The sequence below is a fragment of the Ambystoma mexicanum genome, chromosome 3q (assembly GCF_040938575.1).
Source record: "Ambystoma mexicanum isolate Mex_15411 chromosome 3q, UKY_AmexF1_1, whole genome shotgun sequence".
Lineage (NCBI taxonomy): Eukaryota > Metazoa > Chordata > Amphibia > Caudata > Ambystomatidae > Ambystoma > Ambystoma mexicanum.
Window position 1 is genome coordinate 124,131,915 of NC_090926.1, and position 72,089 is coordinate 124,204,003.

General features: G+C 46.0%; 1 protein-coding gene across 1 annotated transcript; it reads left to right on the top strand.

Annotated features, from left to right (window-relative positions):
* Window positions 1–3,978: 3,978 nt before the first annotated feature.
* On the top strand, window positions 3,979–39,905 carry ATP5MC2 (ATP synthase membrane subunit c locus 2). The gene is made up of 6 exons (XM_069653278.1): window positions 3,979–4,053; window positions 4,729–4,880; window positions 5,936–6,005; window positions 28,462–28,539; window positions 38,301–38,491; window positions 39,604–39,905. The coding sequence occupies exons 1-6, from the start codon at window positions 3,994–3,996 to the stop codon at window positions 39,716–39,718; spliced, it is 666 nt and encodes a 221-aa protein (XP_069509379.1). The 5' UTR covers window positions 3,979–3,993; the 3' UTR covers window positions 39,719–39,905.
* Window positions 39,906–72,089: the final 32,184 nt, after the last annotated feature.

A 72,089-nucleotide genomic window follows, 5' to 3' on the forward strand; every position in this document is an offset into this window, starting at 1 on the left:
TCCATCCATCCTTTTATTCCAGCCTCCATTCCCCTCCCTCTATCTCGTCCTCTCTCTATACTTACCTCCATTTTCCCACCTTTCCTCCCTCCATCTCTCCATCCCTTTAACCACCCCTCTGTCCCTCTCTCCATTCCTCACCTTGTCCCATTCATCCTTCCTCCATCGTTCTCTCCTGTACACCCTCCGTTCCCCCTTTCTGCATTTTCCTTCCATCCATCTCTCCCTCCATCCTTTCCTCCATCCAGCCCTTCCCCCATCCTTCCCTCGCATCGATTCCTCCTTCTGTCCCTTCCTTTAGCTATCCCTCCCTCCCCCATCTTTCACTCATTCACCCTTGCATCGTACATCCCTCCCTCTAGCCATCCCTCTCCTTCTCTAGGTTCTTCTAGGTTTGTAATATTCGGATCTCATGTTTTTACAGAGCATGTCGTAATTGTAGCAGTTATTACCGGACTGTCACTTAAAAGGTACTCGGTGCATCGACCTTGGAAGGATGGGACTGAGGAAGCGGCTGCTGGCAAAGGTAGGATCCCTGGAGTTGGTGTATGGGGGACCCCCCCAGTTTCCCCTCTGGGGCCTGTAGTCCCACATTCTGGGAAAATGTAATTACTGTAACCACCAAAGAAATGTATTTCACGAGAAAGGAGGAAAGTACCCAGAGCTGCTACAATCAGGGAAGCAGTGCTATGGGGAGAAACCCACAGCAAGAGAGAAGAGGAGTGGGGTGTGGGGGTTGCATCTGGGCCTCGTATGGGCGATTGACGTGCATCAGTGCATTATGCCGTGTTTTAACCGGAACACGGGAAATAAGAACGTATCTGTGTGCATTGAGGAATGAGGATGCTGTTTAGTGGCAGAGCCTGTCGTGTGGTGGAGTTGGGCCGGGTTGAGTGCTTTCCCGTGGCTTCCTGTGCTCTGATGCTGTTTTGGGCTTGGTCTCCTGGAGACTACCCCATATCCGTTTTTTTTACAGCCGCCTGCCTACCTGACTCTCACTTGCTGGCGATTGCTCAAGTTCCCATCATTTTCACCCCTGGGGTCTGTGCTGCAAGTACTGAAATCCCAAAGCTGAATGTTCTTTCAGATTACATAAATTCACACGTGGAAATGCAATAGATGGATGGATAAGTAAGAGACATTAGGGGGCAAGCAGAGTTATGGTGGTGAAGGCTACCTGCTAGTAAGCCACTTTTTGGTTATGAGGTTCTGAAGCTACTCAGGCCCTGTTACGATGCCTGTATTCTACGGGAAGTGCTACTTAGTGGGCAGAAACATGCAGCTTTGCTCTGCTAGCCTGCTTCAGCCACATCCTATTGGTCATGGTTGCCTCTGGGGCGTGGGGGGTGTACACGTGTGTACATTTGCTGAGACCAGGTGCGACTGTACATGTTGAGAGAGGACGGCTCTGCACTGCAGCTGCAAGGGAAAGTGTTAAAGGAAGCAGGTCATGGGTCATAGAGGGTCGTGGGTGAAGGGAGGCTACGAGCATTTATTAAATTACGTTCATTGCAAAAATGGTTTTGCGGTTGAAATGCAGTGATGGGCGAGGGGGCGGGGTGAGGAGGGCTGACAAGGCGGCCTGTTGTCCATGTGTGCAGAACTTGGGTAGGGGGGTGGCATGTGTAGGGAGATCTGGACAGGTGGGCAGCTGACACACATGTGCCCTACACACATGAGCTTGGGGGGCGAGGGGTGGGCAGGGGCATATAACTCACATTCCGTAGGATAACAATGTATACAAACGCACATTTTAGAGCTCACTCTGTAGTACAGATATATCGATCACATGAAGGGAAAATAAGTTGAAATGCCTGTTGATACATGAGCCCTGTTATGGTTCAGAAGTTAGCTCAGTGTGTGAAGCACTTGTTACACGATTTCATATGGCACATCACACTATGGCAAGTTTCATTACAAAAGGTTGCCCTGATTAATCAAAGAGAAAACATTGTGTTGTGCAATATATGAATGTTTATGTCCTGTATGGTCCAATATCATGAGTTTGGCTTTTGTTTTTTTAAACAGCCTAGGGTGTAAACGCAATCACCTCTAGGAACTTCTAATTTTGTCAGCTGAGTCACAATGAGATTATGATATGATATGGCATTTGTAACACGCCTATACACAAGGCGCGAAGCTCACACGTGATTTGCACAAGCTCACATGCATCATCATGTCATAGCTGGAACCAACTCCCTGTACGGGAAACCTGTGGGAAAAATTGGAGCTACCCCAAAAGTACGATTTTGTAGAATCTGTCAGGTAAGGTTTAATAATGAAACTATAAAGCACCACCTCGCAGAATGCCAGCAGCTAAGCCCCACATATGAGGGGCCTAAAAATAAATATATATGTTAAGTAAAATTGAGCTTTATTTTCCATTTGACTTTTATTTCCTGACCGGAATGAACTGCAAGTCCAAGAATGCAAAAGCATTTTCAGGCCGTATTTGAATTTTGTAAAAGTAATTTCGAGACGTGAAGACACACAACAAAACATAGTTGGCCTGATGTACAGGTGCGTTTTTGAATTGGAAAACCCCATTTAAAAAGGCTTTGTAAATCAGGCCCAGTGTGGTAAGGTCACCGGGTTCACACGTAAGAATAGTGTACCACCATTAATATGTAAAACCGAATGCTTTTTTCATATTTCGGTGGGTTTTTTGGACAGTAAATTGCACATTTTGTAGGCCATTTTTCAACCCCCCGCACTCCCCTCGGGGGGGGTGGGCTTGCGCGCTGCGCACGCGCTGCGCGCGCGCTCGCTACTGAATTCACCCTGGAAAATGTACGCCCCACCAGCTTTCAAACTCACCAGCCGCCACTGACCCAGACCAGGCGGACCAAGGCTGGGGGCACCCAGCTGACATGCTGGGGAAACCCAGCAACACACAGGCTGCTGTCATGCAGCTGTACCCTGGACAGGGATCACCCTGTTTATGTCAGGATCACCCGACATGAGACCTTGGCTGGGGGGCATCCAGCAGACTGCTCCGGACCAGGGGCATCTGGTCAGCCCGTGAGCACATGGGCTCCTCCATAGCCTGGGGGCACCCAGGCCAGCACGAGACACGGCCGGAGTTGTCTAGCAGGGGCACCGGCCTCTCCGAGCAGAGTTGCCCAGCAGGGGCTCTGTCATGACAGTTAAATGTGTAGCCATACATGCCAACATTCAGACACAGATGGGAGGGAGATTTCCAAAGGGAAATCGGAGACCAACATTTCCCCATAGGAATGCATTGGGGCTACAGCTACTTCAGGCAGGAGACAGTGAAAAATAGCCGATTTTTCGATGAAAATCGGGAGTCTCCCACCTGAATCGGGAGGGTTGGCATGTATGGATGTAGCACACAATGCACACAGGTTATGTATTTAACTTGCATAGCTCTCAACTCACACGCTTTTGGCGGGTGTCACCCGCCTTGTAAAGGGCTGAATCACCCGCCAACCCTCCTGCACGCCCATTCATTCCTATGGGCGTCCCACCCGCCAAAAACAAAATCGGGTGATTTCACCCGCCTTTGCAACACAAATGGTTGAGGGCTATGAACTTGACGTTTATCTCATGAGAAAGTAATGGTTTTGTTTACTTTTCTTTGACTACTGTATCAGCATGATCAATGTTTACCCTTGTTTTGACAATTTTTCCTTAAAAATATATAAAAAATGCTCTCACTTCGACGTTCATCTTTTATGTATCTTCTACCTTTATGAGGAACTTGGCATTTGGTTTTGTAATATCTACTATTATCTATCTGTTAAAATTACAATGCAACTTTTGAAACTACAAAAATGTTTGAACAAAATTCGGTAAGCCTGCAGTTTGGCCTCCGAACGCTAGATGGCGCTGCGTATAGAGCCGTAAGGCTATGACTTGTTACGAAGGCATTCTGTCCTGGGTGTGCCCAGCCTGCTTCGACCTCTGAATGTCAGCTAGTGGCGGGCTCCCGTAAATCCTTTCTCGTTGTAACCCGATAACAAGGAGGAATATATGCATTCTATCCTTCGAAATAGAAGGGATGCTCGTCCTAACACCTGCAGCAATTCCAAGGTCTGATGTAAATGAAGCGGCCATTTTACAATGGTGTAATCTCGGATTAAAGATAGAGTTGCAAAAAGACTATCGCACATTTCCAAAACACACAAGACAAACTATTGAAGTTGGTTTTGGTTTTCATTTGGAAATGTCTTAAGTAGTTTTATATATGTATTTTTTTACACATAATAAATAACAGGTCTCGTGCACTGTTATCTAAGAATACAGTGCCAACATTTTACACAGATCTCATAACCACTTCTTACATTCTTGTACAGTGGTAGCAATCATATCATCACAGACACGTAAATCGTTTGCGTGAGTGGTGTCCATCATGGATGTGAGAGTAGGACCCACATCCGAGAATGTCGTCCACCTTGATATTTCAAACTGTCGTGGCCATCTTTTAGGCGTTTCTCAATGTAGCCGGCATGACCTTTCGTATTAGATGTCTTTATCAACATATTCTTACCAAATCTATAGTAATAGAATATGTTGGCCCTCTCAAATGTTTTCAGTTTGGGTTAATAAAATAGAGATCCGGTGACAATACGAAACTGGGAATATAGGTTTCTCTATTATTAATATATGATTCATGATTATTTTATGCATAACAATTCTTCCCTTGTTTTCCTTTCTCGTTTATTTTTTATACTCTGCAAACGGACTTTTCTTCTGTGAAAACGACAGATGATTCGCTTTACGCTGGGGCAGGGGTGTAAGTGGTACGAATGCTTTCCGCCCGTCTACTCTTTCCATCACCGTTCAGTGATTGGCTGGGATTGGTCCCGTGGTTGCGCAGGCGTGTTTCTCCTGTCTCTTTCCTCTGTGTCCCTGAGCAGGTAGGTTATGGGCCTGAGCTGCTTTCCGTTCTGACATTGCTGACATCTAAGCGGTGTACTAGTATTAGACGACCTTTGCGGTTGGACTTTTCGCATCTAAGGTAGAGATATTGGTAATGCATAATGTAAAACGTGTTGCGGCGTTTCTCTATAGAGAATCCTAATGGCAGGGTCACTGTGAAATAATTACAGCAGGGTGGGGTTTCTTCAAGGGTGTACTATAGACGTATTATTTTTTGCGAGGTGGTTTCTTGCAAGCAGAGGTGATGCTGGAATTGGTGTTCATGCAAAGAAGGTTATTAAATGAATGCCTTTCGTGTCGCTGCAGAGGAGATTAATGTAGGGCTTTGTTGAGTTTGGCGGGGTGGGGGTTAATGCTAATGTTTAAGGCTCATTGACAATGTAGTTACTATAAATGCGAAACCTTCGCAGTAAGGCAAAGTCGTTGCAAGTAGTCGTACGGATCATTACAGCATGCCGAAAAGGGTGGTTCACTTCAAGGACGGTGGGTCATAAGGTTAGTTGGGATTAGTGTCTCCCCTCATAACGGGTTTCCTAATTGAGGCAGTGACCCTTGAAGAATAAGGTACGGGAAAGGACGTGCGATGTACCTGATTGGTGGGATTTTTGCAAACGGCGAGGAGCCAATGCGGGGACATTTTGCATATAAGATTCTAATTATGACCATGGTCGGGGACTTTTTAGTTTGGCTAAAGTGGTCTTGACTTTTCAGCTATCGTTTGTTAAATGTTAAGGTTCCAGTCATCAACCCATGGTAAGAATATCAACATGTGAGTTATGTGCATTGTCAAGCACAACGATAAACCACTTGATGTACCAATTGGGACGATGGAGCACCCAGTTTATAGCGATTCTTCGCTCGCAACAAAGGACGCAAAACGTCTTTGAAATGTGCTGCAACACTTCTGAAATGCTGCTCTTAAAGGTGCAAAATATAGTATTTCACCCATCTTCACCTTAAAAAAAAAGTCTGAACACAAATCATTGTATTTCTGATATCCATTTGCCACGTAATTACTTGATTTTCTTTTCAGTAGTTTGTCTCCATCCCTGCTGAATCTGAACATGTATGCCTGTGCCAAGTTCGTGTCTGCACCCTCCCTGGTAAGTGCATCTGATCGTGCTGTTATAACTGTATCTTGGGTAACATGAGACCATTTCATAATTGTTTTTGATTTGTGGTGATGTATCGCATTACTGTTGTGTTTGACGGTTTTGTGTGTTTTGTCAGATCACTGGTCCTCCCCTGGCTAAGCTGAAGGTGTAAGTTGCAGGTAGACTGTGATTGCTCTGTTGAAATGTGTATGAAATGGCAAACCTAGAAACAGCCTAGCCATAATATTTCATGGGATACCCTTAGATCTCACCGGACCTCCTTCTCCATATAACTCCTCAACAAGAGGTGTTTGAAGAGACTTGTATCTGATGCTTCGTTTTTATTTTGCCTATTGGGTTGTGCTGAAAGTGCTGCCTGTAACCCAAAACTATTGTCATGGAAAAGTGAACACTGGGGAGAGATGGGATGTGAGGAGGGACGCACAGTTTATGGTTGGCGTTTACCATTGACAATCCCTGGTCATGCAACTCCATGCCCAAAACACATCCACCTTCAATCTTGAACTAGCCTTTTCAAGCAGTAACATCAAACTGTTCTGTGTGATTTCAAAGCAATCTTTCAAGAGTGAATTGCTTTATTGTAGCTATAAAAGCACTATTGTCTTAAACAAATGTGCTTTAAGCCACTTGATTTGTAAGCAGTATTTGTTATCACTTAGTCTTTTTAAAAGCAAGCATAGGCAAAGCCAACATTTTGTAGGCATTTTAACAGGCACTGTTATTGTATGTTGAAAAACTCCCACACTTTCCCAACTTCTGCCATTTTATGGCCAGTTAGTACCTTTACGGCAGTCTCTGGCAAATGCTTCTCCCATGCTGACATTAAAGGAACAGCTGCTAGTTTTGATATATGATGTGGCATTTATAACGTGCCTGTGCACAAGTGTTTCTAGGCAAGACAAGGAGCGGGAAACAAAGGGAGGACAAACTAACGCTCTTACTAGGCCTTGTTTTCATTCAGATCGCGCAAGTGCGGGGAAGGGGGAGAAGTGCCGAGGTAGGGATGCAGTTAACTCACAAGTGCTGCCAAAGTGGGGCTCATAAGAGCAGAGAGAAGGGGCTGTAGCGTTGCTGATACAGACCCTTACAAACTGGGGAGCCCAGAGGCAGTGCAAGGGCAACTGGACACGCCTGGGCCCAGAGGGTGACTAGTGCTTGGAGAAGTCGGGTGCATCAGCAGGGGAGAGTAAGAGAGAACGCGAAAAGGAAGGTCTTGTGTTGCTTCCACAACCGGAGGTGGTTCTACTCCAGTTTGAGAGAGGCAGGGAGGCCCCAGCTGAGGAACCAGATCTGCCCTCAACTCTCTGGAGAAGCGCCCCACCCTCAGAGAGTTGGGAAGTGGATGAGTGGAGTGCTCGAGAAGGAAGCTATTTTTGGACGAGAAAGTGATAGTGTTCCCAGGCCCCAGAAAGCCTTGTGGACAATGCTGAGGGTCTTGAACTTGATTCATGCAGCCACAGGTAGCCAGTGAAGAAATGTCAGCTGGAGAGATACGATCCCTGGGCTTGAGGCCAGCGACAAGTCTCGCAGTCCTGTTCTGGATAAGTTGTAAAGGTCAAAGAGTAGAGGCAGGAAGTTTTAGAAAGAGGCTGTTGTAATAGTCCAGCCTAGAGAGGACCAGAGCCCTGAAGACGGGGAGCTTCTGGGGGAAAGTGAGAAAGGGAAGAATACTTCTGAGGAGGTGCATTCAGCAGATACCAAAAAGTCATAGGGAATATTCCGATACCATGCGATATAGTTTTAAGATTGCTCCCCTTTCATATCTGTTCCGTTGTACGGGATTACTGCATGGTAACTTCCATAGCAGCAGCCACCGTAAATTATGTGCTTTATCCTATCGAGTCTAAGGGAAACCATTGGGTTTGTATTACCATGTTTCAATAGGAGTTCCTCTACACCTGGGTGGGGCTAAATGGCACCGTTTAGGATTTTGGGTTACCAATAGTAACACGTGTTTGAAAGATGGGCTTTATTTCAGTGCGCTCAAGGTGGCTCTTGGATTGCAGAATTGATTTCAACAGGACAGTGTTCCAACTGTGCATAATTAATGGCATTGTTCCATCAGTTGCATGTCGGAAATCTATTTCAAGACTCATGTGGTTGGGTTATACTGACATCTGCAAGACATTACGTTTCATAACATGCGTGTCATAATGGTATATTTCTCTACCAGGGTTTGCGCGCATATTGTGCATTATTTCAGGGTGCTGCTTGTGTTGACGAAATGTTAGATTGATGCGAGTCCTCTGAGAGCTGCTTCAGTAATGGACACCGAAAATTTTGTCAGATGAGATGCTAGATATTTTTAGTATGAAGGAGTATTAAGTGGTCCACAAAGGATGACATGAGGTGGTAGTTTAGACTCTCATCCCTATTGTCTTGGAAGGAATCTCTGGTTCACCAGTTCCATAGACTAACATGTTGCAACGGGGGAAGGAGGGAATAGTTGGAGAGCAGTGACTATTGCGTTGGTAGGGGCTAGTTAGCTAGGAGGCGTAAAGCCATAGTGTCCCTCTGTGTAGTTTGCAGATGATTGACTGAGAGAGGGTGTTTGTGGGGAGTAGTCCTGAGGGAGGGAGACTCGATGGAGGACTTAAGTGGTTGGTAGTTCACAGGGGTTGGCTGGAACAGTAATTGTAAGGGCCAGGCCTTGAGCTGACCCCAGTTTAACAATGCATTCAGTTAAAGGCACTATGTACCAAATGTCAATCACTTCACGGGTTCGGCCGAGAGGTTCATATATAAATTTCATCACACCACCCCACAGCATACTTTACCATCAGCCAACTCTGCTGGTGGTGGTTCCAAAATTCAATAAAGGGCAAATTAGTTTAGGCACGTTTCCATTGCTGCTTCCGTTCTGTGCAAGTCCATCCCTGTGTTTTCAATCGCGTCAAGACCTTTCCATTCCACTGATCTGAAGTCACCTTTCTGGTTTCTTCTGCCCCTGTTGCCAAGAAGAGTCCATAGTTGCATGCACTTTTTTGCATAATTTAACCTTTCATATGGTGCACTTGACAGTTCTTTTGCATAAAATGATCTGCTGTGGGGGGCAGAAAATGCGTAAATGGGTTGGTTAATAAATTTTTTTTAAAAAAAGGCGGAAAGGGAAGACAGTAAAGAAAGTAAATGTTGCCGTGAGAACGGCGCTATGAAAAAGTGAGTAGGGGAAACGAATAATTGATAAGGAGGCCGGGATGGAAAACCAGATGTGTAAAAGGAAACTGCAAAAAATGGGGAAAAGGGGGCCCGTATTTATGGTGGAGGGATGGACACCCAATTATTGTTGCTCTTGTCTACTATGTAACATTTGACCTTTTGATCCAAAATAAGCACCCAAATCGGATCGAAATTTGACCTCTTGGGATCAGGGCCGGCCTTAAGGGCAGCAGCGCCCCTGGCGAATTGGCGACCTCTGGCGCCCCTGGTTAACGGGGTGGGGCGGAAGGGGGGCGTGCCAGGAGGGGCCAGGTTTTTTTTGTATTTTTTTTTAATTTCCTCGCTCTGCGAGGAGGTAATGTTGTGAATAGGGCACACCCCATTGTCATAGAATGAGCCCGCCGCCGTGGGTTCATTCAGTGACAATGAGGTGCCTGCCACGCCTTCTGCCACTACGCCAGTTCGGGGGAGCCCTTGAAAGACTCAACACCCCCGACCTGGCGTGGTGGGGGCATATGGCGCCCTGGGGGGGGGGGGGGGGTGGCGCCCCGGGCGGTCGTCCGGCTTACTCCCCCCTTCCCACCCACCCCAAGGCCGGCTTTGCTTGGGATAAAGAAACCTTTATAATAGGATTTAGACCGTGCTGTGGCAGATCTGGGAACAGAGGGAAATTCCAGAAAGCTTTGCTGTTGTGTTGATGCATGCAGCCAGAGATACCTTTTTTTTTTTTTACCTTTGTGTGCAAGTCTGTGTCTCGGTCTCGTGTCTATAGAGCATAGAGATGTGCGTGTCCAGAGGAGAGCCTTGCGTGGCCATGGTGCTAAGATACAGTGGTCGGAACTGTTGATTGTACAGCTGTAGTGTTCAGTTTGTCTGCTCGGAGGGTTGTTCAATTTGCTGTGAGCAAGTGGCTTCTTGGGTATGCATATAGTGTTTTAAGTGTAGATGCCGGTCAAGTGGCACAGCGAGTGGATCACTCGCTTTGACGTCAGTGCAGATCCTGCTAATGCAGGTTCGAATCCCAGCAGGGCCCAACTCAGCCTTTCATCCTTCCGAGGTCGATAAATGAGCACCACACACCATGGGTAATAATAAGCAGCGCTCCGATACCTGAGGATTCGTAGCGCTATATAAATGCGAAATTATTTTATTATTATGTTGAAGTCAATTTGGAGCCTCCATTCGTTTTGTGGCCACAATGCTGTCTCTGTAGGGGTCCCCTTCAGATAGAGTACTTGTGAGAGCAATGTCCTGAAGCACCCTTGACTGGGGTAGTATCCCTGGCAGTGAACAGTGTGCAGCGATGACTGGTCCTTCTGAGAGTAGGGGGGGAGTGGAATAACTAGGTTGTATGCTGCAGTGGGTACCGTGTAAACAGTGGGTGATTTTATAGTTCCCAAACGAGGATTCCAAAAGTGGTGGTGTCGCTAGGAACAACTCTATGCTGCAACGAGGACAAAAATTGATTGTGTTCAATTTTGTTCTAATATCCCTTTTTGTCACAGCAGTTACGATGGTGGTCCTAGAGAAGAAGGTACACTGCGGATGTTACGGCTAGCTATAACCGCTGGCTGCATGAGCCAAGATAAGGTGCAACAGTCACTGACACCATTAGGGACAGCTGGGACTCCTCGACAACTGAATGCATTGGCCTGGGAGACTCTCCATACAAAGGTTATGCGAGTCTCCGACTTGGCAGTCGGATACCGGTGACGGGATGTTCTCGCTAGAATCGAAACAGAAGTGAGGAGGGCTCACCGGTTTGTAAAAACCTGGAAATGGCAAGGGCTACCCACGGAAGGGTTTGTGTGTCAGGCACGCTTGTGGCCTGAGCAGTGCTAGGACCGCCCGTTATGATGACTCCAATAAAGCGATCATGTTTATTCCAATAAAAAATTGTTGTATGTCTAAGTTATTTGGGTGGTATAAAATGTGATGTATGTTAAGGTTTGAGGGCTCAGTAGGGATTAGCCCCGCAACGTTCTGAGCGATTAAGTGCAGGGAGAGCCATGGAAATAGGCATTGTGCATACCAGAAATGTCTGAAGGCTATAAATGCTGCATACAGCTGAGCGGGCCCTAAAAGCCATGTGTGTCTTACACCTGAAGTGGTGACGAAGTTGATGGTGGTACTTGCACTGGAAACCTCAAGAACGCGCAGAGTTCTGCTGTCATGCATATTCTCCCCCCACTTTCAATGAGTTTCAAGTAATCGTTTATGCAGCAGAGTTACCCTTCACTTGACACCGCAGTTACTGGCATTTGATTATCAACAAGGTTATTCCAGAACACGCAACTTTGAAGAATGTACACCCTTCTACAGTTTAAAAAAACAAGTACGGTTAGGTTAACTCGTTTCAGAAACTAATCTGGTTAAGCCCTCTTGGTATCTCGTCGCAGATCCCTCCCAGCCCTTCTGTTCTCGTCGACCTCTGCTCCTATACATTTCAGTGTTTGTGTGGAATGTCTTCTTTACTGTTATGAAGCCGCATCTGTTGCTTTACAGGCAACTGGGCTAGAGCCAATTTGTGACATGAGGTTGAAATCATTTCCTCTTCTTTTGTATACTGCTCCTGGTTTTTGCTGCCAGCCCATGCATAGTTAGTCTGCAAGTTCTTAAGCTCTTTTGGCAGCTCTTGGAAGCCAGTATTCTGATGAAGGTGCCTTTTCATCGGATATCAAAAAGTCCCAGATCTTGAATGTAACTTTTTGCGTATACTTCATATTCTGATAATTTACGGAAGTGGCTTAGTTTTCATATTTTTCATATTAGACTTTCATACTTGTTTTGTTGTGCGGTTTTGCTGCATGGTAACTTCTATTGCAGCAGCCCCCAATGAACATGCACTTCATTCTGAAGCGATTTATTTACTTATTTATTTGGGGGGGTACCATTGAGGTGCAGTAGTAGAAGCCTGTCCCGAGTGTTTTGCAGGAATTGTTTTAGGGCACTGCAGTGTAGGGATTTTTCACATGCAAGTAACATCACTGGTTAGAATATAAAGTCATTCATTAGAGTGTAGCTCGACTGCAGCAGTTTCTGAAGACCCCTCAGAACCTATAAAGATCAGCAGAGATTTCCAAGACCTCTTCACCTATTGTGATCTAGAGGTGGCACATGGATGGGGTAACATATGCAGGGAACTAGCCAACCCTCCAACCCCGATGTCACACCTGAAGAAGTTAGAGTTGTCCGCTCCATGATGGTCTCTAATAAACAGGTCTTCTCTTGCTCATCCAGGTCCTTCAAGGATAACATTGGCTCCTTTGCCCCTGCTCTCTCTGATTTCTGCCTATCACTCCTTTATCACTGGATCTTCCCCTCCTCCCTTAAGCACTCCCTTGTGCGCCCACTCCTGAAAAAACGATCCTCTGATCCTAACTGCCCTGCCAGCTATCGCCCTCCCTCACCCGCTTCCTGGGGAAGCTACTTGAGAAGCTGGCTTTGCCACAACTTTACTATCACACTGAACTTGTTGGAGGCCTACACGACCATCAGTCTGGATTCCGAGCACCAAGAGGCATGGAAACTGCTCTTCTGAACACCTGTGAAGAACTAGTCACATCGCTTGACTCCAACTCCCCAGTTGTCTTTTATCCTTCTCGTTCGTTCCTCTGTATTTGACACAGTTAACCATTCCATCCTCATACAAAGGCTCGACGATACACTTTGTATCTCGGAGCGAGCATTGGAATGGCTGTCCTCTTTCCTCACTAACCCCTCTTCCCAAGTCATCCTGAGCCCCTTCTCCTCTCCTACTTCCATCTCCACCTGTGGTGTCCCTCAGGGCGCTATACTCTCCCCCTGGCTCTTTATTATCTACCTTGTTCTCCATGCACGCCTCATCTCCTCTCTTCCAATTTCCAGTGTTACACAGATGACACACAGCTCTTCTTCAGAGTCCCTGCTGACCCTCCATCTCTGACTGCCCATCCAATCTTGCTTCCCTTACAACGATCTCTGCTTCAACGCCTGTAAAACTGAGATACTTTCCATTGGGACCCCTGCTTCCTCCTCCTTCCCTTCACACTGGCCTTCCTCTTTGGGTTCTCCCCCTGCGCCTTCAACTGAAGCCAGAAACATTGGAGTCATCTTCAACTCCTACCTTTCCTTCCTCCCTCGCACTCAGGACATTGCCAACTATCAGCTCTTCCTTCTCAAAGGAATTCTACCTTTTCTCACTTTTCCTCAGAGGCTCAATGTGACTCAAGTCCTAGTTCTCTCTAGACTTGACTGTAACAGCCTCCTCCTGAACCTTCCTTCTTCCACTCTGCAACCCCTCAATCTTATCTAGAATAGGGCAGCAAGCCTTATCCATGGCCTTAAGCCCACGACTGCATCTCTCCTGCACCAAAAAGTCTTCACTGGCTCCCGGTTGCTGCACGGATTAAATTCAAATCCTTCTGCATCATCAACCAGGCTGTCTGTGCCCGGGGACCACACTATCTTCAACTTTATATCTCTAAATACTCTCCTTTGCTCCTCTGGCACCAACTCTTTGTGTGTAAAGCGTTTTGCTAAGCAGAGGGCGGGGGGGATGTTCACTTACTCTGCGAGCTCCCTCCTGGAATAGCCTCCCCCTGCGCCTTCAGCAGGATCTTCTCAAATGTGTTCCTCTTTTCCTCCTTCCCTCCTCCGCTAATCTCACAGTTGCTGAATCTGTGTCCTTGGCCCTTTTGCATCTTCGGGCCTTGACTTCCCACACCAGTTCCTCCCAGCTCCTGTTTTTCCAAAGCAGTTTGCATCTGCATACCCTCCGCTCTGGAGACTCGCACTTAGAACTCCAGCGGCCCAGGCTGTTTAGCACTCCTCATTCTAGCCCTTCATCCATGGTTCAATGGTTCACCCACGGGCTTGGACTCCCCAGTACTTACCCCATCTTCCTTTCTGCACTTAGATTTTATGAATTTCTCACACGGCATAGTAGGTCCGTCCCCCTCCCTCTTTGCTCTTAAATATTATGTTAATGCTGTAATGTATTTCCCTTTCTCCTTTCCTGCCCTGTGGGCGCTGTATATTTTTATTGTATAAGCGCCTAACAAGCAAACAATAAATAAAATGATGGAAGAAGTGTTCGAGTAGAGGCAGAGAAAGTGAAGAGGTTAGAGGTGAGGGGGGAGAGAGGAATGTTAGCCAGAACGCAGATGGAGGTAGGTTAAGAGGGTAACTCTGAGGCGAGGAGATGGTTTTAGTCTGGTTTTGAACAAATTGGTGAGGACTGTTTCTCGGATGTCCGGGGGAATAGCGTTCCATGCAGTGGAGCAAAAAGAGGAAGCACAGGCAAGGCGAGGTGCCACAAGGATCGTCGAGGAGGCAGAGCAGAGATTAAATTCAGTGTCATTATTTCACCAAAATCAAAAGGCTTACGGAAAAAATCACACAGCCCACAATTAATTTATCCGAAGGGGCATCAAATGATCCTCGACCCTGATGGAGAGGCAGGTGCATGCTCTTTGCAGCATGGTAACATCGGTTGGTAGGCACCAACACCCAGCTATATTCTAGCTAGCAAAAGCCAAAGATATGATAATGTTTCACTCCCCAGTAATCAAGGGGGTTGCAAGTGAGCTACGGGTGTAATAAAAATGTCGTAACTAGGCATGTCTTAATCCACTTGATTTCTATCTGGTCCTTGCACTGAAATCCTGTTAAAAACTAGAGCTGACAAAGCCAACCGTTTCGCTTTGTGTGTAGGAATTCATTTTCCAGTTGCTGCCTTATGGCCAGGTAGTACGATTCTTGGCAATAGCTGGCAAATACCTACTCCCCTGTCTACACAAAAGCCAAAACTATTGGACTTGCCAATGCAGGTTTTATTTTGATGTAGGATGTCAAATTTTGGGATTTGTATGTGCCAATCTTCACAACATGTTATGGTTAGAGGGATGTTATGCTTATCATTCCCTTGAAATGTATTAAAAAAGGTAAATGGTACAATATGGTTGAGGCACACAACTACACATCACCAATATATTTCCGAATACAGCCGTACCTTTGCCAATGCTATACACTGCTCACGACATCTGTTATAATTGTCATGGAAAATCATGTCTTGAAAATAATCTTTTTAGCTCATTTGGTCTTTTTTATGTTGGCCCTTAAATTGAACATAGTGTTGTAGTGTAGTCTTGTCTTGCCACTGGCCTGGGTGTTTTCTCTAAGAATGTTGGTGCATGAATGCAGCTCAGGAGAATGTTTGGTGGATCTTTGTGTGAATGTTCTGAGTGTGTCAGTTGGGGGCCTGAGGATGGCTGGATGGCCGGTGGGTCTACTCCTTTGTCAGTAATGTCTACACCTATCCATGTTCCTGTCTGTGTCTAATTGTGACTGTAAATAACTACAAGAGTAATCGGAGTAATGTACATATCTGAAATGAAGCCTACCTGGAACTAATCTAGACTACAGCTGGTCTGTGCTTCAGTGATGCATCCTGAATGTCTAGTATACGGCTTTACAACACATGGCTAGTCAGATTTATCATTGGCTCTTTTGGTTCCTCCTCTTCTGTAAGAACTGTGTGTGTCTGTCAGTTGTGATGTCATGAGCAGTGATTGGCACTGATTTACTTTGGCAATATGTATCATAACGGGCACATTTGTACGGTTTTGTTATTTTGCCCTGCAACTATAATGTCCATTTTAACAATGTTTTATATGCATGCACTGACATACTTGTACTGCTTGCAGAGCAGAATAAACTGCTTCTCTAAACTTGCTTGATTCAGTGTATTTGTTTATGGCTGGACAACGGTTGTGTTTTAGGCTTGCAGGAGTCTAGGACTGCCTTACTCCAGCTCCCAGCCTTGGAAATCCTTCCCACAGTGGTTGAACCCATTAGCACCTTTTTGCTCCATCTTGACCGTCATATATGTTCACCAGCAAGCCCCAGCTCACACTGTTCGTCCTCCTTGAAGTGTGTGTATGGCAGGATAGGCATATACACCGAGCATAAAATACACACAGAATCAAAGTTCATTTTGTTGTAGTCAAGGAGAGACCTTACTCTGAAATTGCTATACCCAGTGGACACTTCCCACAACATGGCCTTAAACCCTGTCCCATGCTTCTCCAAGAGTTCCAATGAACCTGCGGCCAGACCATGTTGCCACTGTACCTGGTGCATTGCCTTGGAAATTACCTGGGCACATCTAGGGTTCAACTGCGCATTGAGACTTTCCAGCCATGCCCAGTGGCTACTGTGGCTGGGGCATTACCTTGCACCCCCAACTATCGGTTTTCTGTCACCCACAGTTGGCATCTCAGACCAGGTCCAAAGGTTTATATCAGGTCCACGAGTTTGAACGGAGGCTTGGGGCGTGCATAAACCTGCGGGCCCAGCATGAGATGTAGTGCGGGAACGGTCCCCCAACCCTCCCTAGAGTGAAGGAGACCCTTGCATGGCTGCAATGAAAAAGTTACTTCTTACCTTGTAACGTTCTTTCGACGGGATGTTCCTCCGACGTATTCCTCATCTTAGATATCTCCTTCCAGCTCTGCTGGCCTCGGAAAAATGTTTCTCTCTAGAGGGCGCTGCTCGTCGACGTCCTCCGAGTCGATGTCCCTTGACAGCCGCCGTGTCGACATCATCCAGCCTATAAAGGCTGCGCGCAGCGTCCGTTGCTCAGTTCCGTTTTGTAGCCCACAATAATACTTTCTGGACTAAACTAATCACCCTGAAGGAGCGTAAGCTGCAACAACAAGGGAAGTAGAACTGCGGGGATGGATGGGAGGGTCGATGAGGAATACGTCGGAGGAACATCCCGTCGAAAGAACGTTACAAGGTAAGAAGTAACTTGTTCTTCGAAGGGATTGTGTCCTCCGACGTATTCCTCATCTTAGATAGGCTCCCATAGCAGTATTCTATTATCGGAGGAGGGAGTACTGACTTCACGCTATCTTCTATTGATGAATAGAATGCAGTACAGCCCTTCCAAAGCTAGTCTCTTGACTGGAGGAGGAATCCAAATTGTAAAAACGTGTAAAGGTATGGACAGACGACCATGTAGCGGCCGCACATATGTCTTTAACCGGCACGCCTCTTTTGAGGGGCGATGAAGCTGCAATACCTCTAGTCGAATGAGCCCTAAGGTTTTGAGGGGGCTCTTTCCCTGCCAGTTTATAACATTCCAGAATGGCTAGAATGATCCATCTGGAAATGGTCTGCTTAGTTATTGGTAACCCCAGCTTGTGACCTGCGTAACCTACAAACAGCTGGTCTGCCTGTCTTATCCTGGCTAGTCTACTGATGTAAAAACTTCAAGCCCTCCTAGGGTCTAGCCTGTGTAACCTCTCTTCCTCTTTCCCCGGGTGAGGAGGAGGATAGAAAGATGGTAGGGTAATCTTCTGAGTGATATGGAATTCAGAAACCACCTTTGGGAGGAAATTAGGCTTCACTTGCAGGACAACTTTGTCTTTGTGAAATATTGTGTGAGGGGGTTTACAAGAAAGAGCTTGCAATTCGCTCACCCTTCTAGCAGATGTAAGTGCTATTAATAAAACAGTTTTAAGGGTAAGGAATCTTAACGAACAAGAATGGAGAGGTTCGAAAGGTGTACCCATCAGGAAAGTTAGTACTAAGTTTAAATCCCATAGGGGAACTTGGAATGGTCTTGGGGGATAAACATTGGTTAACCCCTTTAGAAACTGTATTACCAAGGGTAATTTGAAATAGGATGGTTCTTCCGCAGTACGCTTAAAGATGGATAGCGCTGCGAGATAGCCCTTAATGGTGCCAACTTGAAGGCCTGAATTTGCCAAATATAGTAGGAAGGACAAAACCATTGGTGTACCACATGAAAAAGGGTCGATATTCTGTTCTCTACACCAGCTGCAAAATCTGTTCCAACGGCAGCGGTATAAAGACTTAGTTGCTGGCCTCCTTGCCGAAAGCAACACCTCCATAACATCATCAGGGAGGTCCCAATCCTTGTACCTCAGCCTTTCAGAAGCCAAGCGTGAAGGTTGAGGGTTTTGATGTCTGGATGGAGAACCTGACCTCCCTTCTGTGAGAGTAGGTTCTCTATGAGTGGAAGTCGAATTGGAGGGCAGATGGACAAGTCTAGAAGGTCCGGGTACCACGTTCTCCTGGCCCAATCCGGGGCAATTAGGATCATGGTTCGCCGGAATCTTCTCAACCTCCTGATCATTTGAGGAATGACAGGGCCCGGTGGGAACGCGTACAGAAGCGGAAACTCCCAGTCCACTATGAACGCGTCTCCCAGAGCTCCTCTCGGGGGAAATTCCCTTGAGCCGAACAGGTCGCATTTCCTGTTTAGGCTGGTGGCGAACAGATCTACGTGAGGGGTTCCCCAAAGGGCGAAGATCTCTTGAAGGACTTCCTGAGCCAGCTCCCACTCGTGGGAGACTGTGTTCTGCCTGCTCAGAACGTCCGCTGTCAAGTTCTTCTCTCCGGCTAGGTGAACTGCCGATAGAGAGATTCCTTCTTGGATTGCCCAAAACCAGAGCTGCATCGCCTCTCTGCACAGGGGTAGTGATCCTACGCCTCCTCTTTTGTTGAGGTAATGCATGGCCACCGTGTTGTCTGTCATTATCAGGACTTTCTTCCCTTGTACAGCTGGCAGGAACGCCTTCAGCGCAAGTCTGATGGCTCTCAGCTCTAACAGGTTGATGTGTAGTCTGGACTCCGATGGAGACCAACGACCGCTGATGGTCAAGTCGTTGGCGTGGGCTCCCCACCCCGTGAGTGAGGCATCCGTGACTACTGTTATCTCCGGCCAGGGTTGCCAAAACTGTTCTCCTTTCAGAATGTTCTCCTGACAGGCCCACCACTGAAGGTCTCGAGCCACCCTGCCGGGAACCTGAAGAAGATCTGTCATTCTCCCTGAGAATTGTGACCACTGAGTCCTCAGTGCCCACTGGAGGGATCTCATTCTCAGGCGAGCCTCTGGCACTAGGAAAATGCAGGATGCCATGAGGCCTAGCAACCTCAAAAAGTCAAAGGCTGGGAGACGTTGGGCATGTTGGAACTTGGTAACCATCTGTAGAATATCTTGAGCCCTCGCCTCTCGTGGCGAGGCTTTTCCCAGGGAAGTGTCCAGGATCGCTCCTATGAACTGGAGTCTCTGCGATGGTATCATTTGTGACTTCTTTAAATTGAGGGAGAAACCCAGTCTGTGAAGGAAGTGGCACACGTGATTTAGCTGGATCTGAGCTTGTTCCGGAGAAACAGCCCTGATCAACCAATCGTCCAGGTAGGGGTAGACGTGAATCCCTTCCCTCCTTAGACTTGCAGCCACTACCGACATTAACTTGGTGAAGACCCTCGGGGCGGAGGTCAGCCCAAATGGCAGCACTCGAAATTGATAGTGAGAGTTGCCAATTGCGAACCTCAGGTATTTCCTGTGTTTGAGATGGATAGGCACATGGAAATAAGCGTCCTGAAGGTCCAGAGATACCAACCAGTCCTGGAACTGAAGGGCCTGGAGGATCTGAGAAAGAGTGACCATCTTGTATTTGTCTTTTCTGAGGAATTTGTTCAATTCTCGCAAGTCCAAGATGGGTCTCAGTCCTCCGTCTTTCTTTGGAATGAGAAAGTAAGGGGAGTACCAGCCCTTGTTCCTCTCCGCTACAGGTACCGGTTCTATGGCACCTTTCTCTAGCAGGTCCAAAATTTCCTGCAAGAGGAGCGGATCTGGAGCTTTCTGAGAGCTGATCCCCGGTGGATGACTCTTGAGGTATACGTAGGAAAGGCAGGCAGTAACCTTGGGCAACTGTTTCCAATGCCCAAGCATCTGACGTGATAGCCTGCCATACCGCCAGATGTTGAGTCAACCTGCCTCCTACAGGTGTCCTGTGAGGGAAGTCCTCAGAGTGGTTTTGGGGCGGCTGATGCAGATGCCGATGGTAAAGAGGCACCTGCTGTTGCTGCGGCTTTTGAATATCTACCCCGTCCACCTCGGGTAGTTCTTCTTTGTCCCCTTTGAGCCGGTCGTCCTCTACCTCTTCCGAATGCGGAGTAGAAGCGAAAGGACTTGCCCCTCGCAGAGGTTCCTGTAGGACGAAAAGGAGACTGACGGATTGCAGCTCCTAGGGATTTTGCTGCTGCTTTTGAAGTTTGCAGTTTCTCTAAACTGTCATCCGCCTTTTTCCCGAACAAAGAAGAGCCATCGAATGGCATGTTCAAGAGCCTGGCTTGCACATCTGGGGCAAAACCAGACTTTCTCAACCAAGCGAATCTCCTGGTTGATGTACTTGCCGCCATTGCTCTGCTGATACTGTCAGCCGAATCAATGCCCGTCTGGAGGGATTCGCACATAGCGTCTTTACCGTCCTGTATAATATTCAGGAACGCATCCCTTTCCTCTCCCTCCGGGATGCAGTCAGCCGCTGTAGAAGCACACTCCCAAAGTGTATGGCTGAACCTAGCAAGGGTGCAAGTAGCATTAACAGATTTTAATGCCATGCTACATGCTGAAAAGACTTTCTTTGCCATAGCATCATATTTTTTATCGTCCCTGTCCTGTGGGACGGTAGGATAAGCCGCCTTGACATCGGTAGAGGAAGCTGCCTGTACCACCAGACTTTCTGGGGATGGGTGTTTAGACAAAAACTCTGGGTCTGTAGAAGATACCCTGTACTTTGTAGACAGTCTTTTATTTACTGCTGGTACTATATCTGGGGTTTCCCAGTTTGTCATGATCTTCCTCTGAAGAGCTTTATGAAAAGGCACCACAGGATCCTCCTGTGGGCCTTTGTCAAGAATATCCGTGAGGTCATCTTGTTGGAAAGATTGTGAAGGTGCAGACCACCCCATGAACTCTGTGATCCTGGCCATTAAGGCTCTATAGGGGGTTTCAGCATGCTCCCCCGGGTCTGGCCTAGCAAACTCCACCTCAGGGGAAGTGTCTAACCCACTTGCCTCATGTAAGGAATCATGAAGATCCTTTAACCTACGTTCTTCAGAGGAAAATTCCTCTCTAATTGGGGTTACAGGTCCCTGCAACTCAAATGTGTCCTCCTGTTCAGACAATTCACCCTCTTCCAAAATTGAGGACATAGTTCTCAATTGTTCTGAACTCATAAAAGGAGTAAATCCCATTTCCGAGGCAGAGGGTGCCGAACTTGTCATTATCGGTCTCGAAAACGTCGATGTCGTCGACGCCGAAGGCTTCGAGCGTGGCGTCGAAAACAAAGGCGGAGGCCTCGAAGACCTCGACAGAATTGGAATTCTACTCGACAATCTCGAAGCCATCGACGTCGAGGACCTGGGGATAGTCACTGGGTGTGTCGTAACCGTGACTTTTCTTGGCGTCGATGCCGGTGTCGAAGCTGGCGTCGAGTCGACAGACCCGTGTGTCGAAGGTCCCTTCGACAACGGCGTCGAAGACATCGACCTCGGCGTCGACGGAACCCTCGTCGATGGCACCTTCGAGGAAGGTTTGGAGGTCATAATCCTACTCGAGGGTTCGAGACGCACTCGAGAGGTTTCCTTCGCCGGGTACTGCGACTCGCGGCGTTTTTGACCTTCGGGTCTTTCGACCCGAGCATCGCTCTCGGCAGTCTTCGAGGGGGTCGAGGCCGCTTTCTCGAAGACGCTCATCATATTTTTGCGGAATTCCTCCCATTCAGAGCCCGGGAACTATGTTTCGTGGGGCAAGGGATTCTTTTTGGCGAAACAGAGGAAGACGGAGAAGGGGATCTTCGACGTCTCCTCTTCGAGTGCTTCGATCTCGAGGAGTGATGAGACCCACTCCGAGACCTGGAGCACGAATGGTGAGTGTCTCGACTTCGACGAAGAAGAAGCTTTAAAAGTCTTACCTTTCTCCAGGTTCCCCCTACGCTCCTTCAGGGCCTTAGCTGTCATGGACATACAGTCCTCGCATTCAGAACAATGGTGTTCAGCTCCCAATACCACAGACAAATTCTGTGAGGGTCAGTCAACGACATCTTTTTCCCACAATCTCGGCATTTTTTGAAGCCGGATCGAGGAGTTGTCGGTTCCGACGAGGAAGCCATCGAGTACGGATCGAATGACTCGAGGTAAATAGGATTAATCTGACTAAGAACTGAGCAACGGTATTCCGAGGCACTGAGTAAGTGCGGAAAAACGGAACGGAGCAACGGACGCTGCGCGCGGCCTTTATAGGCAGGATGACGTCGATACGGCGGCTGTCGAGGGACATCGACTCGGAGGACGTCGACGCGCAGCGCCCTCTAGAGAGAAAACATTTTCCGAGGCCAGCAGAGCTGGAAGGAGATATCTAAGATGAGGAATACGTCGGAGGACACAATCCCTTCGAAATTCACCTTCTGCATATTTTCACTGGAAGCTGCAGGCCAACCCAATTAAAATGGCTGTCCTTGAATTAGCCAATCAGGTTGCTCCTCAACGCGTTTTTGGAGACCCAGAGTGAATCTAAAATTGCCTTGTGGGATAATAAACATATTATTAAACTCTAAATATAACAGGATTGTTGCCTCTTATGGGCTCTTGATAGCTGTCAAAAGTGGTGTGTAGCTCCAGGTTATGGAGGAAATATACCCTAATCCATATCGCCAGATATTGGTTATTACTAGGTGTTCAGAAGGGCAACCAAGACAGGGCCATCTTGTGGTGTGCAATTTATATTGGAACCCAAAGTGGGTTAAAGACCAGGATTTAATTGATGCCCTACTGAATGCACTGACGGTTGTCAGTCTTTACAGGAGTTTTCTGTGGTAGTCTACAGTGTTTTTAACATTGCCGGCTTAGAGACCACAACTAATATAAGGGGCGGGGGTGCCACAATATAGAAAGCCTTTGATAAAAGAGAATTATCTTGGATGGTCGGGAGGGGGCAGTTGTGTCTAATATGAATTTACACATGATGAATGGAAATGGAGGGAGACAGTCTGAGCCACACGAAGTGGAAGTCTGCTAATAAGAGTGCGGTTCTGGACTAGATCTTCGTTGGTGCCACCTTCTTTCCCCAGGTCACCGACTTTGAGGTTTTCCAACACTTTGTAGTGAACACGATATACTGCAATTTGACATGGTCGACTTGGCTGCACTTCCCCGTTATTGCTATATAATTTTGATTTAGACATTGTTCAAGGGCAGCATCGTCTTTGCATGACTGCTTAGAGTGTAATTAAAATAAGACAAAGCTTAACAGATAAAGTACATGACCAAAACATCAATAATGGTAGTCCTTTCATTGATTACATGCCATTTATAACAGATTTTCTCTCCACTAAGGGCTGGGGTTAAGTGAACGGTGTACATTCACAAACCTACATACAACCTGGAGGTGGTCTCTCAATGAAGAGGCCTGCGGGGGGACTAAAAAATAAATAAATAATTCAACAAGCGGGAGTTGGCAGTATGGTCTCCTTTTTGAAAATGAGGAGGCAGAAATTAAAAAAGTTGGTTGGAGGTCTTCAAGCACACTATCATTTTAAAAGAGGCACAGAACATGTTGCTTAAAATGCGCAGAAAAAATGTGGGTGAGATTTGGCAGCTGTTGAACGGTATAGGGACACCGAAAGAAACTCTATGGTAAATACAGTATCAAGCAAAATGGGTGAACCATTTTTCGGTCATATTTGGACTCCCGCCTCCCATTTATCTAACAGTGAGGGAGAGCACAAGCCCATAGGGAAATTGCATAACATTTTAATAAGAAAAGCAAGTACTTTAAGGGCCCCAGTCCCGGATGGCATACAGCATGAGGATCAAGGCGAACCCTAATGAATGGGTAGACTTCTTAATAGAGCAAGAGCTGTACCGGCCTCATAGAAGTTCGATCGTGGTCGGTCTCAGTCATTTAAGAAGGGAGTTTGGGATGATCCAAAGAATTACCGCTCTGTCGCCCTTCTTGATGATGTGGGTAAAATCTTTGCTACTTTGCTGTTGTCAAGATTGACAGATTGGATCACTGCCACCGGGCAGTCTGGGTTCATGCAGGAAATTGGTACAAGCATGAACGGTTTCATTTTAAGACGCTTTCATTAATGCAGAAGACAAAAACTTATTTCATTTTTGGACTTGGAGCAGGCGTTCGATTCTGTTGATGGGGACCGTCTTTGGTCTAAACGTAAGAAAATGGTTGCCCGCCTGATTTACTTCGAAATCCAGGCCTTCAACAACACTTCTGAGGCTACTGCTAGACGGGTGGGGAACATTTATCAAAACCCATTACAACAGCAAGGGGTCTCCAGCAAGGGTGTCCCTTTAGCGCCAGCACTTTTTAATCTTTTTATATTGGACATCGTCTTGTCTTTGGAGAAACCCTGTTCATTTCTGCCAAGTATACAGGAGACTTAGATTGGTCATTTGCTTTTTGCCGACAATCTGGTCTTGATCGACCAGACCACAGTAGGCTTACAACGCAACCTTCACGCTTTGCAATTATACCTGGAAGAAAACCACTTGAGGATCAATGTCTGAAACACAGATTCTGATTTTTGCAAGGAGCGCAAGGCAGGACCTCTAAACCACTAATTTGTGTCATTAGAGGGGAGAGAATTGACATAATACATTAATCTATTTGGGTATCTTGTTAAACACTAGTATGAGTGATGCATCGAAAATTGTGCAGCTTAGAACAAAAATCAAAAACATGGCCGCTCAAGGTTCAATTACATTGAAACAGTACTGCCATTTTTCTATTGAGCCATTAGTTAATTTTTACAAAATAACAATTGTGGTTATCTTGATTTATGGCTCTGAAGTCTTTTTCGCAACTGCATTTTCACTCTGGATAGAACAAGGCTTTTTTTTTTGTTTTTTGGAGGAGAATCTTCCATTTACCGCAAGGGACCTCTGTACGCTATATTATACAGGCTAGGTCTCGTATCATTGCATGCCAGAGTGACATGGAAGTCCTTTTTCTTAAAATGCATAGAGCCATACTCGGTAAGGGCTTTCAAAGTTCTAAAAGACACTCTACTTTCCCCAAGGGAGCTGATACTTGATACATGGAAAATTACATGCCAAAAAATATTCAAAGATTTGGGCTTCACTGAAGATGTTATGTAAAAATCCAGACTCGGTTAAGCTCAAACTGGAGAAGAGATGGGAGTAAACTTTATCCCAGAGAGAACAAATGAAGACCAGTTTACCACACTCTTCCAAAATAATTCCCACGCAGATTTTACAGAACACCGTTATTACGTTTCCGCTTAAATTAGCACTTGACTGAAGAGGTTTTAATTTTCAGGAGACAATGGGACAGATCAGACCCAAGTTGTAGGTACTGCAACATTGAAGGCTACACCGAAAACACTATGCCACATGCTGTGTTTGACTGCTAAGCGAACAAAGCAACTTGGGAGGGGGGGGGTCCTTGCGAGAGATTTGTGGATGTTGTATATGGGGGAAATTTTGCTATTGCAATTGGATTGATTCCATTTCTTAAAGGTGTCTTGGGTGACCTCAACGCCACATTTTGAGCCTGAGATAAATTGGTTTTTATTTTACCTACATTGTATTTGATCAAGGAAGGGCCTACAAATGCTATGTTATGGATTAGCCAATGGGTAACAATTGTGGTGTGTTTTTTTAGGATGTTAATTATTGTATTTTAACTTGTTTTTTTTAAAAAAATCTGTTGTAGTTTTAAATTGTATTATTTTGAATGTTTTTGTGTAGGTGAAGGTCTATAATTAATAGACCCCAAAAAAGTAAGAATTAAAATTATATTTTTAAAAAAATTGGCAGATTTTAACAAAACCAGGCAAAGAACACTAGGGCTGAACTTCAGCAAACTTCCAACTCTAAATTCCTCGGATGTGTATTTGTGCAGATTTCCTCGAATGGAAAATGATTAGTCCTAGGTAAGGGCTGTGGGTGTGCAGAAATGGGAACATACAGTCCCAACGTGTGTACGGCAAGCCTGTTTGTTTTATTTAATGTCTTTTTTAGGGGCGGCTGTGGCATGTCTATGGAAATCCCTGTGCAAATAACACCCTTGCGATTTAGTTTTTTTTTTTTTTTTTTTTTTTTTTTTACCTGAAAACCTACAATGAAAGTGAACTAAATTTGTTGCCTCATCACAAACATTGGCAATACCTGATCTTTCATGGATGAAGTACGTTACTGACGAATGCTATTTAGGCTTTTCAATGTAAAGCACCATATAATGTCATTATCGCAACACTAATATAGCTTATAAAGAAAAAAACAAAACATATACGCAAGTGCCATAATCGTATACTTATATTAAGTTAGCTATTCATTATGAAACCAGTATATTTATCAAAACAAGATCACCCTTTCCCCTTTTCTAACAAACGTTTGTGTCAAAACCACTTACTCCCTCCAAGTGGCTGTCATCCATCTGGGACAGTGAACACTCTTGGGTTGGAGTTAACATAGAGTTCAAGAATGACAAACCACCTATTGTGCCAAAGTTGCCATGTAGCACTTTCTCCCTGACCTTCCTATGGAGATGCCACAGTTTCCCAAAATCGGCAACCTCTTGGTTGCAGCAACTGCATTAACCTTCTCTGAAATTTTATCCCCAATTGAGTTTTTAACTTATAAAGAAGCCCCATTGGCCTTCTATGAACAAGCATTCAATGTCCTTACTCTGTTCGATGGGTACATCCAACTCCCACTCCAAAAGCGTTTCCTTTTTCTGCTTTTCATTTTAATACCCTTTCATTTGCAAATTCTGAAATAGAAAATTGACATGACCTCTCCCAATATAGGGTAAGGCCCTGGGCCTTTGCCTCGAAGCAGAATAAGTGGGTCCAAGGGTGGGGTCAGACCTGTGATGCCCGTGGGGGAATTGGATCTTCAATTGCACTAATTCCCACTAAATCTGGGTGATCCATTAGGAATGCCATCTAAGACCGATTCAGTGAGAGCCTTCTTTTTACAAACCTGCGTTCAAATGATTTGTGTGCTCTTTTTCCCCAAATCCATGGCTGGGATTCCTCTGGAATTGACAGTCCTAGCTCTTTTTCCATCTTCGTAATGTAGTGGTTCATCATTGTAGAAAATTCAGTACCATATTTGCGTGGGAAATCCTACCTCTAGGAATGCCACTAGTAGTTCTAGTCTCGGGAGGATAGCTCGTCGGCAACGTGCTCGCTTTGGAAGCAAGACGACAGAGCAACACAGGTTCGATTTCCCCGGGTCTGCGCTTAAATACCTCTGGGTATTAAGCGTGTTATAAATAGCATATCATATACTAGAGGTTTTCTTGTTCCAGCTTTCTTAATTACAGTGTTGAGAGATCTGATCCAGTGGCATATCTACATTAACCAAATGCAGGTCTTGCAATTATAATGGCTTGTCATGTTCCCAAACATCCAAGCTTTTTTTCTTTTTTTTTTTTTACCTCCCTTTTGAGAAATTTGGATTGCAAAGAATTAGGTGACGCCCTAACCAAGATACCCTCCCACCCACGACGCCCGAATTCACAGCACTTTAAATCTCTTATTCCAGTAAAGTCGTAATCATTACCTCGAGTTTTGTGTTCTCTATTTGGACTAAATGTACCTCTCCCACAGTGGTCTCCCCTTCCTCGATTGAGGCCTTATGGTTCAGCCATTTGGTTGGAAACCTGTCTTTATCTTAGAATAGGTTTTTTTGCGCCACTCACTGGGGTGGAGGTGCAGAAAAATCTCCCCAACACCATGAAAACATGACTTGCATACATTTGGATTATCAGACCAGAGATTAACTTGCACAGCGCCAGTGAGTGAGTTGGCCCTCTCGGAGAAGGGCTTTGTAGAACAGAGAGATTTATTCTGCATTCCGCCATTGGGTGTTTTAAGCAAAGCCTGGCAAGTTTGATTTGTGGTTTTATTTGTTTTGTGTTCGAGAGGTAGTGTTAGCAATCGGCATTAGAAAAGCAGCGATTGGATTATTCGATTGGATTAAAAAGTATGTCCACTTGAGCACTTTTTTGAGTTTGTAATGGGCTACACATACACCTGTAGCATCGTCAATGGTTTATTCACTGTTATGGTATTGCTTTCACATAAGGTGATTCAAACGGCCACAATAAAAAAGGCATTGTCTAAGCATAACAGCACAAAGCCCTGATTTTAAAGTTCTTAGCTTGTCTTTTATTTATTACTGAAAGGGTAACCTGTTTATTTTGGGATTTGTTAATCGATATATGTACATTTATTTTTAAACAAGTACATGTTAAACATATATACACAGGTCTGCTTATAGATAAGCCAGGACTGTTGGTTGTTTCTAGTATAGCCATGGAGATGAGAGTCGGCTGGGAAAGCCGGTTCGTGCCTGACCTGTCTTAAGCACAATGTTTTGCTGAATGTTCTGCAGCAATTATGCGCCATCTGATAACGTGTGCTTTTTGTTACAGGTGAAGAATGGCTCCAGGCTCCTTTGTCGACCCCTCTCCGCTTCTGTGCTGAACCGACCAGAAGCCAGTACAGAGCAGGTAAATTGGCCAGAGAAGGAAACTTGTTGCATGACTTGCTAATGTTCCCCATTCCTAATAAATCTTTGATTGTGCAGTCGCACGGCATTGCCCACTCGGGAAGTGGTCATGGATGTGTTTGAGCCCATAGTTAGCAGTGTTGGTGTCTGCAAAGCCTACATTAACAATCACATAGTCGATAATTCTGGGACCATCGACGGAATTCAACTTGACTGCTGCTGTATTAATGCGCAGGTGGCTCTCTGACGGAAATTGCAGCGTTGCAGCACTCTTGCACAGTGATAAAGGTTGTTCTGTAGCCTCATGGACTGTGGATCTGCAGCAGTTGACCGTGCAGTGTTAGAAAGATGAAAGTAAAGTACTATACAATGTTGCCATAATGTGTTGGACTTGGGTGCAGCTCTACCACATATGTAGAGTAGGCCTCATTCAGATGTAAAGCTGCATTGCTGCTCGTGGGGGGGGGGGGGGGGTTAATCGTTAGCCGTGGTGTGCTAGTGTTAGTTTTACTTTTGAGAGGTATCTCTGCCGCAAATTGAAGAGCCTGTCACTAAGCATTCCAAGTGTGTTGACTTATGATGCCTGTCTAGGAAAAGGCAAGGTGTTGTACGTTTGGAAACAAGGATGGATTGTGCCTTAAGCAGGTAAGGATTCTAGTGATTACGCAGAACAGACTGACCTCACCAGCAGAGAGGGCTCTACGATAGGCCTTTCAGGTATAGTAGAAGAATGAAGCTAAGCAGAGTCAGTGATTCCCTGTCGGCTGCTCATAGTTGGTTAACGTGTATTTTTTTAAATTATAGTTCCTATTTCACATGAGAAGTAGAAATTGCATCAGTTCTTTTAAAAACATGTAAATGCTATTTATGGAAGTTAACAGTAGACCCATCAAGTAAGGCATTTTTGAGCGTATTTGAGTATGTTTTTACAAATGCCTAGTACTGCAAGGTTGCCTGTGTTGTGTCCATGAACCTTTTCAATTGACATAAATGCTGTTCAGTGTTGAGCTGTTCAGTGTTGATCCTAAGTAACTATTTCAAAGTAATCAGCATCGTGAGTTAACATGTTTTCATATACATTTAGCAGATTTGCACACTGTTAAAGGATGCACGTTCTTTTTTTAATTAAAAAAACAGTTGGAGCAAAAGTATTCCAAGCTGTCTGTAGAAATGTTGGTAGTGTAGCAGTTCCAATCATTTATCCCCACAAAAGTGCTTTCTTCACATCAGGTAAAGATTAACTGTGTTTACTTCTTAAGCTTCATACGGTTCTTTGAAATTATTGATCAGTAAAGGCTTTTAACAGAAGCACAAACATCATTAGTGTTGGGTGTTACAATGCTTGGTGTCAAGAAATTTCAAATAAGGGGGTGCTGTTGCGCACGCTTGTGATGGCTACCTTACTGTTGAGCTACGATCCGGAGCAGATCCTTATTCAAATCAAATCCGTTTTGGAGCCACCCTGTGACAAGATCTGCTGCAACACTTGTTTATGAAAGAAAGGTCTGAGAATACCCGGCACAATTTTCATTGCAATCAGACTTAAAACATCTGAGTAATCCTTTCCGGAAGAGAGGACCGGGGTCGAGTTGCGGAGGCCAGCTGCATGACCCACGCAATACATACTTGAATCCGCAGGGGAAGCTGGTGTCAAAGGCCGTGGAGGAGGAGGAGCCTATCTGGTCCACTGGCATGCTGCCTGACACAGTACAAGATACCTCCCTGGGCGGTGCAACCCCCATCCCCCACAACAGCTTAATACTCTACCATATCCCCTCTGCAGAGGACGAGCCACCCGGCTTCCACTACGCCTTCCCCAATGGGCACTCTGCCGCGACCCGCCACAGTGTGTATGGTCCCATTAACTTGGTGACGAAGCTCTGATTTGGAAAGCGTGCGGGCGTACTAAATCCTGCTGAAGCCCCAGAAAGTAACGTCAGCGGCCTTGCTACACACTGAGCTGAATACGGTGCAAATTGGCGGCTGGGTCCCATTGTACACCGAAACGGCGTGTGAGCCGCTGCGGTTGCAGAACATAGTACACATTGGGTCCAACGTCGGACTACGAACTTCCCTGCACCCGCCCCCTCGAACCACGCCGCCAGGCCCGGAGGCAATGAACGGTGTGAGTCGGGCTGGGAGACTTCGAGGTGAGGCCCTTTAAAAGCACCATCCAGCCCACTTCCTGAAACATAGCGGGCAAGGGGTGACACCCCTCCCCTGCCTATTCCCCACGAAACCCGCTCGGCCTGGATCGGGCAGATAGAAGCTGCGCCAGCTCCCCGCCCGGTGCCTCGCGCCACACTTGCAGTGGAGGCTCCCCGTCCCGGTTACAACACAAATCCTCACACACGTCCTGGCGTGGGTCCTACAAACTGGAGAAAGAAGCCATTGGTGTATAAAAGGGCAACTGGCCTTGCAGCACTGTTGGACTTGAGTCGGATGGCACTACATTGGACACATTATAGCACACCATGTACATTTTGCCTCCGCGATGTATTCTTCTGGATGAACTCCAATTCCCTCAAAATCAAACCATGCAAAACTGAAATAATGATTGTCACAAAAAATGGAGGAGAAAACAAATTCATCCCTTCGCCAAGGGAACTCGGGACTACCCCAGCACCCTCTGCGATTGTGTAAAAAAAAAAAAAAAAAAAAAAAAAAACTGGGGCTTCTGATGGACAAATAATCTCACGCTAGAGCCACAACTAAACGCTCTGAAATGCTTCTTCCTCCTACGAGCGGCAAAGAGAATCTTACCGTTCCTATCGTTTGCCAACAAAAACGACCACCATCATCGCCCTCGTCATGTCCAAAGTAGACTATGCCAATAGCCTATACCTAGGCATGCCTGGAACGACTCCTAAAAAAACAACACATTCATAACGCGCCAGCCAGACTACTTCTGAAACTACCCCGAAGAGAACACACCGCACCAGCGCTGAAAACACTACACTGGCTACCAATAAAACAACAAATAAAATTCAAAACAATGTGCGTTACGCACAGAGCAGTACAAACGAAGGCGCTGAGTTCCTAAGAGACAAATTGTGCATACATCGACCAACAAGAACGTTCAGATCAAGCATGGACATCCGCCTGGAACCGAAGCCCTACAACAAAAGAAAACTTGGTGGATCCTCCTTCTCTCACCAAGCCCCGAAAACCTGGAACAACCTTGCAAAGTACATACATAACAGATGAAACCACCTATTATTCAGGAAATTACTCAAAACCTGGCTCTTCACGTCATAATACTGGCCACAGGGGCACCGACATACCAAAAAATACCAACAAACGTAGAGCGACCACGATACGTACTGATCAATGGGGAAAAGCTGAGGTAAATATCCCACGGCATGCTAAAGGACCAAACGGGGGACAGTCGCAATACAACCAAAGACAGTAAACCTAGCAAACTAAGGCAGAAAAACTAGAACAAATCATCAAGAGGACATGGACCTAACTATGACCTTCCCCATCAGCTCTTAGAACAAATCGTAGAGGGGGAAAGTAAGCACTGCATCCCAGGCCCAAGGCAATGGGTGAGAAACAGAATGTTTCATCACTACACACGGCCCACCAATACAAAGCAGGAAGCACAATGCCCCACCACACAAACTACAACTAAACAGTCTCAAGGATGTTCACCCCACGGAAATCAAAGAATCAGTCACGACAGAAGGATACGAACGTCTGAATACACACGCTCACCTAGATGGATCCACTAGGACAACACTTCAACATGACCGCAACCCCTGAACCACTCAAAGCCTTAACCGACCAGGGTCACACTAGATCACCTAAGAATAGATATCACCCACCCAGTCTCACACCTGAAGATTGGGTTCAGACGCACCCACCAAACCATACTATACTCGATAGGATACAGTTGGACCAGCGCAACACCACCAAATCGAGTCGGCCCCCAGGAACCAGCAACATCTGAACCCACAGGTATACAACTCTAACGGAATCGTAAGTACCTGAACCTGGATACAGACCCCACTAACCCAACCCTCAATCTTCTGCTTACTTAAACCTACACAAAAACCACACAACCATCTCTCCCAGCAATCCGCACGCTCTTTACCACACCGCATCAACAACACATAAACTTCACCCACAGCACTCAAGGCCTTCATCCGATCCGATACTAGCACCAAAGCCCAGCACTCGGTGTCAACCGAGCTGAAGCTGCCAACAGCACACCACATCTCCCACTCTCCTTCTCCCCTCCTCCCGACTAACCCTACCCCCCCCCCCCACCCTTCCTTCCTGTTTACAGATCCGCCAGAGCTCCTGGGGACCAATTCCGTTGTTGACGGTGCGCCATACAAGTACCGATAACATACCCAGAGCGAAGTGGCTGTACAACATTCATTGCTACTGTAAGGCAGATATTCGGAAGACCACTGTCTTTGCCAGAACATTACCATTCGTTTTTTGTGTATTGGTGTACAGCAAACAATTCGCTGTACACCAAGTCATGGACCTTCCCGCACCCCCCTCTTCGAGCCATGCCACTGGGCTCGGCAGCGATGACTACCGTGCACAGGTGGGGAGGCCATGAGGTGGGACCCTTTGCCAACACCATCCGGCCTGCTACTACGAACACAACAGTTAAGGAGTAATACCCCTCCCTGTCTATGCCCCTGACCTAGTGCACAAACTTGGCCATGAAATATGGCAATTACAAAATTGAGCAACAAGCTGGGGTGGCGCTCTACTCCCCAGCATGTATACAACGCCACTCTGGCTACCTATGCTACTCACCCGGATTGAGGCATAAATCCTAGACATAAGGCCTGGGGTGGATCCCGCCAGGCGGGGGTGGAGGCCATCGATGTGCAAATGTGGCAGTTTCGCAGCACTACTGAGCTCTACAATCCGAGGACAAGATAATGAAAAAAGGATATAAAACTTTACATACATCTTAATGGCTGATCTGAGATAACAGGCATACCTCCTAAAGACGGAGAGCCGTCAAGTCTGGTGGGAATTGCTGTTTGAGCGTGTCACAATGTAACTCGAACAAGAGGATACCCCATAGTTGATCCTCCGAACACCAGGCAGATACTGAGTCTTGATCTGTGAACGCGGTCCCCTCACCGTGCTTTGAGTCGGACACAAGCGGGATACGCCATCCTTGATCGAGCTGCACTGAAGAACCTAGCCGTTTATAGAAATATACATCCAGAATACGCTGAACCCAGCATAATACACTAAACACTTAAACAGTGCAACCACGCAAGAATATCTCCTTGTACGGAGCAGTCGGCTCTTGGACACTATTACCAGAATTGTATGGCACCTCATACCATACGATCCATAGGGCAGCTGATAAACGACAACCCATCGATAATGACCAATTGCTCAGGTGCTAGGAAAAAGGGCCTGATTGATTATTTCATGAGTTCCCAGACCCCGGCAGCAGCAGCAGCAACAACAGCAACACCGCTGTCGACTGGGGACACCCCGACTACGTCTACAGCTAATCCTAGAGAGGACCATCTTCTCGCCACTATGCAAAATGGATTTCTATCCGTAAATGTTGAACTGGGCAATATTGTGGCCACCAGGTCACTTAAGGCGAGATTGGATAAAGTGCCCGAGTAACGGAAACCGAGGCCAGGATAAGTACGAACGAGGATACAATCGGCCATGACATTGCACAACTGAAGGGAGAAATTTCTAAGATGTAAGGCAAGTCACGGGATATGGTGTCCAGATCCAGGAGAAACAATATACGAATAGTTGGAGTCGCAGAATCCTTCTGCAAAGGTCCAATGGAGGTTCACACTGAAGCTCCCTTAAAATCCCTGTTTGGGACTGCACAATCATCGCGACAGATATATGATCCTTAAAATGGCCAGGGAGATGTGAAGGCTACAATATGAGGGAAACGGGATATAAGTTTATCCTGACTTCACCGCAGGAGTACCGGCTCAAACAAGTGAAAAAGCAACTCGGACTGTGTCGAATCCCATATGCCTTAATTGTTCTGGCTACAATGCGGATACAACATGGGGGGCAGAGCGCGTTTCTTTGAGAACCCTGCAGCAGCAATGGACTACATCGAAGCTTCGATTCCACTACCACCCCGAGACCATGGAATGGTCCAGAACATGAGCCCACGACCCAATGATGAGAAGAGAGATCCGGCGGACTGAATGCTGCAAACTGTAATATCCTTTAGATATGTTTGAGTGCGATGTCGATGGGTGGCACTGACCTACATTGTGAACCGGATCTGAAGCTGCAGCATACGCACCCCCGAAAGGTTACACAAGTTTAGGGGGAAACATCTTGTTGGGGTTGATTGTGGGTGGGGGAAGGTGGTGTGCAATGGTCATTCCCTGGTGCACCTGAAGAGAGGGCGGTATGGTTGAGAGAAGCTGACCGAGTTGGGGGAGTTAGGTTTTTTAAAAATCAATGGTAATGTTGCTATGAACAGTACTGGACTTGGGACAGCACGTAAAGATAATGATGAACATGGTATGCATGGATGGCACACAACACGCTTATGGGAAAAGGGCTGAGAATTAAGATGTTAACATAGAATGTAAGGGGCCTCAACAACCCGGGTAAAGCCGAGAAAGTGGGTGCATATAAGACAAGACACAACCTGCATATACTGATGCTCCAAGAAACCCATGTGTTAAAGAAAGTGCATGCTGACTTTACCAGTTGGGACCCACTCCGATACTACACTGAATATTCCACACAGGCCAGGGGAGTCCTTATACGGCCTCGGCTTCCAGTATACAGACTGTAAAATGGATCCATTGTGAAGATATGTGCTGGTTTGGGGGGGGGGAAATAGCTGGTCACTCGGTGGTCCTGGTGAATACATAAAGGCCCAATATAGACAACTCAGAAGTTTACCAGGCAGTGTTAAATATGTTAATCCCACTGGATGAGACATGGGTGTTTTGGGAAGGGGAATTTTACGCGATTCTTGTCACAGCACTCGACGGGTCAACCGATACTCTACGGCTACTCAACTAAAGCTGCTCATACTCTCCATCAGATAGTTAGTTACCCATGATAGATGCTTTGAGAACACTCCACCCATTAGACAAACGATACACATTACTCTACGGTACATGACTTGAGTCTCGGATCAACTATTGGCTCCTGACCACCACACTCTTAAACGCGTTGCTGAGTTGTGATATTCATCCCTGCACACTCTCCGATCACTCCCCGGTCTCTCTGGTGCTCGAGCTACGCAATATACCCCCATTTGATAAGCGCTGGAGGATGCTTTCTACTTTCCTTAAAGATCCCAATGTGTCTGAATCCCTACATACAGAGATTGAAGAGTTCTTCGACATTAATAAAGGCTCCATTAACACTCGCGCAACACTCTGGAAAAGCTTCAAAGTCTGGGTACTTAAATCTGTTAGGAAGGGATTGAGCCAGGTAGAATCCCGTTTATGAGAACAGGAGCAGTATTACAGTATTGCACACAACAAGGATGCACTGGCTGACATTAATAAACTGTTGTGTCCTCCACAAATTGGCTGACGGGGAAGTGAAATACATGGCCGCCCCAGCGAGAGCTTGCAGGTGAGGGTAACAAAGCGGGAACATCCCTGGCTAACATGTTGAAGGCGGAAAACTACTGCAACTCTATCGCAAGTATCCAAACGGCAAATGGTGGAGTGGTGATCCCATCAAATATCGGTGGATTCAAATGGTCGCCTGTCCGGGTTCACTATTTGGGTATAGTCGTGTCCAGGGAAAGACAAATATTGTCTGCGGATAACCATGAAACTTTCCTACAGCTGTTAACTGCAAAACTCCAAATATGGGCCAAACATCTCTTTATATGGTCCGATAGCACTCCTAAAAATGGTGGTCCTTCCCAAACTTCTATACTCTTTTGGCAACATTCCTCTCTGGCCAGGCAGAGTATTTTTTTTTACAAATCTTCAATCCTTGGTCATATGGGGCGGGGGAGCTGCAAGGATGAAATGGGACAAACTGGTGGAACCATATATGCAAATGGTGGCACCGCTGCACCAGACTTCGAGTTCTGCTACTTAACGGCGCAAAGCACTGGTATAATCAAGAAGATACCGCCACACACATCCCGATAGAAAGATATGCAGCATCCCCCACTGATCTCTGCTCTGTCATGTTCAGCACACTGTAGATTTGACCCCTTTGGTGTCACTTTCCATGCCTGGTCCATGATATATATGCTTCAATATCATCGTATGAGGGACGCTTTCAGTGTGAGGTGGCTGAAGAACCAATCTCACACGAGTGCATACAAGCTATAACATCCGGGGAATGTGCAAGGGCGGGGTTTCCAAACTGTATGCCCTAATGCAAACACGTTCTCCATCACTGAAAACCATCAAAACATGGGAATCGCACCTGGGTACGACATTGGGTGAAGAACAATGGCGCAAATACTGCCAACTGACAAAAACGGTGTCTTCAAACGCCGGCCTACGATGATTCAGTTCAAAATCTTTAACCAACTACATTACACCCCAGTTAAAATGACCAAGCTTACGGAGAACTGTTCGGGGGAATGTTTGAAGTGTGGGGACCCACATGTAAATACTTTTCATATGTATTGGGCATGTCCTCTGACTGCAGTGTTTTGGAATAATGCTGCTGAGATTGAGAAAATAACGCAAATCCCGGTGTCTCTCCCATGAAATATCTGTTTGGAGACATTGGTAAGGTGTCTGAAAGCATGCGAAGGCTTTTCAATGTGACATGCGCTGTTGCTAAAACGTATATACTGCAATGCTGGAAAGCCACATATGTACCCCGAACGGACGATTTCCTCAGAGTTGACATTTGTAAACAAGTGTAAGGAACAATTTGTATTGGCCATGCCCGTAACAAACCACCTCAAAGATATATGCCCCTTTTAGAAGTTATTTATGTGAGAGATCTAATGACTTTTCCCCTGCCTCCTCGCCATGATCTCTTAATCCATATATATATATATATATATATATATATCTGAAACTACATTGCACTGTAAAGAATATTATTGTATTGTGTGAATATTGACATGACCATCAATAAACAAATATTTGAAGAAAAAAAAACAATTTCAAATAAATGGGGGTTTCATTTAAGACACAAACAATTGGTATGTTTCCCTTTCTGGTACCAGCGTCTTCTCTTTGTAGCCCGTTTCAAGATCAGACTTCAAGTGAATAAAGTTGTCATTTAGGCTTCTCACATACATTCCTCCTAGTGTCTCTTAATGGCAAATGGAACTTTGAACTATAATAAGAAAAAAGGTAGCACTGCTGTTGGGGCCCCACAGCTAAAAGCAATTCCTCCCCATGAGCCTGACTAAAGCATGACGTCGGTGTGGCCACAGAGAAAATCGCCAATGTTTTTCAATATCTTTGTAAATTGCACATATCTTCAGTATTTTATTTCGCCTCATTGCCTGGGTACCTTGCCCTCATCCTTGTTTATTTTTGTAGCAATGTAGTTTAGGGATGTCGTCAGGCCTAGTATGATAATTTCACATTCTTAATGTCTCGAGGCCTTGTAAGAATGTTATTGTATTTTCCCTTGCTCCCTTCCTTGCCTTGAAACGCTTTGTAACACGTGTGTATGAGTGCTATACAAATAAAACCCTTTTTCTCCACCCCCTCCAAATCTAACCCCTTTTAACCACTCTGTTTTCTTTAAATCCTTTATTGGGACCTTTTTTAGTTTTCTAGTGTCCTGCCGTGCCACCTTTTTCACATCTTGTTTTCTTTTCAGGTGCTCTCCGTGCTGCCAGTCCAGAATGTCTTGGCCCAAGTCTCCCGTCGTGGGTTTCAAACCAGTGCTGTGTCCAGAGACATTGACACAGCTGCCAAGTTTATTGGCGCTGGAGCTGCCACTGTTGGAGTAGCTGGATCTGGGGCCGGCATTGGAACAGTGTTTGGAAGTCTCATTATTGGATATGCCAGGTAAGCATGGTCCCAGCAGGTGCAAAAAGAATGGGTGCCTGCCGAGGCCAACCAATAAATGTCATCCTTGACAACTGACTTACCTACATTCCAACTGCCTTTTCATGGACAACACCTTGCTGACCTGACTCCCCCCCCCCCCCCCCCCCCTTTCTGACATGAGCAAGCCATCAAATACAGACTGACTTTACTCCTGGACCACCCCTCGGTGACTGTTCCCCCCCCCACACCCCTCTTATGTCTGGTCTTGGTAATTATCACTTGGGTTTTCCAAGTTATGCAATAATACCTCTTCCACTGATATGCATCATCCCTGGATGGTAACCGATAGATAGATAAAATCTATCATTCACAATGTCGCCGGGAAAAGGTTGTGGTGACATTAAATATGGTGACCATATATATGGGGTCAAGGGGAGCTGGGGTTGCAGGGCTATCCCCCGCTCCCCTTAGGAAAAGAGGTTTTGGGGGTTGCAATGGTGTCCCCCGCATGTTCAATGTAGTAATGTCCCTGCAAAAAACTCATTTTTTTGGCAACTTTTTTGCCAGGTGACATTTTTGCAGAGACATTACATGGAACCCCTGGATGACTGTACTTCCTATCACCATGCAAGGCCTCTTCTCTACCCCCCCGCTGCGTCTTCCTCCTGACCTGTGACAGCCTTCACTCTGCGTGCTCTGACGGCCAGCTCTCTTGTTAGTCCTCACTGATGGTCTGTCCTTCCTTGACAAACCGATGTGGCACACTGCCCCAAGCCTCAGTAACTCCCCTCATGCTCAGGCCTAGAAAGTATCCCGCACACCACTTTGTCACAAACGCCGGCGGCTGCCAGCCCTCCCTAGTTCCCAATGTCTAGCCACCCTCTTCCTTCGGTCCTTGTCGACATGCCAACACTTTTTATTTTTACTGCTAGTACTGATGAAAACCCTTTCCTGGATTCTGTGCCTTTGTAGCATGTAGCCTGCAGGTGGAGCCCTTGCACTGTAATGATTGCAGTCACAGCAGATTTTGTTCATTCTCATTGTCGATACACTTATTTGTTTTTATAAAATAATTATCTGCTTGTTCCATACATTGTTCTAATAGTTTACCTTGTTTTTACCTCCCACAGAAACCCATCCCTTAAGCAGCAGCTCTTTTCGTACGCCATCCTTGGATTCGCCCTTTCCGAAGCCATGGGCCTCTTTTGTTTGATGGTCGCCTTCCTCATCCTGTTTGCCATGTGAGACGTGTCTCCTGTCCCAGGCTTTTCAACATATTTTCAGATGTATGTAGCGGTATTCATTCCATTACCCAGGGACCCTTGTAATTCTCCCTATTTGCGCTCCCTTTCGTCCATTGTGCACAGGTAATCCGTTGGGACGTCTGTTTCTCTGAAGGAAGGTCAATAAATACTGTAATTATAGAGCCTAAGGGTCTCTGTGTGACATTTGTTTTGTTGGCATACAACTGGGAACTTTTGTCCTTTAAAGAGTTGTATTTTTGACTTTGCAAACCATGAACGGTGTTTCCATTTGTAATTTATATTGGTTTACTTAAGAGTACTCTGACCGGAAGTGCAATACATGAGTCACAACAGAAGGTAGGACATTCACTTTTCTGGTTGCTTTGATTAAAAATAGATCATAGCAATGTGGAATGAACATGCACCGAGTGTTTGAGCAGGAGATGAAGAGAAGACTGTACAAACCAGACAGTAAAATCGCCATTTACAGTAGTTCACAAATCTCCAAAAAGGTTAGAACATGTGTGTTGGAGGGTATGATGCCACTGTATGTGTCAGCAACTTTTCTTAAGTTAATTAAGTGCTTTTTAATGGCAATCATGAAGTACAGAGGTAGCATTCTCGCTATTTCAGTGTGGGATCTTCCAGTAGTAATGTGAAAGGTGGGCAAAGGACATGGAGGGGTAGGGCAAGTCGGGAGCATAGGTTGAGTGAGGCTTGGCATCGCAGAGTACAAAGAGCAGATGATCAGGAGATGGGAGTCAAGTGAACATTTTTAGACCAAGAGAAATAAGTTTGCAGAGCGATTATTGTGCCTAGTGCATCAACGAACACAGACAATGAGCAGAGTATTGATGACAAAATGTTGTAATCTGTGTTTGTGTTGAAGTGGGAGAAGGAATAGAGTGGAAGTTTCATGAGGCTGGAGCAGTAGTCTAGCCTTCCGAGGGCAACAGTTAAGATTGGGGCTTTCATAGAATGGTAGCAGAGGTGAGGACACATTTTATGGGGTGTTCATATGGCTAAGCCTGGCAGCGGAAAAGATAAACTATTGAAGTTTCAGATCGTTGGCAAAGAGAACCCCACCTAGGTTGTGAGCCGTGGGGATGTGGAAATGAGGGGCAAAAGGATGTGGCAGAAAAGAAGGGTTGAGAACAACGCAGGAGAATCCGTTTTGGTGGAACCGAGCTGTAGATAGGAGAGAGCCAATCAATGACAGCTGGCTCTGAGGAACGAAGAAATTAAGATGTGTATTGTTGGCTGATTAGAGAAGCAAAATGAGCAGGTGACTTTGTCGAGCGAGGAGCTGTAGAAAGGAGAGAGCCAAGTTCAGATCATTGAGAAACCCTCACTCAGAAAGGAGTGGCAGATGAGGTACCAGTACTGGAGATGAGGAGTGAAGAGACAGAAGGCAATCAAATTGAAGGTGGTGGGGGCAGCAAGCCAAAGTAACAGCTTATGAAGTAGAGGGAAATGCTAAACCGTGTTTAAGACAGAAAAGAAATGAGGATGAACGTTTTTTAAGTGGTGAACAGCAGCTACAAACCTGGTTAAATGCACTTTTGGTAGAGTTAAGTTTGCAGAATGAAGTTTGGAGTTCAGAGTCGGTTCCCTACCAAGTAAACATTGTTACGGGTAAATACCATGGATGTTGGAGCACGCGAGTGAGTTTATGAACTGCATACAGAAATAAAAATGCAAAACAAGTCGGTCTCGTATTTTTACAGTTTTCCATTTGACGAGTAGCCTAGCCATAAAAGTATCAGAGATGGATTTGAAATTAACAAACATTCAAAATGTTATCCATCAGGTATAGTGCCTCAACTTGTTTGAAATTGTTGTTCCCATGCTAGAAAATAACTGGGTCGAATACCCATATTCTCCCTAACTACTGTTTTGGTTAGGCCTTGTTGTAGCACCTCAACTTTAAAATGGTCACTTCTAAGGAGACCCGTTGCGTTTCATATGTAAAGATGTTCTAATGTTGGTGGTAATACTCCTCGGTTCTGTCTGGATATTAGCCTTGCTTCAGCACAGAGACTGTCCTGTAATTGTTTTGGTTTGGCTGTTTGAGGTTTGGGAGGGATGCTAGGAAGGCCTCACGTGCCTTCATTGCCAAGCATTAAACACATTGTAAATACCATAATGTTAAAGCTACCAACAAGCCATTGATTAGCCAAAATGGTGGTTTTCGATAAATGTAGCAATTGCAATATGTGCACACGTCATAAATAAAATCAAAAACGTCAATGAGCACTGGAACTTCACAATTTAAACTTTCGTTCACTTTAAAGCCACGTTCGGTCTAACATTTTCTAACAAAGAGGCGCAGAGAACTATTCACCATATTTAGGCGTGGGTTACTGGAACACTTGAGGGCAGTTACACTGTAGGACAATACTTTGCTGCTTGTGAAGCATTGGAGTGAGCTAAACAAAAGTATTGTCATCTTGTAATTCATTGGCCTAGAGCAGGGGCGCACAACTGTTTTTGTCAGAGGGCCGACTACCTTACATGCTGCATATAGTGGGCTGGAATGTGGGAGGGGCGGTAGGTGGTGGTGTGGCAGCAGGTTTTTCAACTGCCAATTTTTATTAAACACAAAAAAGAACCTGTTTTTTGGAGGTGTACCTGCCTTTATTTGTATTTCAAGCTTGAATTTGTGCTACACGTTTTTTTTCTGTAGATGGCAGACCCTAGACAGAAGGGAGGAGACTCGGGGTGGTGGTGATCGGCCTGTGCAGCACGCGCCTGACCCTAATGTATGACAGGCTCCCAGCAAACACGTGGTTGATGGGATCGCATTTCACAGTGGCGTGCTGCTAAAGTGCACATGACCGTGAAATGACTGCTTCCCAGTTTAGGGGAGGGTGTCAATTTCGGTCCCTGGAGACTGGCAAGGCAACAGTAACCCTTTTTTGCAATTCTGGAACATATCTGTAAAAGTACACTTGTTGAGGCAGCAGGGGAGGTTGTAGGTTACTTATTCAAGTGTTCCGATATGACAGTTAAGGTTACAGTGAAGGATCAAAGTTTGAGAATTAAGTTGAGCGGGAGGTATTGATGAGCCATCCCATCTGCGTCGCCATTCTGAAGTGAAGTACTTCAGGAGTCAAGGTAAGTTTTCTGGTAAGTATTTATTTCAATAAAATGATGGCCCTCCTGTCAAAGATAAATCTGTCAACAGGGAGTGTTACTTCCAAATATACAACCATAACGAACCTTATGAAGGTTCTGTGTCTCCTGTGAGACCCCCACATGTTGATTCTGGTTGGGCACATGAATAGCAACCACAAAAATATACATGTTTGAAAGTGGTATAATGTCCGTAACATGCTTTAAATAAAGTTGAACAAATACCAAAACATATTTATTTGTTACAGTTGCTCAAGATGTGTATGTCCTTATAAGGTATTGGTATCCATAACATGTTTGCCATTTACAGTTGCTATAAAACTATCTAAAAATGCCTTTTAATGTAACTGGTGTTTTTCATATAAGGTGAACACAATAATATATATCAGATGGGTCTGAAACTGATCAAGGTTTTAGGGAATGCATATATGCAACACACCTCCCTGCCTATTACCTTGGGGGAATGACCTTGATTTGCAGTCCAAACAGAAATTCTGCTCTTATTCCAAATTCGACCATCATTTAAGATTACTGCATTTTCCAGAACTTTGTCCATGCTAAATGGACCACTGAATTTGATCTCCCCTTTAAGTATGCACACTGGTCGTCGAACCCATACCTGATCACCATATCCAACCCTTGTTAACCTAGTGTTAAATCTTTTATTGTGTGTTTCTTTTGCTGCCTTATTTCATTCCATTCAATGAATTTCATTGTCCGCATCCATGGAGGGCATACCGGAGTTGCCGCTTTCCTCAATATTTCAAAAGGAATTTAATCATGTCATGAGGTGATAATCTGTATGTCAATGCGATTTGATCTGTCATTTTCCCAATTTCTACCTGCATTGATAGAAATTCAAATGCTTTGCGTTAGTGTTATTAAACCTCTCAACTATTCTATTGGTGAAGGGATGAAATACTGATGATTTGCGGTGTTCAACACCCATGTTACCTAGAAATGTTTTCATTAATCTAGATGTGAACTGGACACCATTGTCAAACTTTTATCTGTGTACACCTTCTCTCTGAAAAATATCATCCATACATTTAATTAGTTTCTGAATCAGCTACCGAAACTGACCTCTCCTCTACCCATTTGAAATATAGGTCAACCATCACTATTACATATTTATTTTGCCCTTCTTTGGACTGTAAAGACCCCAAAATATCCAATATATTCCCACAGAATGTTTGGGAATTATATGGGTTTTAGGGTTTGCACATGTGTTTTGAGTACTTTATCAGATGAGGAGCATGTGAAACAATTTTTTTTTAAAAAAATTTCTTCCACCTTAGTAGCCAAAGCTGGCCACCAATGGTCTGAGCGAAGAATCCCTTTGGTCCTGGATATACCTGTGTGACTCACGAGATAGTTGTAAGAGCATTTTCTTTTGTTTCATTCCAGTACGGGGAGTAATCCTACCCACCTCGAACAACATATGTATCTTCTATGCCAAGTGGAATGCTCCTAAACCCAGCCCGGCCAATTGTTAAGGACAAACAATTTCTTTGGTGGTCCTTAACGAGAGAAGTGTACCATTCCTCGTGAGTTACTGATTCTCCACTGACCCAGAAGACCCCCTTGTATTGGCTCTTTAATGTCTTCATCGCATGCGTTTACTGAGAATCTGGAGAGATGGTCTGGTAGGGACATTATCCTTACCTGGAACTTGTTTAATGATACAATCATGACCTTGTATGGATGTTAGCCATTTCATAATTCGCCTTGAAACACCATCTAATCCTTTAGACCTAAAAACTACCACACGTGGTCAGTGATGATGGAGAATTTTCTTCCACTGCAAGAATGATTTTTTGACAGTATCGTTGCCCTACATCTTTCAAAGCCCTAGGTGTGAAAGCTAAGACCATTGTGTCTATCTAATTGCATAAGCACAGCTCCCAAGCCAGTACCCCTAGCATCGGTCGTTATAGAAGTGTCTGTATGAAACTGTTAAAGAATTGGGGCATTGGTGCTTTTTTTATTTTACCAAGCTCGGTATCACTATCCGATTCAAATGTTTGTCCTTTTTTTTATATAGATTTCTAATATGTAGGCATTTGTTTGAGAAATGTTTCACAAATCTTGAGTAATATTCCACCAGACCTAGAAATTACATAGCTGTCTATTTTTGTTTGATGTTGGACTGTGGTATGGAACATATTCCCTTTTCCGACAAGTGGTGTCCTAGGTAATTAATGTGAAGTCCTAAAACAACACTTAGATTTTTGGAGGGTGTGACCTGCCGCACTCTATGTTCAAACATTTTTTTTAACTTGATGACCTGATCTTTGGCATATTGAACCCATGACAAGAATATCGTCTTGGTAATAAAACACACCTGGGATGTCAACCACAACTTCTTTCATTTTTCTCGGACAATACAGCAGCTGATATTAACCCAAAAGGTATTATTTTAAATCTAAAGGTGCCATGCGTAATAAAGGTTGTGAGATTTCTTGGCTCTGGGTGTAATCTGATCTGGTGGTAGGCTGATGCTAGATCAAGAGTGGAATGTACTCTAGCACCTGCAGTGTGACTGACCAACTCCCCAATGTTTGGGAATGGAAAGCAGTCAACCACAACACATTTGATTAAAGCCCTATGGTCCACACAGAGGCGGGGCCCTTCCATTTATTTTCCTGACCACCACAAGTGGGTAGAACGCCATTCGGAAGCCTCCACTGGCTCTATATCGTCTTTTATCAACCTGGTAATTTCTTGAGTGACCTCTTGGAGCAAGCAGAACACACCTTAATTGTGCAGCTACAGAGTTTGAACCTTCTTCAATGTAATTCTATGACCTCTACCTTTTAAGGCAACCTAACTCTTCTCTGAATACATTGGTGACATTGTTTTCTGAAGCGAGAGATATGGTAGAAACACCACCAGGGATTTTTGGGTTGATTGTCAATCCCATATCACGTTGTTGATACCATCCCAGAAGACAACCAGCTTTGTCAGAGACTTAAACCCTGTTTTATTTTGCAGGAAACCACCCCAGCATCGATATTCATGAGCCACCATATGTACTGGCTTTTACATGGGTTGGCCTAAGACTGATGTTGGAGAATTTGGATTGCCATGTTTCTCTGTTGTAGTGTATCCTGAGCCAATAAGCCTTTTAACCGGGGTACTATTGATTAGTACAGACAAGTCGGGTTTTCTATAGTTCTGGATATACCCACATTGCTTACTGCCCAACTGATGCCAGAGGATTCTTCTTCAGAAGGAGTATTCTCTGAACCATCATTCTCAGTGTTTCATGAATTTCTTTGATAACTTTTTTAATAGAACTGTGACATTTGGAGAAGGGTCCTTTCCTCCTGCATTGGGCAGTATGTGCTGGGCATGAGGGGTTATTTGCCAAATGAGAGCAGCTACCATCCTCGTTGCCACTGTTTAAAAGTACACTTGTTGATTGTAGATTCCTTTAGTCAATTCTTCAGGTATGACTGTCTGGTTAAAGTGAAGGATATGAGCTTAGAGTGTTATGTCCAGCATGAGATATTGATGAGCCCACTTGCTCCCACCACCCAGGCTAAATCCTTCTAACTGCCTAGGCTGGAACACAGACCTAGAAATGAACACATGGGAATATTTCCTCAGTGACATGGCATTGTATCATCAAACCCATCCAGGCACAGCTAAAGGATATAACCATATAATTTTTGACCAGTGGGGTTTTCGTTGCTTCCCCCCCCCCCCCCCCCCCCCTTGACATCACCCAGACTGCTGCCTTGCATATTACCTTCTTTCTACAGGTTTGTTTTTTGTAGTTTTGTTTGTTATTATTGCATATGATCTTTAAAGTGTGTATATATATTTATAGACCCTTGATTAGACATTGGGCCTCATTAGGACTCTGGCGCTAAACCATGGTGCTATTAGTACTATGGTCCATGCCGGAGTCCGCCATGGCGGAATGGGGAATTACCACCCCATTCTGAGGTTGGTGGGGTGGTAATTCGCCATGGCCCTTCCCCATTTTTGCCCCATAGGGCTCAATGGGAATGGGGAAGGCGCTAATTACGGTACCGTGAATTGTGGTACCGTAATTAGCACCAAGGTCCCTTTGTCAGGCCCCGCAAAGGGACCTCTTAATTTGGCCCTAGGTGGTTAACGGCGCCTCAGCCTTTTACGGCGCCGTTAAACACTTAGCGCCTGGGTCATAATGAGGCCCATTGTTATTTTGGACTGCTACACTTTGCTGTTTGGATTGGTATTGAATCACAATCGCACCCCTCTTGGGAGTATGGCCTTCACTGGGCCAGGTTCGCACAAAAGGTGCGAAGGAGGTACATCTCTAACTGTGCCTGCTTTAGCTTTATGATTGGGTTCACTCTTTGAGTGGGAGGGCTGAGGAGGTGCTTTAGCCTGTACTTGTGAAGGGCACAAGCCAATTTGTCACATGCCCATGACCCTCACCCCCCCCCCACCAAACACTATACCCCTGCCCCCCCCTACCCCCCCCCCCCCCCCACAACTGTGTCCCTTGGCCCCACCCTTCAACCAAACCCTATGGCCCAATCAAATATTATGCTGCACCGCCCAACTTAGAGCTATGCTCAATGAACCCCAAGCCAGAACCAAATGCCATCCCCATGACTCGAGCAAAAGCTATGCCTCCCCCAACCAAACACTATGCACCATTACCCCCATGGCCAAACAAATGCCAGCCCCATGTCCCCCTCACGCCCAATGCCATCCCCAACCTTCCCCAATAGAATGCACTTACCTGGGAGAGTTGATGGGCTGGCAGGAGGAAAGACAAGCTTGCAGGTGGCTGGTGCGTGGGCAGACTTATTCCCACCTTGTACTGTGGCTGGTGTGGCATGCTTGAAATGCTTTCTGGCAACAAGCCTGATTCAGCATGCCTGCCGTAGTGCTGGTCCTCAGTTGGTGCAGCACACGGACTGCATGGTTCATAAGAATTACGTGTTGAATGTAATGAACCATTGGAGGGTCAGTATTTGTCTCGGCAAACAAAGACTTTCTTAATGGAGGGTGGCTGTTGTTGATAGCAGCCTGCCCTCCATTAGGAACCTCTTTAATGTTGGTGGGCAGGAAAAGGCGGCAGGCCGGGCCACACTTGGCCTGCCGGTCGTATGTTGTTCACCTGTGGCCTAGAGCATGTACCATGCATGATGTGTTGAATGTAAAGGGTTTTGATGCAAAAGGAAGCCATGTGGATTTATCACATGAACGCAGCCTCAATGTTCGTAAAGAGATGTCTCGCTTGTACAAAGAAATTTGTAATATACTGTGGATATATTTAAGTTTACATTGGTTACTTGATCAGATTGTATTGTTTTGCTTAGTGAAGTTATTGAAGAGTATTCAGTGCTAATCTTCAATTTAAATGCAACAATGTTTATAAATTGTCTGATTTAGACTATAATCAAAATTGCTTCATAACAAATTTCTAATCTTAATTTTATGGTCACACTATATATCTGAAATTGCAATATTCCTTAAATTGAAAAGAGTATAAAAAGCTACATCTCTTTGTACTTATAGCTTCTAATCCCTGTCCTGTATTTGTGCTAGAGCACATATACCTTTGCCACATATCCCAATCTCTGTCCTGTATCTACAGTTGGGATATGTACCTTTTTTAGCTTCTGAACTCATTTCAAAACACATGCTTGGGTATATAATCTCCTTGTGATATTTAAGACGAACCTTCTACTTACAAAAGGTGATACCAGCAATAACATTTGGAGCCGAGTCAGGCTGGAACATTGACTACAAGATCTGGTCAAAATTTGAAGGTCTGTTTTGGCGACGTGCGCTAAGACTGCCTAAATACCTATCAGTGACAGTAATCCGTCATGAATTGGGATTGGAGCCTATGTATGGAGCAGTCATTTGGAAATCGATGGCTTTGTTGCGAAAGATGTCCATTGAAAAGCCAGAACCGACATTTAAACTGTTTAATCACAAAAAAAAAACAAACGTGGAAACCTTACAGGAACTGTGGTCTGAAAAAGTAAAAGCAAATATGCAAGCCGCAAATGTCACCATGGAGATGCTATTAGAACGTCCTCAAAATGCCAAAAAAAAACACTGAGGCAATGGCTATGGATTGACAACTTCGAAAAATATCACGAATTAAAGACCGCTTTGGATTTGGGGCTGACTTCGAACAAGCTGGACCAATTGCCGAAATATTTGAGTAAATTCCCGTCTTGTTATCACAGAGATGGTTTTCTGCGCCTAAGAACAAACATTTACAAGACCAGGCAATCATGTTTTGTCCGGCACATCGACAATGTAAAAGATCCTCTCTGTAGGTTCTGTGCGAATCATCTGGAAAGGACAAAACATATACTGACCGAATGTCATTTGCTTAAAGACCTAAGAACTCTACACCTGTTTAAGTTCGCTCCACTTACTGACAGTATGGATGAATTGTGGTTGCGAATTCTAAGTGGGAATTCAGTTCACCTGACTTGTGCAGTAATAAACTTTCTGGAGAAAACGGTAAACTGAATGGCCTCTGGATCTTCGAACTTTGACGATTCACAAATGTGAAATGAATGACCGATGAGGAAAGTTGTAATCAAAGTTTGTAAGAAACTAGATATTACAAATTAAAAACATATATTTAATCTGAGATTTGTATTCCTGTAGGTGTAAGTGCACCTTTTTCATAACGGCTGCCCACCTGTGTCCCACACCCAACCTACAACCAGTATTGATTCTTTGTGGGTGCTACTATCAAAGTGTGTTATATGCCAATTCCCAACAACCCTGTTGAAGACAAATATTGCTCTTCAAATACCACTTGGTTATTACTCTCATTCACATGAACGAAGGGGAACAAGGGAGTGCCTGTGCTTATTTTATTGATTGCTGCCAGCGGCCGCCTACCAAGTTGTGGGTTGTGACTGGAAGGAAGAGGCCTGACCGATTTCTTAATTTCTTTTTGGGTAGGGAGGGCAAGGATTAGCCCATTTGTTGATGCTCTCGGCCCCAGAAAACACTTGCACATTAAACCACAGTAGTCGTAGCACATGTATTCTCGACCTAGATTATGCCAACGTGCTTTACCGAAGCCAGTAGCTAAACACCTAAGGCACACACATCGCCCCTGCCCCACCCCCCCCAATCGCCCTTTTAGCTCCTCTGGTAGTCAAGTGCAAAATCCAGTAAAAAAAAATAAAACCTGTGTATTGCCCAGGGAACATTCCAGGACAGGGACCTCAAATCCACAAACAAAGTAGTTCACATTAGTACTGTGCAGCGAATGCTAGACCAATTGTAACTCTATTCAAAGGTACACACCTGTATTCGCCTGTCTGCTTGCCAGCTCCCCATTGGCACGGGAAACGTGTTGGGGCAAAGTGAAAAGGTACCCAGGACAAACCCACCTTTATCTGCCCACTTGGATCTCTTTATTCTAAATCATTAAGGTGGGTGATAATGGGGATAGTGTATCAACCCTGCTGAGAAAAGCTAAGTTAAGGAACTGTCTCTTTGCTCAGGCACGTAACTTGGGCAGTGGGCCATTACAAACATGGTTTGTCTACCATTGCAGTTATTGTCTGCTAAATACATGTTGCCATATTTTGTTGACATAACAGTATTTATAACATTTAGAACTGAGAACAGTACTTACATATTTTCAAATTGCTCATATTAGCCGTAAGGCACAATGCAGGATAGCTATGGTTTAGCTGTTAGTTTGTATGGGAAAGTGAGGAAGTTTGTATAGGAAGGTGGGGGATTTGGGTGAGGAGGAGGTGGCCCAGAGGAACATGACTCTAGTATTGGTCCCACACCTTCACCAGAAATCTTAAATTGGGGAGGGAGGATCCTCTTACATTCTTTATCTCTATTTGGGATGACCTAAAGACCAAACCAGACTCCAACACAAACTCTGCATTGATGCTGCTTGACCTCTCCGCAATGTTTGACACAGTCAACCAAAACATTCTAATCGGACGCCTGGAAGAAACAGGGATCACCGACACAGCACTGATCTGGATTAAATCATTCGTACGTGAAATAACGGAAACAGTATGGATAAATCCATTCAAATCAGTGCTGTGAGACACCACCTGTGGAGTACCGCAAGGATCCTCCCTAGCCCCACTCCTCTTCAACATCTACTTGACCCCACTAATCAAATTCATAAAAAGATACTGCCTTATTGGCTACAACTATGCAGACACCCACATCATCTTACAAAATTGGAGATGTACAAGAGGAGAGAGCAATGCTGGTAGACTGTCCTGAAAGAACGCTACGATTGGATGAACACAAACAGCCTCAAGCTCAACCCGGGCAAGACAGAAATCATGATCATAATCCAAAACCCAGCAATGCAACCAATACATCCTGTGGCCAACAGAACTAGGAACAGTGTCCAAACTATCACAAATAGTCAAAAACCTTGGTATCCTAATGGACACTGAGCTAACAATAAATCCACAAGTAAACGCAATAATTAAAAAAAAAAGAGCTTCTATTTACACACAATCAAAAAGATCCTACCATTCCTCTCCTTTGCGCACAAAACACTAGCCATAGACCATGCCAACAGCTCATACCTCAGAATGCCGGTTTATCTACTGAAGAAACTGCAATGTTTACAGAACGCAGCAGCCCGACTCTAATCCTTCACGAAGAGACCACATCACTCTGTTAAAAATGCTACACTGGCTGCCAGTCAAAAAGCAAATCACGTTCAAAATAATGTGCATAACACACAGCCATCCACGGGCAAGGAGCAGAATTCCTACAAAAGATTACCATTTACCATCTGGCCAGAACATTCAGATCCCGTAAAGACATCCACCTAGAACCAAAATAGTACACTAGGAAAAAACATGGTGGGTCAGCATTCTCCTGCTTACTGGCAAAAACTTGGCACTCCGTCCCTAGAGTAATTTGAAACATGAAGGACCATCTAAAATGCAGAAAACTCATAAAAACCTGGCTGTTCAATTTGGAACCAGACAAAAATGAATGAGCGGCACCCACACCCCTTGGAATTGAGCACACTCACAGCTCACAAGATGGAGGATGAAAGCGTACCACGACCAGTACAGGGAGTTGCAGAGACTTCAGAGTGTGAGATAGAGCGAGGTCCCCAAAGAGGGCCTTAACTGAGTCTAAAGAGGGAGATGGGAGCATCCTAGACTGAACCGCAGACAGAGGGGACAAGAGTTGAAGGAGAAAGAGGGGTGACCGAACAGGAAACCACAGGGACCAGGTAGATTGAGAGTACAGGGAAAAGGTCCCAACGCACCCCAGAAAGAGGCAGAGGAAAGGGATGCTAGGTGCACACCTGTATAAGCCAAAGGGCAAAACTGGTGCAGAAATAAATTATCCAGGTTACTGTATGGAGGGTGTGGAGGAGGAGGAGGCACCGTCTCTAAAAAGCCCCACAGACAACCCTACATTGAATAAAGGAGGGAGATCCTCTGTCTCCCTAGAGCACCACAGTACGTGACACTAGCAGGGACGTGTATCACAGATGGACATGGCGTAGGAGGTATGATGGAGCACCACCAGTAACCTAACTAAACCCACTAATCTACTCCTACTCGCACCTCTCAAATTCTGAACATAACTGCACACACTTCACTTCACCGCAACAACTAATCAAACCATGCCTTCATGAGTGGAAGACCATTGGACGTTCAGATAGTCGCCTAAGACGTAGCTATTCATTAGACCATGACAGAAAAACTAGTATGGATACATGGGAACCAAAGACCAGACCCAATTGAGTCTGGACGATGCACACCAACCATTACAGTCTAGGGACTCAAAGCCCCATGAGTGTGCTCGAGGCTGGACACCATCGGGTTGGTGCCACTTCCACCCACTTGTCCTACAGAACAGAAATGAGATCTCAACGACACCTGTGGGGAAGTTGAGCAAGTATAAAAGTGAGGCAAAGCAAAGATAATGTGCCATAGAGCCATTACTTGAATGTAGTCTTGGGATGGGGGTTGGTAAATTGCCTGTAGGGCGTAGGGAAAATGACTAAAAACCAAAAGGGAATGGCTATGGAAGACCTGTCATGGATGGGCCAATACAAAGTGAGGGGGTTGAGGTGGTCGAGGTGGTCCCAACCTTGAACATAGGGTTTAACTCCAAAAAGAACCCAAACTTGCTCTTAATAGTAATCCTTCCGGGGATGCATTAAGCTATCCACCCACTGAGATGACCAATGGAATTGTTCCAAAACCTAATCTTAAGCATTACTGTTAGCCCAAGGCTATCCTTAGACTAGGCAACACATGGCATTGCCAATAGAAAGATCCACAACCGATAATATCCAGCCCAATACTAAAAAATAAATAGAAACTGCACAAGCTTTCAGCCTCCCTCAGGGGCACTGTCATACTGAAGGGTTTGCTGAACCAATTGCTTTTTCTCAGGTTTCTGGTTCCACCTCACCAGGCATCTCATAGGTTTCTCCTGGCATCCTCTACCAGGTCTAGCTATGTTGATTCCTTCATCAGGTTTTCTCCAGTGTCCTTCTCCCCTGGCCAATGTGGTTAAATTGCTCTTACTGAACTCTGATTACAAATCTCCACCTCCAATAGGGCTTTCCCCTTCTAGACTGTTGACTCTTTGTTTCAAAACCTCCAATAATAATTCCACCTTCTCCCATGTTATGTTATTTGGCATTTATATAGCGCTCTATATATCATTGGTATGACCTCAAAGTGCTAGTAGGTTGAACGCCCTTGGAGACCGCAGTCCAGGTCAGTTGATAGAGTAGTGTGTAATATGGTGCTTGGGTGCACCGATTATGTGCACAGCTGATGCGAATCCCTGATGGTAGCTGCATCCTGGCATTAGGTGTTGTGGTATTTGATATCCGTTGAATGTGTGCAGTCTGGAGGAAGTTCACCAGGACTGGGTTTTGGCTGTGTTAGGCCTGTGTAGGACGCTTATGTGTGCATCTAGGCCCGAATTACATGGGTATAGTGTTGTAATATGCATGGGCACGTGTGGAATGTTAAGACATTTAGAGAGTCAAGATTCCACAGTGGCCGTTGGGTTGAGGAGGCTGAAGCAGGAGGCTGTGGGGTCTTGCAATAAAGTACTTACCTTCATCTTACTTGTGTCCGGTGAAATCTTGCCATTGGCGATGAGGATTTTGCTTGACCCCGTCCCACGTGTGTGCCGGACGGTTGTCCCGTGCTACCTGCCCATCCCTGGCATTGGCGTGCGTGGACCTGTGGAGCTGGGAGCTGTCTGCCGGTTCATCGTTAGGGGCAGTGGTGATCACAGGTGGGCTCCGTCGGCGGGCGTGAGGTTCTCCCACGGTGACTGGCTGCCCAGGAGCCCAGTCGGGGCATTGGAGGAGGGCACGCTGGTTCATGGGGGGCAGCTGCGAGTGCACAGGGCGCCAGGAAACTTGCGCTGTCGGCCGCTGCCATCCCGGGCGGTGGTTGCAGGAGGGCTCCGTTCGTTGTGGGAAGCCATCTTCCGGTGTTCGGCTGCTCGGGGTCCGGTCAGGGCCTCGGAGGAGGAGTAGCTGTCACTGCGCACAGAGGCCTGCATCCTCGTTCCAAGTTGGACGCTGAGCGCCGGCCGGTAGCCCCGCCCCCGGCAGTGTCCGCGTACCAGGCTGCTCACCGCTGTCTGCTGAAGGAAGGAGGAGGGGCTGCGGTGGCGCGGCGCGGCTCAGCAATGAGCTGATCGTTGCTGCTCGGCTTTTGGGAGGGGACAGGAGCCTTGTACAGACACTGTCTAAGGACGCCCAGAGCCTGTGTTGCCACAAGACATCTCCGATCTGCAACCAAAGGGGCCGTGGTATAAGGTTGGGGCATACAACTGTTGTGGAGCCCTGGCAGGTGGAGCTTGGTGCATCTGGGTGGGGCTGTGATCGCTGGAAGTCCGTGTTTGCATCAGTTGGTTTGGGGTGACTCACCCAGTGCAAATTCTCCGGCTGTACTGCATTTACGTGTGGGTGCACCTGTACAAGGTGACAGTGGGGGACATCAGTCCGCTTGTGCATCAATTGGTTTGTTGTGACTCACCCAGTGCCAATTCACCAGCTGTACTGCATTTACGTGTGGGTGCACGTGTGCAAGGTGACAGTGGGGGACATCCACCATCTCGAGGGAGCAAGGAGTATTGAGGCTCGCACAGTGGTGGGCAAGTTCCTGTTCGGGGCCTGAGGAATAAAGCACCCTATCTGTCCAGCCATGTTACATACGGCTGCCAGGCCTCCGCCTGCTTTTTTTGCCAAACCCGGGAGAGCCTGTTGCTCCTTGGGAGCAGTGGGTGGATGCCTTCAAAGTATATTTGAGGGCTGCTGGTGGGGCAAAGTTCAACGATGATGAAAAGGAGGCTGCATTGCTGAATTGTATTGGTACAGAGGGGTTGAAGGTTTTTCGTCACCTGCCTGGAGAGAATGTAATGGTTCAAGGGGGAGGTGAGGGTGAAATGGTGATAAGTACATACGAGACTGCTTTAAGGAAATTGCAAATGCGTTTTGGTGAAAGAGTTAATGTCGTTTTAGAGCGATATAAGTTTTTCTCTAGGGTGCAAGGTTCCACGGAAAGCGTAGATACATATGTTACGGCGCTGCGTGCGCTCATGGCTACATGTGGGTTTCCTGGTAATGGGGAGGAACACATAAGGGATCAGATTATGATGAAGACATCTAATCAGAAAATCAGAGAGAGGTCGTGGTTAGAGAGTGATCCTTCACTAGATAAGGTCTTGGAGATTGCTAGAGCAATCGAAGCTTCTAAGACGAGCGTACAAATTGTTACTGAAAGGGATATGAATAGGGAGATGGTGCATGCCGTAGTGTCAAGGAACAAGAAAGGTTTGGATAGAGCTGTGGTGCAAGGGAGTAGAGCATCTAAGAGTAAGGAGGGGTGCAGAAATTGTGGCTGGTCGAGTCACACTGCTGATTCTAAATCCTGTCCTGCTTGCAATGTTGAATGCAGGAAATGTAAGCGTTTGGGACACTTTGCACTCATGTGTAAGGGGCACATGGTCGCTAGTGTGGCTCCAGAAGACTCTACCATGTTGTTAGAAGGGGCATCAGGAGGTGGCTCTAATCAAAGTGTCATATTACATGTGGAGGGAAGTGGGCGGAAGGGTCCATGGGTGTCGGTATTGGTGGATCAGCACCCTGTGGATATGCTTGTGGATTCGGGGTCACCTTACACGCTGGTGGCTCCGGAAGTGTATCAAGAAGTTTTGGGTAAACAGATTTCTACTTTGTTGGCTCCGGACATCAAACCATGTGCATATGGGCAGAGTCCCATTGACCTACTTGGTTACAATTGGTCGAATATTTCTTTTAAAGGGGGGCAAACTTTGGGTAAATTGTATGTGGCTTCAAAGGGGACGAGTGCGTTGGGTTGGGATGAGCAGGCTGCACTAAAAATACAGATTCATCCAGGTGAGAAGGAACCGGTTCTCAGTGTCATGGAGGGTGCGGGACAGAATGACATATTGGTTACTCCTACAGTGCTCATGAGTGAGGTTCCAGAGGTATTTTCAGACACCCTTGGTAAGCTCAGAGGTTTTACACATCGCATTGTTTTGAAGAAGGGTGCAGTTCCTAAAGTGCATAAAGTGATGGGAGTGCCAGTAGCGGCGAGGGAGGCATTCAAAGCGGAATTGGCTAAGTTACAGTCAGTAGGGATAATTGAGCCCAGTGAGTCCTCAGAGTGGTTGTTTCCCGTGGTTTTAGTTAAGAAGGGTGACGGGAGCATCAGAATGTGTGTAGATCTCCGGGAGCTAAATTCCAGCATATGGGTGGATCGGCATCCCTTGCCGAATATTAATGAGTTGTTGTTGACATTAGGAGATGCCAGATATTTTTCTACTTTTTATCTGTCAACTGCGTACCATCAAATTGACCTGCATGTTGAATCTAGACCCCTTACTTCATTTGTGACTCAGTTTGTGGCATACAGATTTTGTCGCATGCCATTTGGCCTTGCTTCGGCTTCGGCTGTGTTCCAGAGGTTGATGCAGCACATGTTTGGAGGGGTGTTGGGAGTTAGCTATTTTCAAGATGACATTCTGGTCTGGGGCAGCAGTAGGGAGGAACATGATGTCAGGGTGAGGAGAGTCATGCAGATTCTTAAGGACAAAGGTTTGACTGTAAAATTAACCAAGTGTCAGGTAGGAGTGCAGGAGGTCATATACTTGGGGCATACATTGAGTTCACGAGGTGTGAGCCCCAAAGGGGAGTTGGTACAGGTGTTGAGGGATACACCAGCTCCAGTCAATAAGGATCAGCTAAGGGCTTTTCTAGGCCTTGTGGAGTACTATGTTAAATTTGTATCCAATTATGCTGAAAAGACGGTGGCCGTGAGAGCTCTCATGAGGAAGTGTGTAAGATTTGAGTGGTCTCAGGAGTGTGCGGCAGAATTTGAGTTGGTCAAGAGGTATGTGGAGAATGCTCCTTGCCTGAAGTCATTTGACCCGAAAAATAAAACTGCTCTGACTGTGTCACGACTGGCTGGCACCGGCGTTCCCTGTGGCGACGCTGGAGATTGCGTGCACTCGCCGTTTTCCCCTCTTCCAAGATGGCTTCTCATCCTCTGGGTTACGGTGCAGTGTTTTCACGTTCACAAGTCAGAAGTCCTCTGACGTCATCTCGTTCTCTCATGAATTCCGGATATGGTCCAGCAGAGCCGAAGCCCAGAGCGTCGCTACTCTCTACAGACGCTACGTGAGTTCGCAACTAGGGGGTTACTATTCTATCCCTCATACCTATGCTTACCTTTTCTTTTCTACTCTTTCTTACAGCCGTACCATCCTGCCTAGCCTTCCCGTTCCACAGTCCACAGATAATCCCCCCTTTCAGACAAATTAGGTACTTACCCAATCATTATATTGATTCCTCTCGTACCTAGTTCCTTCTCTCATCTCTCGTTTACTTATTTTAAATCAGGACTTCGCCGAGGTACAGTGACCAGACCCAGTGAATCCTGTAAAACTTGAGGAGCTGCAGCCAGCGGAGACGCGACCGATCCAGCTTCTCATCCATTCCAGCAGGGTTTTTTCCCCCAGGAGGGTTTCCCTGGGATCCCTTGCACACCCCTTCGGTTCCCTCTTAGGGAGGAGGGAGGTGTTAGGGGCCTCAGGGGACTCCCCAATTGCCTCGTAAATTGCTGCACGAGACAGGTTAGTGTCAAAACATTACAGCTAGTGACGCCTAGAGTAAGGGGAAGAAGGCTTAGATACACATCATGACTACTTTGCAGGCAGCCTTAGATCAAGTGCAGTAGTTGACGACCGCAGTACAAGGATTGTCCCACGAGGTACAAGCCTTAAAACATGAAAATGCAATCCTTAAACAGCAAATGTTCAATAAGGCCCCCACTAGTTCAGAAATTCCTCCTGGCCCTCTACCAGGCGGGAAATATGACGGAAACCCGCATTCTTTAAGGGAATTTTTGGATGCTTGTACGGTGCAATTTGCTTTTAAGACATCATTCTTTCCCTCAGATAGAGTGGGATATATGATTACTCATCTCACGGGCCCCGCGCTAGCCTGGGCCACGCCTATTGTCACTTCCAATAATGCCATATTGGATTCTGTGCCTGCTTTTACGGCGAGTCTAAAAGCTATGTTTTCTCGGAGAGAATACAATGTCTCCTCTCAAGAGAAACTCCTAGATTTCAAGCAAGGTTCTTTAGGAATCTTAGAATTTGTTACCCGCTTTAAACAAATGGCCTTAGGCACATCCTGGGCCGATGATGCACTTATTACATTGTTTAGGAGAGGGGTTAATGAGGAGTTGAAGGATGAATTGGCTCGAGTTCCGAGACCAAACACCTTAGCTGAACTAATCTCATTAACCATGCAGCTGGACTATCGACTGCAAGAAAGGCATGCAGAGAAGAGGAAAGGGAGAAGTCATCGCTATGCGCCAGAATTAGTATCCTTCTCTAAAACAGCTACTGCAGATGAACCTATGCAATTAGGCACTACACGGGGTCCTCTGACTCAAGAGGAACGCGCCCGTAGAAGAAGCCAGGGACTATGCATGTATTGTGACTCTTCTGATCATACCGTGCACGAGTGCCCAGTCGCTCCTCTCAGAAAACCTTTTCGTTCGGGAAACGCCAGACCTCAACCGTAAGGGGACCTACGGTCGGGGTAACTGATACAGGTTCCCAATCTCCTACAAGGTTGTCTCCCTCGCTGGACATGGTAGTCTTGCGCGTCACTTTTTCCTTGCCAGATGAAAACATTGTTTCTGTCCCAGCATTGGTTGACTGTGGAGCAGCTGGTTGGTTCATGGACGATTTTTGGGCGAGAAAACTGAATATTCCCCGATCTCCCAAAGCTATCGCGATACCAGTTGAAGGCGTAGACGGAACCCCACTAATATCAGGACCTATCCGAGAACAGACTCACACTTTGACAATGCTCATTGGTTCACATAGGGAAGAAGCCGTATTTGATATAATAAAAGCAGCTCACTACCCTGTCATTCTGGGCTTGCCCTGGTTAAAACTACATAACCCATACATAAATTGGGCAGCCGGTTCCATTTTTTTGGGATCTGAATATTGTACCCAACACTGTCTTACTGAAGGATCAGTTGGATTTTGTGCTCCTTCATCGAACCCTGTGGCCTCTCAAAGGATAGTAGACTTGATTAGTCCTGTTCCTCATGAGTACGAAGAGTTTCAGGACATTTTCTCCTCTTCCCAATTTTCTGAACTTCCGCCTCATCGGAGAGATGATTGTTGCATCCGTCTAGACTCCTCTCAGCCACTCCCCTTTGGAAAGATGTACATCCTTTCCGAGAAGGAAAAATTAGTCCTACGGCAGTATTTGGATACCCACCTCAGAAACGGTTTGATTACGGAATCGACTTCCCCTGCAGGTGCATCATTATTCTTCATAGCTAAGAAGGACACGGACGAATTACGTCCCTGCATTGATTATAGGGGTCTTAATAAGATCACGATTCCCGATCGATACCCAATGCCCTTAATACCGGACATCCTAGAAGCAGTAAAAGGGGCAACTATTTACACAAAGTTGGACCTCAGAGGGGCATATCACCTCATTAGAATCAAGGAAGGGGATGAGTGGAAGACCGCGTTTCGTACCCCTTTTGGACATTTTGAATACCGAGTAATGCCCTTCGGACTCGCGAATGCCCCGGCAGTTTTTCAAAGGTTCATTGACCATATATTCTCAGACCTCCTTCTTCATACGGTAGTGGTGTATCTTGACGAAATATTGGTATTTTCCAGGAATCCTAAAGAACATCACCGACACGTATGTCAGGTATTACACCGATTACGAAGTAATCACCTCTATTGCAAGCCTGAAAAGTGTATATTCCATCAGACTACAGTCACGTACCTGGGGTTCATTTTGTCCCCTACTGGAATTTCCATGGATCCTCGCAAGGTGACCGCTATTCTGGAATGGTCCTCTCCTAGTTCTGTCAAGGAACTACAGAGATTTCTGGGGTTTTCGAATTTCTATAGGAAATTTATAGCCGGATTTTCATCAATCGTTCTGCCCCTTACAAGACTACTCAAGAAGGGAAAGCCTTTTTATTGGACAGAAGACGCTCAGTCAGCCTTTGATACTTTGAAGACTCTCTTTACTTCTGCTCCTCTCTTACGAATCCCAGATCAAACCTTACTGTTTATAGTTGAAACTGATGCCTCCCATTTTGCGTTGGGTGCGGTGCTTAAACAGGCCTTTACTCACGGACCAGAACACCCTGTGGCCTTTCTGTCCAAGACTTTTTCTTCCTCTGAGATCAATTACACGGTGTTAGAGAAAGAGTTGCTGGCGATAAAACGGGCCTTTCAGGAATGGAGACATCTCCTGTTGGGTTCCCAACATCCCATTGAGGTCCGCACCGACCATCAGAATCTCAAGAGTTTACAATACGCTGAGACTCGTAACAGCCGGCAAGCAAGATGGGCCCATTTTTTCTCTCCCTACAATATCGCTTTCACTATAATTCCAGGTAAAATCAATCTTCAAGCTGACGCTCTATCTCGTAGAGATCCTGATTGCAAATCTGGTTTTCAGACCGAGAGATTGTTTCCTCATGCTATGTTCATATCTATGGTCCAGGACTTCCTCCACTCTGTAGCAGCCCAAACTCTAGTCTAAATGGACTCCATTAGAGGTCAGGCAGACAAATGGGGACTAAGTCTCGAAGACGGATGTTTCTACCGGGGTCATCAGGTGTACATTCCCTCACTCCTGCTCCGAACGGAAGTCATGCACATGTGTCACGATTCTATGGTTGCTGGACATCGTGGAATAGCCAGTACCCAAGAACTCATACTGAGACATTTCTGGTGGGAAACCTTAAGAAGGGACGTGACTGATTACGTCTCTTCCTGTGTAATCTGTTTGCAAGTCAAGGTTCCTCGCAGTAAACCATTGGGAAAGCTGGCTCTAGCCCAAATACCTACTCGTCCTTGGCAATTGATTTCCACAGATTTTATCGTTGACTTACCTGTGTCTAAAGATCATACAACCATTATGGTAACAGTGGATTATTTCACCAAATTGGCTCATTTCCAGGCTCTACCCTCAGTACCAACAGCTCCACAGATGGCAAGACAGTTCATAGACTCCATCTTTTCCCGGCATGGTCTTCCTGACAGCATAGTGTCAGATCGAGGTTCCCAATATATTTCTCGATATTGGCAACAAGTCTGCTCTGCTTTAGGCATAAAGAGAGCCTTGAGTTCGGGATACCATCCTCAAACTAATGGGCAGACTGAACGTTTAAATCAGACTCTGGAAACGTATCTGCGCTGTTTTGTATCAGCGGCACAGGACAATTGGAAGGATTTGTTACCCTTGGCAGAGTTTGCCTACAATAATGCTCCTCATGCTTCTATCAAAACTAGTCCCTTTCATTGTACCTATGGGTACGATCCTTCCTGCTATTCCTCATCTCTTCTCAGAGCTTCGGCCTTTCCAGATGTGGACGCCCTAATGGGCGACATTCAACAGGGACATCTTTTGGCCAGAACCGCATTACTGGAAGCTCAAGAGCATTCTAAACGTTATGCTGACTTGCATCGTTCATCGACTCCAGTGATTGTCCCGGGGGATTTGGTCTGGCTCTCAGCAAAGTTTCTGCCCAGACATCTGGTTCCCTCTAAATTGTCTCCGAAATATTTTGGTCCTTTTACAGTATTAAGAGCAAAAGGTTCTTTTGCCTTTGAGTTACAGCTCCCACCTTCTTGGTCCAGGATCTACCCAGTTTTTCATGTTTCGCAACTCAAACTTCACAAATCGGATCGTTTTGGTCGATCTATAAGGGCCTACCCGCCTCCAGTGGCTACTACGGAAGGTCCGGAGTTCGAAGTCTCGGGCTTTTGTGATTCCCGTTATCATCGCGGTCGACTGCAGTATTTGATCCACTGGAAGGGTTACTCGGTGGCTGACCGTACGTGGGAACCGGCTTCAGCAGTTCACGCCCCCTTACTGGTTCGCCGTTTCCACAGGTGTCATCCGGGCAAACCAGGAGGTGTTACCCTCGGAAGGGGGCATACTGTCACGACTGGCTGGCACCGGCGTTCCCTGTGGCGACGCTGGAGATTGCGTGCACTCGCCGTCTTCCCCTCTTCCAAGATGGCTTCTCATCCTCTGGGTTACGGTGCAGTGTTTTCACGTTCACAAGTCAGAAGTCCTCTGACGTCATCTCGTTCTCTCACGGATTCCGGATATGGTCCAGCAGAGCCGAAGCCCAGAGCGTCGCTACTCTCTACAGACGCTACGTGAGTTCGCAACTAGGGGGTTACTATTCTATCCCTCATACCTATGCTTACCTTTTCTTTTCTACTCTTTCTTACAGCCGTACCATCCTGCCTAGCCTTCCCGTTCCACAGTCCACAGATAATCCCCCCTTTCAGACAAATTAGGTACTTACCCAATCATTATATTGATTCCTCTCGTACCTAGTTCCTTCTCTCATCTCTCGTTTACTTATTTTAAATCAGGACTTCGCCGAGGTACAGTGACCAGACCCAGTGAATCCTGTAAAACTTGAGGAGCTGCAGCCAGCGGAGACGCGACCGATCCAGCTTCTCATCCATTCCAGCAGGGTTTTTTCCCCCAGGAGGGTTTCCCTGGGATCCCTTGCACACCCCTTCGGTTCCCTCTTAGGGAGGAGGGAGGTGTTAGGGCCTCAGGGGACTCCCCAATTGCCTCGTAAATTGCTGCACGAGACAGGTTAGTGTCAAAACATTACAGACTGTGGATGCAAGTGAGGTGGGTCTGGGGGCAGTGCTGGACCAATGGATAAATGGTGAATGGATGCCAGTGGCCTTTGCCTTGAGGACTTTGAGGGATGTGGAAACCAGGTACTCGGTAATTGAGAGAGAGACTTTGGCAGTGTTATGGGCTTCAAAACACTTCAGGACATTTTTGTGGGGCATACCCTATATTGTCAGAACGGACCATAAACCGTTGCTGCAAGTGTTTTCTACCAAGGGAGTCATGGCGGTATCCCCGAGGATTGCGAAGTGGTCTGTACAGCTACAGGATTACAATATTTCTTTGCAGTATTTTCCTGGGAAGTTTAATGTTGTGGCAGATTGCTTGTCCCGTTTACCTGTTGGGGAGGTGGACAGTCAGGCAGGTTTGGTGAAAGAGGAAGACTTGCAGGAGTGTCAGGTTGCTTTTGTGGCTTCTGCTGTGGAGAAGTCGTTGTGGGATGTGGAGTCTGAGGCTGATCTTGAGTTAAAATGGATTAGGGAAGGTTTAGTGAAAGGGTGGCACACGGTTAAGGATAGGCCTGAAGGGAAATGTTATGCCCAAGTTCTGCATGAATTAGCCGAGGGTCCATGGGGCGTGTCTAGGGGAAGTAGGTTGATACCCCCTGTAAGTCTGAGAGGTAGAATGGTGGAATTGGCACATGTTGGTCATTTGGGTCGATCCTTGACCAAGAGGAGACTCAGGGAGGAGTACTGGTGGCCGTCCATGGACAAGGATGTTGAACAAGTGGTGAAAGACTGTCAGGCATGCTCTGTCAGCGATAAGAGCAAGGCACTGCATCCACAACCTGTACATCCTGTAGAGGTTCCAGAGCAGGTATGGTCGAAATTGGCTTTGGACATCATGGGTCCGTTTGAGTGTTTAGAGCCTGAATCTAGATATAGTTGGTGGACTATACGTCCAGATGGATTGAGGTGGCGGCGTGTTCCTGTGTCACAACCAATTCTGTTATTGCCTTCTTGAGGAAAGTATTTGATCGTGAGGGATTACCTGCAAGTTTAGTTACAGATAATGGGGTGCAGTTCACCTCCAGAGCAATGAGAGAATTTTTGGAACAGCATGCCATTTCCCATTATAGGACAGCTCTGTATAATCCTTCGGCTAATGGATTAGTTGAGAGGGCCAATGGTACGATTAAGGCAGCTATACAATTGGCTTTGGCAAATGGTTTGGATTGGCAGGAGGTGGTGACACAATATCTGGCTGCATATTGGAGAACCCCTGCCATGGTTACGGGCAGATCTCCATTTGAGCTTATGAGGGGCAGGAAAGCAGGTACAATGTTGAGAACCCTGGCTATGGGTGGTGGAGGTCCATGTAATATGGATTTGCAGGCTATTCATCGCAGCATTGTGGCACGCCAGGAGGCCACATTGTCTTCACAAAAGTCTAGGAAGGAGTTGAATGTTAAGCCTGGGGATGAGGTGTACATAAAAAATCCCAGGATGGTTCACAAAGGTTACAGCACATGTTTGCCCTCAAGGAGAATGGTTAAGGTTGGAAAAGGCCATGTGCAATTGGAGGATGGCTCTGTCTGAAGTAAGAGACGGGTGGTGGTGGATGGCTGCAAACGCGTGGAGAGGGCAGGTGTGGAGTCTGCGCTGGAATCTCAGGAAACAGTGCTGGATTATGATCCTGTGGGTTCGCAAGTGATCAGGTTCGAACAGGAACAGGATGTCCCACTTCCAGGTCCTTTGGGTGCAGAAGTGAATGTGGGGTGTCAAAATGCTTCTGATCAGCAACCTGATGTAGGACAAGAAGGGGGTTGTCTGGCTAGGAAGTGTGGTCCCCCTATAAGGTTTAGAGATTACATTTGTTAAATGTCAAATTTACATTTTATGGTGCGTTGCACCCATGTCGTCAATATTTCTATATCTATGTGTTATTTGTATTAATTATAAGTCATGTAATATTCTGTTCATATTTCCATTGTTCAATTTGTGTTGCGGTTTATCCTGTTACAGGATGTTAACATTTTTGTTATGCAAGGGAAGAGGATATGTTGTAATATGCATGGGCACTTGTGGAATGTTGAGGCATTTAGAGAGTCAAGATTCCACAGTGGCCGTTGGGTTGAGGAGGCTGAAGCAGGAGGCTGTAGGGTCTTGCAATAAAGTACTTACCTTCATCTTACCTGTGTCCGGTGAGATCTTGTCATATAGCTGCATTTTATCAGAATGTTGCGGTGTTCATGAAGTATTGTTCTTATGGGAGCAGCTAGGCTGAATTGATCGAGGGGTGCAGCTGTGCTCTAATTGTGTGTTGGTGTATAGAGAGTCAGCATAGGAGAGTCAGGGAGGGGAGTGGAGAAGAAGGGATTTTAAGGAGGAGCGGAAGGATGAGTAGGTGGGGGAGGAGCGGATGGAGAGAGGTAGGGAGTTCCAGTGGAGAGGGGGGCCAAGAGTTGGAAGGAGCGGAAGTGTGATGTGGCACAAGGTGCAGGTGCTACAGTGAGAAGGTAGAGATCGGCGGACTGGAGAGAACGGGAGGGATGGTAAAATGAGAGGAGGGAGGAGAGATTGGGGGGGGCGAGGTCATGGAGAGATTTATAGACAAGACAGAGGAATTGAAATTTCAATTGTGAGAGGAAGGGAAGCCAGCCGAGTTGAGAGAGTAAGGTAGAAATAGAGTCACGAGGACCGAGAAGACATAGAGTACGGTTGGAGGAGTGGTAGATGGATTTTAGGGGAGTCAGGTGAGAGACCGGGAGACCAAAAAGAAGAGAGTAGCAGTAGAAAAGGCGGGAGAAAATAAGGGAGGAAATTAGGAGTTTAGAAGTGTGGAAGGTGAGGGAGGAGCGGATCTTGCGGATGTTGAACAGGTAGTGCCGACAGGAGCGAGATGTTAGGGAGATATGGTTTGAAAAGGAAAGAGAGGAGTTGAGGTGGAGGCCAAGATTGCGGGTGTGAGACGAGCTGGGGAGATTGGGAGGGGGAAAGTGGATGAAAGGGGGGGGATGGGGAGAGAGTGTTAGGGGGGAAGAAAAGCACTTCAGTCTTGTCAGTATTGAGGGAAAGAAAGTGGGAAGACATCCAATTTTTTATGGCTGTGAGGCAGGAAGAAAGAGTGTTTTGGAGGACAGAAGTGAAGGAAGAGGAAGAGTTGGGTGTCATCGGCGTAGAAGTGGTGAGAGATGCCGAAGAAGAGATGACGGGGGCGAGAAGGGTGGTATAGAGAGAGAAAAGAAAGGGTCCAAGTACAGAACCCTGAGGGACTCCATAGCTCAGGGGGAGGCTGTCAGAGGTATGGTCACCCAAGGAGACCGTGAAGGATCGGTTGGAGAGGTAAGAGGAGAGCCAGGAGAGGACAGTGCCTTTGAAGCCAAAGGAGGACAGAGTGCTGAGAAGTAAGGGGTGGTCTACAGTGTCAAAAGCTGCCGAGAGATCAAGGAGGATTAGAAGTGAGGATTGTTTAGCGTAGCGAACAGAGAGGAGAGAATTGAGTACGTAAGTGAGGGCAGTCTCAGTGGAGTGTGGAATTTCAGACAGTCGCCGACCGGCACTCGAGCACATTGAGCGGAGCGCCTCATCGGACGCCCATAGTCGTGCAGCACAGGATCAATTTCCGCTCACGGCCATGTACATGCTGAAGCCGACCACAGACACTGCATAAGTAATGCTCTCATGACAGAAATCCCACGGCTGGGAACTGTCTCTGTGCATCAGCTCAACGTCTCTGGACACAATCCGGACGCCTGGATCTACAACAGGCTACCCTAACACGCAGAATTTGACCCCACTGCCCTGATGAAGGCGAAATACTTAATTTTCCTCTACTTTCCTTTTGGTCAGTAAACCGCCAAAACGCAAGAACTGTGAGGGGAGTGTAGGTGTTATTCCATCCACCCACACATTGACATTCTCTCAGAACTGGGATCCCCCACTGCGTTGGCAGACTTTGTTTCCTCAGAAAAAGACGATACACCCGAGGCACAAAAAATATCAGGAACGTCTGTTTGTATTCTTTATTCCAGACCTTAAATTGGGAACAACAAGGAGTTACTTCCCAACCATAGCAGCACAAATCATGTTGATCTTATGGATTTGCTCTTAAATTTTGTGTTAGGACAGGCAGGCACACTCCTGTCCCAATTTTCGCTGCTACTGTCAACTGGATGTTTCTTTCTCCCTCTGCCTATCATTCTTCCCTCTTATCTGCACATCTTTTCTTCTCTACCCGACACCCCCACTTGGATTCAAACCTACATTTTCTGTGACTATAGAACAGGAACGTACAAGGTGTGTGTTAGAGTCAATGTTACTTTAATTTCTTGCTCATGTTTTCAATGAGTACAACATAACACATTGTGTGTTTTTTTATTATCACATTTCATGTTTTGATTTATATCACGGACATTGGTTGCAAAACTCTGTGGTGATAACCACCAGACAAACGGTGCAAACCTAATATGGAACTGTTTTACTTCAATTGAGACTTGTGTTATATTGTTTGTTTTTTATTAATTTTTTCATTATATTCATCTAATCATGGTGCACCACCTGTTTCGTCAAGTGGATTAGACACAATATACATTGCGGCATTCATTGCATTAATATTGGGTTGACAAGGGGAGGTTTAAGGAATTATACTAACCCACGTTCGCCTTAAAAACCCACGGCACAGCAACACCCTCTACCCTATGATTTTTGCAAAACAATGGAGTCATGGAGTGGTCCAAAAATGTAACAGTCCATTCATAAACTGTGAAATTGTTATTAATCATACGAACAACAACATACGCACTTTGTCATTGTGGTATGCTGAGTGGCGTGGTTTCCAAATGTTGGGGAGCTATTGGGCGTATGTGTCTCCTTCGGGATGTGTGCCGTTTGTGAGTGTTTCTGAGCCGGGGGTTTCTTGTTGCACGGCGTATAGCTTACAGTGGACATCAGTTTTCGGGTCGGTACTGATTGCTCTTGTTTTCGCCTCACTGATATTGTCATGACAGGGTTTTCCGCAGTGATTTTTGTTCCAACTGTAGGATAAGCGGTTTTGCGTCATGTTATTTTGGTCATGGATGGCCGGGTGGATGCGTGGGGGGCCAGTGCCCATGAGTTTCTTAGTGGTATATTGTGATTTCTGCTGTTTGATGAGCTATTTCATTTTATGTTTTACCAAATAGATGGCCGGGTGGGTCTATTTGGATTTTGTATGATTTCCTGTATCTTGTTTAGCAAATAGATGGCCGGTTGGGTCTATTTGGGTTTTGGGCCATTTACTTTATTTTGTTACCACCTAGATGGCCGGGTGGGTCTATTTGGGTGCCAGTGTTTAGGCGTGATGACTTTACCTTAGTGTGTTCTGTTTTCTTCTGGGTTAACAGCGATTTCTCTTGTTGTTTTGTTCAATAGGTGGCCGGGTGGACCTATTTGGCTGCCAGTGTTTTTGGCGCGTTTCTCCATGGTGGGTGGGGTGCCGGCCGGGCCCTGCGTACTACATAAGTGGAGTTGAGGTTTTCCGTAACTATTGTAAGGTTTCAGTTATTGGTGTCGCCTTGCGATGGCATGGTAGGTTTGTTGTTTGTGTTGTGGGATGTAAGAGCCAGTAGTCTTATCTGATTGTACTGTGCTATGCGTGTGTTTCTTATTTCTTGGTTGTTTAGAATGTTTTTCCGGGGGTTGATGGGACCGGTGTGTAGTGCTTTGTGTAGTGTTTGTTGTTTGGGATTTTGGATGGCCGAGAGGGTCCATGTCCTGTGTAGTGCTTGTGTTTGGGATTTTGGACGGCTGGGAGAGTCCTTGTCCTGTGGGTAGTGTTTGTAGTTTGGGGATTTTGGATGGCCGGGAGGGTCCATGTCCTGTGGGTTGTGCTACAGTGTGGCAGGCTGGAGGTCCTGGGGTGGCAGCCTGGGGCAGAAGGTGATTAGTGCACTTATGGTTGGGAGCGTCAGTTCGGTTTAGAAGGCCAGGTGTGGCAGGCCTATTCTCTGAGGGGCAGCTCAGAGTGGGTTCGTGTTGGGGTTGGTGTCCTCGTAGTTTGGTCCTTGGTTGTAGGTGTAGGAATATAGTGGCTGAACTGGTGTTCTGTGGTGCAAGTTGTGTTGGTGTTCTAGGTGGTTGGTTTGGTTAATGTGCGACACATAAGTTAATGTGCAACGTGTTTGCCAGAGGTGTGTGATCTGGTAAGGGTTTAATGTGTCTTGGCACATGGTTTTTCTCACATATAGTGTGACTTCTTGCGGCATTTGATTTGCGGGGTATGCTATTTTCCGGGATTATGATGGCGTGCGCATCATGATGGCCACATGTTGTGCATTCTGTGGTTGGTTGGTTTTGTCCTTTGAATTCTTGATTGATCAAGGGGGGGGGAGTGTTGTAATCTGTGATCTCAGGTGGAATGGAATGCACCTACTTGCAGGAATGTGAGTGTGACGTGTGTGGTGTTCGGAAGGTGTCAGTTGGTGAGTGCCTGCCGGGTGGGAAGCCGGTGTCTGTTCTCCTACCCATCAACTGTACTTGGAGACATTAAAGACATACTAATAACTTACTTGCACGTCAGACTCACGTTATTACAGAGTGTTTAGGGCAGAACCCAGACTGAGAGGGGGGAGGAGGGAGTGGCTGCAGGGAGCAAGGGAGAAAGACAGAGACACACTTGACTATTCAAACCAATTACAAGATGGGAGGGTGGGACTGGGAGAAAGCCAGACACAACGAAAGGGCTACACCCAGGGACTGCACACTCTAAATGCAGGCCAGCAAAGAGAACTTAAGGTGAGAAGCCACAGAAACGCAAGAGAAACCCATCAGAATAGCACACACTGGTCAAAAAAATAATTGAAAAAACACTCAAACCCCTCCACTAGAGGACATGAAACAGGCCAAAGATGGATTACAATCAATGTATAACTACTTACTGAGAATCAACCAGCCCTTAAGGCTGCTTCCCAAGTGGTTTCCCCTAGCAGATCCTTTGAGATTGCAGTCCATAAGGCAACTGGAAATGGCTGCAGAGAGCAAGGCAGAGACACACCTGACTATTCCAACCAATTGCAACAGGGGAGGGTGGGTCTGTGGAGGGGGTGGGGAGGATGGGGTGGGGGAGAGAGGGAGAGGGGGAGAGAGGGAGAGAGGGAGAGCGATTGTCCTCTCAGGGTTGTAGTACCAGATTCTTAAAGCTCTTCCTGGCAAGCAGTTCTCCACAGCTTCCTTGAGCCAGGCAGCAGTCTCCCTTTCAGGCAGGGAGCAGCGATAAGCAGGCCTTCTTCCTCTGGGGCCAAGACACCAACATGAGGCTGTGGGCTTTCTTTTAAGCCAAATCATGTTTCGCTCTTTCCTCTGCCTCCTAAATTCCTTAGTTTTGATTGGCTTGGTGTTAATGGGTTTTCAATGGTATCCCTTATGTTAATGATTTGTTCTCAAGCGTTGGTTAATTGATAGGGGCCACTTGAGCCTGACAAGTCCTGTGATCAAAACTACACCTGCCATAGGACAGGGGAACTAGCGGAAATGAGCTAGTTACACAAGGCACTGGGGCAAACAAAAAAAGGGGCCCCCACTGTGCAAAACGCCTGCCAACTAGGCGGTCAAACTAGAGTACCAAACAAACAGAATAACGATAGAGGTTGGGCGCAGACACACAAAGACAAAGTGGTAAGAAATCGACAAATACTTTAAAACCATTTTAACCGTACCTTAAAATTCCAACTTTCTGCATACACTTCACATTGCAACAACAGACTAGTAAAACACACACACACACGCACACCACACGCACCACACACAGCCCCCCCCCCAGCACATGGGAAACCCGGTACTGACTGAAAACCGCACTTAAGCTCAGCGAATGGTGCAAATCGAACTGAAGTGGCCAACAGACCATCACAACTCTAACTTTCCTATTCCCCCTACACTCTACTAAACCCTGCCCCCGCCTCTCTTCATACCCTCCTCTTCAGATCTGCCAGAGCGCCTGGGGATCACAGCAGTGGTGACGGTGCGCGGTACAAATACCTTTAACGTTATTATGGTTCCGTGTGATTTTAACAAAAAAAGTAATGATGAAAGCTTTAACGAACCTTAAATACCAATTTTAATTCTTTACCCCACCCCATACATATGTTTACCAAAAACGTGGTGGTTTTCAGGATTTTGGGTCAGTTGAAAATGCTATTCGTTATTACCTTTTCATTAACCTCACTGGGACCTTTTATATAATCCCTGTGTGAGGCTTTAAAATGGCGTATGTCCTCCCGCACCATCTTGATTTTCTTTGGATGTCGTTTGGTGGCTCGATATGCCAGCAAAAGTGCCTTTGTGGATAAACTTGGTTATCGGTACCACCCATGAGGTAACACAGCTGCTGGTTCTTGATTTGTGCCTCTCACCTGGTTTCATGTTTGTATGCCAGCTTAGTTGAGTTGGTAGCTGGGACCTGTAGTTCTACTTATTCCCTGAGTTTTATTCCATTGGTAGGTGGTTACAGTGTCTCAGGGGAATCCTGCTCTTTTTGCTCTGTGGGGCCCATACTGAACATTGCAACTCGATGACCCTGGTCACCTGTGACTCGGCTTCCCCACCTTAAAAGGATGGTGAGCGCATTTGACTAACTGCACACCCCGCGAAGGCAGAAACAGGCATAACCTAGGATGACCCTAACACAGAGATCATTGCAAAACGCTGTATCCAACCCGATGCTGTTCGGACTAGATGTAGGAGTTGAAGGCCTTCCTTCTATTGGAGCATTAATTGGAACTCCTATGTATAGATTATAATCAGGAAAGTGACTTATTAAAGAAATTGGGCGAAGACAGATATATGAAAGTACTCCTAAAAAAAGAAGGGGAGGGGGGGCGGATGACTTTTCAGTGACTGCCCTTTTCTTCATTTATTGGAGAACAAAGCCAGTGCTGAATCGTTGCTTTCAGGGTGAACAGATGGATAGGCCTTCAGCAAGATAGTTCTGTTCGATTTTGAGGGCACTTTCAAGTGTCAAACTGTTAAAAATGATTTGTTCTGAATTTCTTGATACTCGACACCAAACTGCTTTTTACACATTC

What these genes read in the sequence shown, in the direction of transcription:
- ATP5MC2 (XM_069653278.1), top strand. Translation starts at nt 3,994, where the DNA reads ATGCATTCTATCCTTCGAAATAGAAGGGATGCTCGTCCTAACACCTGC. An exon ending in TCCTCTGTGTCCCTGAGCAG is followed by an intron (nt 4,881 to 5,935) that starts GTAGGTTATGGG and finishes TTTTCTTTTCAG; the next exon opens with TAGTTTGTCTCCATCCCTGC. An exon ending in CAGAAGCCAGTACAGAGCAG is followed by an intron (nt 28,540 to 38,300) that starts GTAAATTGGCCA and finishes TTTTCTTTTCAG; the next exon opens with GTGCTCTCCGTGCTGCCAGT.